Below are 60,948 nucleotides of genomic sequence, written 5' to 3'. Positions count from 1 at the left end.
GACGCCCCCAGCCCAAACCATGCATCCGGCAAGAATAATACGGCTGTATATGCATGAGTAGAGTCTCGTTATTACAATTCCCAACAAGCATGCTGAAGTATTGGCATAATCATGAGAATCATTATTGTTATTAAAATAATGATTTGATTAAAATAATGATTTATCAAATCATTATTATGATTGATATAATTATTTGATTATAATAACGATTTATCAAATCATTATTATGATTGATATAATGATTTGATTAAAATAATGATTTCAAAGGGTTGTGGGAGCATCCTTGCTAGGCCGGCTGTAAGTATGTGGTTTGAGCCATGAGCTGCCCGGTTGGGTGATACTCTCGCCACACCATTGAAAGCCAGCTGTGGGAGCAATGATCAATGAGCAGCGGATACTTAATGGCATTATCGCAAGTCTTTGAAGCTAAGCATTTGAAACAGCCGGCCTCCGTGTGTCAGCACAAGCGTGGCTTCAAGCGTCGCTTCGAAGCAAATAGATTGGTCGTATGTATGGCCGTATGTATATGGGTCACTGCAACCTCATGAAATGCCATGAGTAATGACCGAGTGTGGGGCTGGACGCCTTTCTGCGCTGGTAGAGTTTGAAGTCTTTCCTCATGTATAAATGTTGCCTGCACAAGTGTCGCAGGTGTTGCACCATTGCAACTGCCTGTGGTTGCATACTCTACAACGTCATGATCAGCTCTGGTCGCGCATATTTTACTCCATTAAAGCCGACTGTATGTATATGGGTTGAAGCATAGCTCAATTGGGTTAAGGCATTGCCGCCTAAATCAACTGATGTGCAATGTGCAAGCAGCAAAATTTAAACAATCCGTCTGCTCCAGCAGGAGGAGGCGTCCGGCAATGCCCATTTGGGTGAATTCGTCGCAGAGAGCATCTCCCATTTGGGTGGTACATTGCTCTATGATCAAGCGAAGGCCAATGGCCGGATGATCAAATTGAGGCCAATGGCCGGAATGATCAAGCGAAGGCCAATGGCCGGATGATCAAATTGAGGCCAATGGCCGGAATGATCAATCGAAGGCCAATGGCCGGAATGATCAATAGAAGGCCAATGGCCGGATGATCAAATTGAGGCCAATGGCCGGAATGATCAATCGAAGGCCAATGGCCGGAATGATCAATCGAAGGCCAATGGCCGGATGATCAAATTGAGGCCAATGGCTAGATAATATTGCGCGCTAACTCCCGCTTGATGGTCGACAGTCCACCTGATCTGTTGCTATTAGCATAGAGGGGCTAAAAGCAATAAGAGTCGACATTTGTCTAGTTCAGCGACAATCATTATTATGATTTGATTAACTTGGAAAATGTCATACCGTTCCAAGTATCAAATTTTCCAAGTCAATCAAATTCCTCCCTAATTGAACTAGACAAATACCGACCAAAGAGGCTCAAGGGGTCTCCTATTCGGAAGGAACAATCTCTCTTAAAAGAGAGATTACTCCTTCCGAGGGGCTAATGTTTGGGGGTAAAAGTACCCTTGACAAATGGACCAAATGCTAATGCAGCACGTGTCCCAATGGCCTGCTGACACGTGTCAGCCTCAGAGAGGCCCAGGGGGATCCAACCCTCTCCTGACACGTGTCACCTGAACCCTAGAAGGGGAGCTGATCCCCTTCACTATAAATAGAGGAACCATCCTCATTTATGGGGGATTCATTATTGAATACACATTCAATCCACACAAAAACCGAGCAATATTCATTGCAGAATTCTCTCTGAATCAGAGAGAAGTATTTACATTCCGCACTATACTCCTCATACGCGTTCTAACTTAATCGTCGGAGGCGGAACTCCCACCCCTGGGAGTCTCCGTGGTTTTGCAGGTACAGGCAACCGGAGGTCAGTCTCGGTGTTGTAACTTTCCAGCAAGACACATCAAAAAACCCCAAAAACACTGCTTCTTATGGATTTTTGTGATAAATCCGGCCAAATGATTAACTTGCAGAAGTCCTTTGTCAAGTTCAGTCCTAATACCCCTTTGGATTATAAGGAATTCTTGTCCAGGAGTTTACAACTTCAATGAAAGGATTCCCTTGGTAATTACTTGGGAACTCTTGTTGATTTGGGTCGCGATAAGGTTTTCGAGTTCAGTTTCTTATTGAAAAGTTCTCTCATCGGTTGTCGAAATTTACTTCTGTGGGACTATCTGCTGCAGCTAAATTGGTGATCATTAATTCTGTGTTGGTGACTTCTTTTAATCACATCTTATCAGTTTTCCATGTTCCTTCTATGGTCACCAAACGTATCGATCACATGTTGGCTCTCTTTTGGTGGATTGGAAGTCTTCACCTTCAGCTCGAGGTTCGGCTTTCTGGTCTACGTCCTTATTGCACCTTCCTAAAGGTCTGGGTGGTTTGGGTATTCATAGTTTCGAGCATTTCAATATAGCTTTGCTTGCTCGCCAATGTTAGAGACTCCGATGTAATCCTCAGCTTTTGGCTTCCAGGGTCTTGTTTGCGAAGTATCCCTTGCTTAATTCTCTAAGTCCAGGAAGAATTTTGCGCTCTTCTTGGGGATGCCGCAGTTTGTCGGCTGGTATGTCTACTCTAGCTTATGGTTTAGCTTGGAAGGTAGGCAACGGCTCACAAGTTCGTCTAATCGATGATGTTTGGGCTCCTGGGGGCCTGTGCAGTTCAAAAGTGGTTTGGTTAAGTCAAATCTTCCGACTCATTTTTCTTCCATTATCAATCCGCGTACTTACGCGTGGGATCCTACGTTAGTCCATCGGTTCTTCGATAATTCTACAGATCTCCATATTTTCTCTGTGAATCGTCCTCTTCTGCCGATGGATGACTTTGTTTACTGGAAGCATACTCGAGATGGTATGTTTTCCACAAAATCAGCCTATGCTATGCTTGTTCGTTGTTCGGCTATCGCTGTTGTTAGTGAGCTCGTCCCTGTAATTTGGTGGAAGCAATTTTGGGGTTTATCGATTCTCCCCAAATTGAAACTGTTTGTTTGGAAACTGCTTCACAATGCTCTACCTCTGTTTTCGACTCTTAATCAGCATGGGGTTCCTGTTAATCCCTTACGTGTGTTTTGTCATCAACACCCGAAAAATCCGACACATTTGTTTAGGGAGTGTTCCTTTATTAGTCAGTTTTTTAATGATGTTCCTCTAAGGTTTGAGCTCACTTTTCCCCTTATTCAACCTTTTGAGCGTTGGGTTATGGAGTTGATTTCTGGTTTTGCTAAAGCTATGAATTGGAATGCTCTTTTCTCTTTCCTCTCCTTGCTCTGGGCTGTTTGGCTGACTCGTAATCATTATGTCTTCCGGAACGCGGTTTACTCTCCTGTCTCCACTTCTTATAAGGAGGATGAATGGTTCTCCCGTCTTAAACAGGCTGTTCTCCTCTGTGGTTGCCCAGTTGACCTGTCAAGGTCATTTTTCCATTCGCTTTCTTGTTCCTTCGTTGGGTTGGTTGAGGGGTCTTGGGCATGAGTCTTTGGATGTTTGCTTGATTTTTGATGGTGCCTGGGATGGCCTAGGTAATAATGTTGGTGCTGGTTGGATCTTTCGAGATATGTCTTCTGATATAGTCTTGGGTGGGGTTTCACGGCCTTGTCGTACTTCTTCAGCTCTTCAGGCAGAGTTACAGGTGTGTTTGTGGGCTCTTTGGTAGGCTTCACAAAGGGGTTATGGGAAGGTCTTCCTTTATTCAGATCGTGCTACGCTGGTCTCCCTGCTTTGTGGGTCTCGTTCTGATGATATAGACTGCTCGTGGTTGCTTCAGGAAATTAGGTTAGCTCTGAGGGATTTCGCTGCTTGCAGAATTCGAAAGGTTCCTAGATCTTGGGTAGCTCCTGCTCACTGGCTGGCGGTTAAGGCTCGTCAACGCCGGTTTCTATTTTGCACTTTTTTATTTCAGTTTGTTTGTTTCTTTTTTAGTAAAATTTATGAACAAATAATATTATAAAATACATTGTTCAAAAAAAAATATTAGAATATACAAATTGCAATATCTCTAGCAATATCGCATATGATAAAAAAAAATTAGGAAAAATTGTTTTAATAATTCCAACCTTGGGCGATTTACTTGAAATAATCTCAACTTTCGATTATTTTAAAATAATTCCAACTTTGGAGTGGATTGTGGGGGTTGTCGGGCTGGTGTTTATTTATTTATTTATTTATTTTAATTGTCAAAAAATACGAACTTTAAGCGGCTCGCTAAAAACAAGTCAATTTTTTGGTTATTTTTGAATAATACAAACTTTGGGGGTATCCGTTTTAAACAATTTAATTTACCTACAATCTTGATGATCGGTTAACATTTTTTTTTTGGATAAAATTGTTAAACAATTAAATTAAACTCATAATCAAAACTTTAACTGTGGTTATTTAAAATAACTCCAAATTAAATAATTTAATAACATTGCGTTTTCTGTGTGACCGGTTTACACACACCAAAACTCTAACCGAGTAATTCCTGACGGACCGAGTAACCACACCCACACGGTGTGCCCAGCCACATATGAAACTTTGTGACTGAATAAAACCTAATGAATTAAATTTTTTTTTTATGACCTCCCCATCCCCCAGCCAACCAACCATCTGCCCCGGAGCTTTGAGCCCTCCCCCACCCTCAATCCTGGCGGCGCCTAGCCAGCCCCCCTTTTTTGCCCGCTCTCCGCTCTCCGCCCTTTCCCCCACCCCTATCATTAGCCCCCCCAAAACACCATCCCCAAAGCCCCTCTCCCTCCCCACGAAACTCCCTAGAAATCCCTCCCTCACCCACGAAACTCCCAACTACCCCTCCCCCCACCCCCAAAATCCTAGCAACAAGGGTTTTGTGGGTAGGGAGAGGGGCGGTTGGGACTTTTGGGGGTGGGGGAAGGTAGGGGTTTCTAGGGTTTTTCGTGGGGGTTGTGGGGATGAGTCGAGTCAGCACGAAAGGGAGGTTAGACATGGAGGAGGTTGGTTCAAGTTTTAGATGGGGGATTGAAGAAGGGAATGACTAATTTTCAGATTTTTTTGTTATAAAAAATAACCAATTAGATAGCGACACATGTAAATTACCTTTTTTATTTGTCAAAAAAACTATTTTAAGAAAATGTAGATTAAAAGTAATTAATTTTTTTTTTTTTAAAAAAAATATAGAAAACCATAATAATGCCAAATGGACCTTTAAAGTTGGGATTGTTTTTGTTTTTTTTTTGGGATTGTCTTGAAAACATCAGGAAAGTTTGATTTCCCTTTGAGAAAATAAATAAATAAAAAAAAAAATCAAGAAGTTTTGATTATTAGTTTCAAACTTTCAATTTTTCAACCTACATTATCAATTTATCACCCAACAAAATATTCCTTCGTCAATTGAAAGCTAAAACCCCCTCATCCCCTGAAAACTCTGCAAAGCGCGACTAAAAGCACACAAAACTCTGCTTTCTTCCTCTTCTTCTCTTTCAACCTCTTCATTCTTCTTGTAAAGGTTTGACCTTTCTTCCCCCTTGTCACTTTTTTCATTTAGATATCCTTAGATTTTGATTACCATGGATGATTCTTTTTGGGTTCATTTTTTTTTTATTTTTTTCAATTGGGTTTGTATATTATTGTTGTCTTACCTTGTCTATATTCTTATTTGGTGGTTTTTACAAAAATAAATCATTAAATTATTCATGTTAACTGCTTTGGCATTAATTTGCATTAATAAATTGTAAATCAAACCATCTCCTAGATTGCTTCAATTGATCTTTGCTTACCCAATTAATCAATTTTTGGTTGATTCTGAGATTTTTGGGGATATATAATTGTCGATGGTGTACCCGTAATTTGTGATAATTCTGATTGCTTAGATGGTAGCAATAGTGCTAACACTCGCAGAGTCACAGTTAGCTATTTATCTTTAATGGGCTTTTGATGTTAAAACAATGATACTTCGATTAAGGAATTATTCCAACTTTTTTAATATTGAAAGGTTTTTTTAAAAAAATAAGTGCAATGATAAATTTTATGTATTTATTGTAGAAACTGAGTTTTGTGTGATCCCGTTTGCGCGCAATTTCCATCCTACACCCGAGTGTAATTTTATACCCTCTCACATTCTTCTCTCCGTACAAGTAGGAGGATGTACGCTTGGGTATAGGATAAGTGCCCTACAATTTGTTGTTGTTGTTGTTGTGTGTGTGTGGTGGGGGGGGGGGGTTGTTTTGGTGTTATTGATTTGAAATTGAATTTGGACAAGTGTAGCGGTACCTTTTAGATAAGACCCTTTTTTATTTCATTGTTTGTCGATGTTATAACATAATTGGTGATTGCTAATTTTTGTGCTTCTTGAAGAATAATATTTTGCTAATTAGAGTAAAAGGAGCAGTCTTCCGAGCTAGCTTCTTATATGCCGGGAGATGAGTTAGCTTGAGTATGTGTGCTAACTTTGGAAGATACTTACCCTCTGGCATCATCAGTGTCACTCTCTCTACTTGGACTTATCCAGCTTTAAGCTGACAACACAATAGATATTACTATGATCTTTGTAAGGGCAACATCTGATTTAGGAAGGGGATCGTCATGGTTACTGAGAGCGAATTTCGGCCAACATTTACAAAAATGATCTTGACATGGTCGTACTTTGCATTTCTCTTTACCTTGTGCTTTACAATTATAAAACATGTTAATTAAGTGATTGTCTTTAACTCTATACAAAAGTACTTTTCAAATTATTTTAAATTCCTCTATAGGTATAGGCAGACAACTGGACTGGTGGTAATTAATTAGCAGAAGTGAATATTTAAATTAATGTATTTGAAAGATATTCGCGACTCCTTTATCAATTTAATGCATTTTCTGTTTTTGCCATCACCTCAGTTATGGGAAAGGACGCAAAGAAAAAGGAGCCTGCGGGTAAAGGTAAGGGAAAACAAGCAGCTGGTGGCAGCGATGAGGGTGCTTCAAAGGATAAGGGTGGTTCAAAAGGTGGTAAGGGAGACAAGCTTGGAACTTGCAATTTTGTCAAAGGTAGGCTGCATTCCCCTACTCTTTCCTTTTATCTTCACCTAGTGCGTAATATCACTTTCACTATTGCTGAACTTGTGTTTTGGTTACCTTTTTCAGCTAGGCATATATTATGTGAGAAGCAAGGGAAAATTAATGAAGTATACCAAAAACTTCAAGAAGGTTGGCTTGACACTGGGGATAAGGTTCCACCAGCTGAGTTTGGAAAGGTATGTTCAAATAAACTGTTAAAGATTTAAGTTTTTGCCAGTTTTAAAGTAATGCACAAGCTTGATGTGGTTATCAATCTTATCATCATGTCATGAGTAATGGTGGTCAGTGGAAACTTGTGCTGAGTATGATAGCGATTAGCGAGACTGTTTGCTGGCAGTGCTAGCTATGCAAAAGGAGGGGGGGAGCTGAAAAAGGTTGTAATCTCAAATTAGTTGCAAGAGGAACTATATTTGGATTGCAAACACTATTTTTTCTCTTGTCCCAGTGATTGACATGCGAAATTCTAGTTCCCTTGCAATACCATTAACTTTTTAACCAAACTAGAGTAATAACATCAGAATTTTATGATTGACGTCAGTAATTACAGAACACATTGGAAGATTGAAAACAAATCTTCATATTTCAATTGATACACTAAAGAATTTGTCAATCTGTCAACAAAGCAAACAATACCTATTTATATCATGATGTAAGTCATGGAATTAAGTCTGGGCAAATGATGAACAATGACATGGTTTTAAGCGTTGTAGCATGCCTCTAAGGTAATAAGGAAAATTTTACAAACCTACATTATACGGGTGGCATTTAAGGAGCGTTAGAAGTTGAATGTAGCATAGATGAGTATGTTGAGATGAGTGTGTGGGAAAATCTTGAGGTATTGGATTAAGAACCGGTTTGGAGGAAATTTAGAGTTGAGGTCGAGGATACTGATGACAAGATAACGGTGAATCAACTCCATTCATTTGGGCATTTGAGATGTCGACCTGTGGGGTGTGTAAAGGTTGAGCGTTGGGATAATGGAGAGTTCAAAAGAAGTCGATGGAGACCTAAAATGACTTAGATTAAAGCTGATAGAGGAGTAAAAACTGATATGAAAGTGTTTTTTAAGAGCTAGCACTGTATAGAACTCATAGAAGCGAATGGAGGAAAAGTATCTTTTTTATAGATGACCATGTGAGACGGTGAGATAGATTATTGGTTCATGTAGTCAACCCCGTCCCTTCGGAAATAAGGTTTGAATTTTTACATGCTCCTTTCTGCTAGTCGGATATTTACATTATGTTTGAGTACTATACAAATGTGAAGTTTAAAGCCACTACTCGAGTGCCCCATACGCTAAAAAAAAAAAAAAAAAAAAAAAAAAAAAAAGCCACTATAACCCACAAGCTGAGGGAAGTCCGCGGAGAGGGGAGGTGAAGGAGGGAAGGAATTATTTTTGAATTCAAAATGCGTGTATCTCAGTCTATGAAAATGTATGTGACCTGTGGACTTACAATTGATTTTTAATAGTTTGTAATGAACTGATTTTCTGGCTTACTATTTTCTGATTTAATAATGCAAGTAATAAAGATGAAAGCTTCAAGATTGATTGATAAATGGTGGAAGGGTTACAAAGGATGAGTTAATGCTTAAGGCTATTACTCTAAAAGAGTGAGGTTAGCTCACAACTCTCCAAAATGGCTTTAGGCCATGACTCTCTAAGGTTTCCCTCAATACAAATTTCTGCTTCCCCTCTTCTTTCTACTCTCTCTCTATATATACTAAACACTAAAGCTAAGGACTCTAACCTACTATTATATTACTAGAATACCCATACTACCCCTCCTTAGGTTAGTCTATTACATAGTTCTGTCAAAAAAAGAATAGATTTCTCATTGAATTAGTGATTGATGCCTGACATAAGTAAACCGTTTTCTTGAATTTGTGTATCGATGTCTCTTTCTTGTCTCTCTAAATTTTTAAAATTAACCAAACATTACAAACAAATTGTCATTTGAACATGTATATGAGGCAAGATGCCATTTGTCATATAATGGAAGAAAGAAGAAACCATGAGATGTAGTTTTGTGAAAGATAACGCCTTTAGATGTGGTAGTTATTGTTATGTAAAGATATTTCTAGCTGGGTGAGGTGATGAAACTCAATTTATTCTGACATATATAGTGGCATTTACTTTGAAATGATCACAACATATGGTTTGAAGAGTTTAGGTATATTTTTGGGGAAGAAGTGGTGCTTGCATAGGTGCTTCACCATGGGTATACAGGTTCATGGCAGTTTTTCTGGTATTGTGTTGTTACCTGTTTTCTTCATATTCTAAGTAAAGATAAAACCTCTGGAAAATTGAACCTTTTACAGTGTTTTATTTCCTAGAAGTTTAGAGAAAACCTTTGCATTGCCAAACAGAAGTTGATGGGTTTCTTGCAAATGCCATTTTTTTTGGATGTATTACGTTTAAGAACTAGAAGCTATCTTTAGAAGCTTGGCCAAACAAACCCTTTTCAAAGTATTTGATTTGTATTAAAATTTGACAAAATGTGCATCGATATCTTGTAATGTATTTCTGTACTCCTTAGACTTCACTGTTGCCTTTTTTTTTTTTTTTGGGACAGTTAGCTACTCAATACTCGGAATGTCCTTCTGCCAAACGGGGCGGGGACCTTGGATGGTTCCCACGAGGGAAGATGGCTGGCCCATTTCAGGAGGTTGCTTTCAGCACTGCTATAGGAGCAACCAGTCCACCTTTCAAATCTACGTAAATCATCTGAAACTTAATTCTTATTTGCTTTTAACTACTTCACCCTCTGAAATTATCCCTATTTTTGATGATTCAGGCATGGTTACCACATTGTATTGTGTGAAGGTCGAAGGGGCTAATGGAACTTGCCAGCATCGTGTTTTCATCTAAAATGATGATTGTGCTGCTGGAAATAACTATCTTTTGATATAACTATCCAACAGATGCCTTATGGTACCCTATGGTAGACCATGGAAGTTTAAACTGGATATTTGCTTGAACAAGTTGTGATATATATCATACATATTGGCTATTGGCTTGTGACATGATTTCTCGCTATTCTTCATGTGGTTACAGATTCTGATTTTCCGTTTTATGTTCACTGGTTTGTAATCAATAAGGATTAATATTGGACCAAAGATTGATTTATAAGGGAGGGCGTGTTTAAGATCACATCGTTACATACCCGAATATCCCACATATCAGCCAGAAATTCTACACACTGCAGAATAAACAATCAAGCATCATGTCTAAGATCACATTACAACATACTCGAATATCCTGTACATCAACCAGAGATTGTATAGAATACAGTATCAACAGTCGAGAATCTGTCTAAACTATACCTGTACAAGATTGATTTACCAGAATGAATTACTGATATGTATTTGATTCGAACTTAATTTAAATTTACTTGACCTAAACCCATATATGGCTTGAAAAAAATTCGAACTGAACATGATTGAAATCTGAGTCATCGTGTCACGGTCCGAGAGTTTGGACACTGGATCGTGCGGCGCGCACTTGTCTATTGACGACAAGGATGCAAGCCTAGAGCGAAGGGGGTTCGTGGCACACAGCAGCACGGACCAAAGGTATCTCAACGAAGCACTCGTCAACAACGAGTGCTGAGTCGGGCTTGTGACGGCCGATATTTCGAAGCGGGCACAAGCGGGACCGACAATAAGGAAGGCGTCTTTTGAGGTTCTCTTGGTTTGGTGGGGAGGCTTTAAAACAAGGCAAGCACAATATCTATAAAGGCTTAAATCATCACACAAGTCTTAAAGCAAAGGCAACCGGATAGGAGCTTTCATTCATTCAACCATTCGCCCCATAAAGAGCTTTATATTGATTACATGGTTAAATACTAGTGAACGCTGGAACTATAGTAACACAATAATTTCCTCTAGAGCCTAGAAAGCAAAAAGAAAGACGTAGAAGATACTACATAAGGAAAATACAAGGAAAAAGGAAGGGGGATATATAGAGAAAGAGACGGATTCTAACACATTGTCTATTTGTTTTCCTAACCACAATCAACCTTACACAAAGCTATGTGCAATGATCAAACATAAAGTTCAAGACCGGACTTGTCCTAAAACCTTGTGTAAAAAATAAATAATAGATAACCTTGATATTGAATTTTAGTGATAAGTATTTGTTTCCTGGTAAAAATAAATAAATAAATTGACGAGACATTAGTTGGTCAAAAAATTTGCCAATTGTAGTTAATTTTTCCTACTACCATCTCTTGTCAAGACTGTAATCGATGCAATAAATGAATTGCCCACATGCCACAAGCTAGCCAAGCTTAGTGCTACAGCAAAGAAATTATGATATGGAAATATTGAAATCATAGGCTTTAGTTAGAATAAAGACAACGATTTGCTGATCGAAGTTTTAATTGAGTCTCACACAAAATGTAAATAGGTCATGCAATACTTCTGCAAAATAAGATTTAAAGAAAAAATGCTCCTAATATTTTATTCAAGATCTTTAGAACAAACTCTTACTAACAAGTGACAAGGAGACTTTGAAGACCAGTGATTAGTTCCAACAGAATTTAAAATGAAAAGCATCACCGGAATGTTTGTAACAAGCACCATACTGCATCATAGCAATTTCCACTACACTAACAGAAAGTAGGTCAAATTATACTCCATAATTATATACGGGGACTAACTCATCCAACATTTGATAATCTAACTCCGGGAATGAAGGTTCTCTTACAGAATAGGCCCTTCCAAGTTTTGAAATTCAACAGAAACCCAGTCCAAAGAAAGATGGCCAAAATGAACCAAGAAATGGGCAAGAAATATTCGCAGGAAGAGGATCCCAGGATATATTCGTGTACATTTTGGTTGATCAACCGCCAACTGAGAGCTGAAGCAGAATAACTAATTTGAGTTCTCATGTAGCAGTACATATTCTCGGCTGCAGAAACCCATATTAGATAATCAGGTCATGAAACAAACATTTTTCAAGTTAGTTTTAATATAAAGAGGAAACGGGAATGGGAATGGGAACTGAGAATGATTGCTGTGAAAATCATGTTACAACTTACCTGCTATTGCCGAATTTTATGGTATCCTTCTCAAAGAGCTCATAATAACGTTGAGCTTCAATAGGATTCTCCTGTGATTCAATGCAGCAAACTAAGTCAAGCTACTTAGCAAACATTATCAAATATCACAGGTAATGAAGGGTTTAAAATATAAAGAATAGCTTACATTAATGAAGGTCTTATTGGTGCTTCCAAGGTCCATCAAGTATGGCCTGTTTAATAACAAGTTTAAGATATAGGAAGTCATACACAAATGTGCATTTGATACACTTTCTGATAGTGGAAACCATAAAAAATTGTGCACTTCATACATTAATAATTGGAATTTAAAAATAAAATAGGTTTAAATCTGTACAAAAAATGTGCTATTAGAAAGAAGACTTTTTGAAATTTACCAATGGGAAATACAAGAAAAAAATTAATGGAGTATTGTTATTTACTCTGCTGATAAGAATAAATAATGATTTCCAAAATTAGCTTGTTCAAATAATTCAAAATTAATAGGGCAAATTCATTTTCATCCTATATTTGAGCAATTGAGCAAATTGAATAAAGTTCTTCAAGTAGCATGCAAGCAGTTATATTTTTGAAAATAAGATATTTTGCACTTTCCAGCTTAAATTTAATAAAGTTAACAACAAAACATCAGATATGAAATTACTAAAACAAATGCTGCTCCTTTCCATAGGCATTTCTCATGAGCAAAGCAAATGAAATAATTTTTTTTTTAAAAAAAAAAAAAAAGTACTCGTAGAAGGAAAATAAATCATGGGAAACATTAGCTATATTTTTTATTTTTCAAAATAAGTTGCTAGGTCTTTTTTTTTTTTTTTTTTTTTGGTACAAAAAATGTAAAATTCCTGATAGTATTGACCACATGCTTTACCTTACTTGCTTTGACACCATGCCATCAGGTTGCTCCTTTTCAACTTGCCTGACCAAAAGTACAATTTGTTATAGTAGCTTACCAAATGATTAGTTGAGGAGAAAAATGTTAACAAACCTACCGATATTGAAGGACTGCATGTTGTTTGCTACAAGACGGATGATCTGTAGGTATATCAGCTATCCTTCTTTCTCTTCCAAATAGGTAACAACTCTGACGATGTACGTAAAGTGGCTCTGATAAAAATTGAGATGCAATTACATCAGGACCCACATTTCAAAGGAGTGAAGCACATAATTAGCATAGGAGTTCATGCTGAATGGAGAGCATGATGAAGAGCTTTCAAAAGTAACTTCATAGCGTAAAATTGAAAGGGAAGAAAGAAGCTAGCAGATCCTAACAAGAATTTTCCATCTTTCTGTCATCAAGTCCCTTTTCGGCCTCAATCAAAGTCTTCTTCCTCGTAACATAGTTTACCTAAGTTGTTCTTTTCAATTAGCTCTAACTTTATATGCAACGCAGCCACCCTCATAGACATGCATATGCATCATGTCACTTGCCAAGCATGTTTCTTCCTCAATACTCAATAAAACTAGAATATTTCACTTCTGTAATGGACTAACATGAGATATTAAGATAGCCAAAGGATAAGGTAGGGATGAGAAAGTAGGGAAGCTAACTCCCTCAGTAGGAAAGGTACACTTAAAATGGGATCATTATGCTATGAATAAGCATAGCTTAGGCTTCATTGATGGCAGATGTAACAGCATGTGAATGATAATTCCACTTTTGAAAGGTGGATTCTCTCCTAATTTAGCTTCACTAAGCTGACCCAAAACACTCAAACAATATTCAACATGCTAATCCCTTCCTATTATTCTCTTATCTATAGTATTACTCCTCCAACTAACTCCCTTGTATTCATCCTTAAGGGTCTACTGCCAGAATCATATTGCACTACCTAATATGCCCCTCCACTTTACATCAGTTCATTGCATTACAGGGCCCCAAACTCCCATTTTGTCCTCGAGGCAGGGCAGTAGCCAGCAAAAAAATTTGGCTTCAGTAATGATGGGCACTGTCGTCCTTAGAGAAATAGAGAGGAATTCTTTTAGTGCCTCTAGTGGTGAATCTAGGGTGAAATGATCCTGGAAGCTATCATGCGTAGAACTGGTAGAAGACAAGGATTGTGTTGTGTGTAGCCTTTCCATCTGACTTTGACAACGGCTATGCAGACTGCATTCAACCACTAAAGAGAGAATCCAGAATAGACTCGCCACTATAGATAGTTTTCCTATGAATTAGCACAGCTTAGACATCCTTAGTAGCAGAAATCAGGGAAGAAAAAGATACTTCTTTGTTTAATAAACTGAATCACATCAAATGTGAATGATAATCCCACTTTCAATAAAAGCAACTAACATATTTGGTGAACAAATAAACAGAATCACACAAAAGAAGATTCATTTGCTGGCTACTAAGCACATACATGACCCGCGAATCCGTGATGGGGGCATCTTATCCTAAATGAGCATATGGTCTAACCGTCTAGCCAAATTATGTCATCAACCCCTCTTGTAATCAGTTCAAAGCAGACACAGCATACTACTAGATCAATTGTCTATCCTAACATGCTGACAAGCAGCTTCAACAACAAGTGGTCCATGCACACTGTAATAACAATATACATCAGCCGGACCTTCCCTAAGATGCAATAAAGGAGCACACCAGCAAAATTCCATCAGGACAATTGTGAAAGGCAACATAAAGAGAAAAAACATTTTAATGGATGAAATCATTACCTAACCTTGAAGAATCAAGTGTGACTACCTAAAAGGCTAGCCAATCAATACCAGAGTTCCAACAAGCCTCAATCCCTATGTTGCCTTCAAGTACCTTATCATTTGTTACATTAACCGTATTCTTGTACATCACAAGAATGCAAATTCTATCAATTCCAATTTCCAAGTTAACAACTACGCTCATCCAGATTAGCAAGTCATCCACCCAAGTCTCTGGACACCATCTTCAAAGGCATATTCTCTCAGGAACTTCCTCGTTCCGAATCAAAATCAGAAATTGACTTTACACATATTCTCAACCAACATCAGACCTCAACTATCAAATACCATCAGCGGCTTTTAACTTACATCCTACATGTACAGCTAAGCTAAATAGCTGAAAGTTGGCTCAGTTCATACCCAAGTGGTCACGCTTGTATATGTTATACTAAATTGCCACAGATATAATCATGATAATTGAAACAATAAGGAAACCGAGATCACCGTCACTATATATTGTGATGCAAACACATGTAACTGATAAAACAAATATGTAATTAAGTATGATCCATTCCAGGAACAGCTTACCTAGATTTCACCCTACAAGGCAAATAAAAACAAGGAAAATATAGAAAGTTTATAATTAGGATCAGGGCTCAGAATACATTCAAGAAGCCGTTTTGAAGAGTGACTACCTGCTAAGCAAAACCTAATGCTGCAAACCCCCCCCCCCTCCACTCAAAGATTATAAAAGAACTGCCACTTTACAAGTACGGTTTTAGAGATGAAAGATGACAATTGTCAATGCACCTAGACTCGCAGGAAAAAAAATATATATACGAAGGATATAATTCGTAGGTTTACAAAAGTATGGACATTGACTATGACATTCTTACTTGGCTACTAATGTTGGACTGCACGTGCATAGGAGTCAAACTTGGCCAAATGGCACATTATTGGTCCATATTAACTATCCAGGGCTCATGCTCATTTAAGAGTGTCATCTACACAAGACGCTTACTGGCGAAAGGAAGAAGTTAAATAACATAGGATGATTAGATCAAGCGTATTCTTTTATTTCTGATATAAGAAAGATCATATAAATGTTAAACATCTCAACTGGTGACTCAAGAATAAATTCCTGAATAGATTGTCTACGTCAGGATTGTGTGTTTTAAAGTTGTTACTTTTAGTTCGAAATTTCGAATACTCTAGATCAAACCTAGTTTGTGAAGCATTCTCATAGGATTAAGGCTCTGAAATATATCAAAATAGAAAGAAACAAAGTAAGAAAGTTTAGAAGACAGCTTGCATTGCAATAAGCAGAAAGGGCAGTATAAAACCACATTACCCAATATCAAATACAGATTAAGACGAACAGCTCTTTCCAACCTACCATTTAATACTTCACCGCCCTTGAAAACATACAAACGCCATCTTACGTTAGGTTTCCGAGCATCAGGAGGTTCGGTGAAAAGCAAAGTAATGCCTGCAACAGTAAAAAATTAAAAAAAAATTAAAAAAAAAATAATCACATGAGAAGAAAAAATAACTTTGGCAATAGGTACCCAGATGTGCATAAAAGGTTCTCATAAAAAAGACAAATTGCCCGACATTGTCCAGATTCAATCTGGAAAGCATATCAATGCAGTTCTCCCAAGGATAAAATTGAAACATTTCTACTCACAGTTTTACAATAAAGGTTCCCTATACATTTCATTGAATTTTCATGCAGATGCAAATCTTCCACTCTTCCAAAGTGTCAAATTGATAACTGGATGTGAATACTGAATAGCTCTGATTCTTAGAAGTTAGAACTCTCAGAAGCATTTGGTTTCCTCTTCATAAGCCATCAATCCAAGTTTTCCTTATGCATTAAGTATTTGGGTATTGGTCCATTGCCCCTCATAGTAAGTCAGGAGCATGGTAGAAAACTGATCACAAAAAAGTGTTTGTTGGAGAAATCATGAGACAAGATTCATTCCCTTATCAATTGGATCTATCCGATCCCGAATCAGTGGATAAACTGACCATTTAACAGCCAAACTACTTTTGAATGGTTCTGTAACTAGTGGATAGTGCTAGCACGTTGAATGAATGGGCTGTTCTGATATAAACTCTGCAACAAGTATTTTGGTTCTGTAAGGCAAATGCTATAGATTATGGAGTAACATATATGCAAACGCATCAAAGTTCAACATAAAAGTCCACCCTCATGAATAACACAACCTTTTCTTCAATTTACTACAAGAGTACTCATCCACCATGTGCCCTCCCCTGCATACCCCCCCCCCTTTTTGTTTCCTCCTGGGTGCCCCTTTTTCCTCTGTTCTATGCTAGTCATCTATTTATTCTCCAAACCTTCCCGCAAGTCATCAAGCAGCTAGCTGTTGCAGAACACAGCCGAAATGCTTCGACTCTTTCTTCACCAAAAGCCTAATGCGAATCTTTATGATGGCATAGTCAGGCAGACAGGGACTCAGGGTGGTACAAACATACACGATCTTGACCAGACTGATTAGTCATTATACTATATGCTTGCAGATGTTCTCCTTTTATTTTTCTAAATCTTGGCATGAATGAATTTTATCATTTAGGGTGTCTTGCTTGGCTGTTCTTATCCTTTTTAGACCTTTTTTTTTAAGAGAAGGGGACCTGTCTTGGTTTTCAACTGACATATCTTCTTTCATATTATTGATAGAACAAATATATACAAAAAATATTTCTTTGCTTTACCTTCTCTTGGAGTTTGCTTAATCAAGTCAAATGAGATAAATTTATATTAACCCCCAACCCTTAATAAAAAATACCTTAGCAACTGCTAAGTTTTAATTGTATAAAAAACAAAATGTTAAGCCCCAAATTCTATTTGGAAAAGGACACCTCCTAATCTCCTACCCTCCCCCCCCCCCCCGGAAAATTTCATCACAACGGTATTCATCGATTATAGAGGGTGTATGGAAAGAATATTCTTGTTCCACTTGAAGGTGATAATATCATACGTAGTTAAAAACTTAAAATCAAGCCAAACGACCACAAAGATCACAATGTATACTGCTGTTGGATGATTAATGGTGGGTTAGGCTATAAACATCTCTCTCACCAATCAAAGCTTCCAAGAAACACACAGATAAGTTAAGATTTAGATAATTTGACACAAAATTGTATCTTCAATGAAGGATGATTGAGACAGGAGTTGGGACAGAGAAGAAGACCAAAAAGCCATAGTTCGGCAACTAGACTCCGCTTGGCAGTTGCCACCACAACATCTCAAACAGTACTCTTGTCCCCAACTAACATAACACAACAGCACCTCTAACTCCTAATCCACCTGAAAGAAGGAAAACAAAAGGTAACCTACCAGCTACTGTTTAAATCTTCACTCGCAGTCTCATATTTCTGAGTTGACCTCCCACTTCATTCTCCACCAACCTACTATTTATAAGCTTTCTTCCATTTTCCTTTAATCTTAGTCGTAGATAGTACAAATTGTCAAGAAAGGAGCTTAGGAATTCTAAGCCACGGGATACATTGTAGACTCTACAGCCCGTGTTGTTGGTCAAATACAGGATTCCTGATAAATGTTAATTCAGATGAGAACTAACTTCCTTCCAAACTAATTATCTTTTTTTTGTTTCCATTCTTCTATACCATTATACCACTGAATTGATGTCTGCCTATCAGTAAATAAAGCAACAAACAGAAGCCTATGTCACTGATGGCTGTTTACTATCTACATAGCTTGACGATTGTCGATTCTGTGCCAGAATTTCAAGAAACAAAGTATGTGTTACCAAAATTCCAGAGGAAAAGAAGCATCAAATTAAGAGGTTGAAAGTTACCTTTTACTCGATTGGTTTCTTCAGCAAGCTTTCCTGATAGCTCAAATGAAGGTTTTTGCTGCATATAACACAATAATAATAAACTGATTCAGCAAAATTAAGAAATCAATCATACAACAAAATACTAACAACATATGGCAAGATACTTGTTCCAAATAAGAAAAAGCAGCAGTTTTAAATCAGATACTCAAAAAGAATTTATAAGAGAATATAATCCATCAAGAGTATAGAGCATATACTACCTCCATTTTTTTAATTTTTAGTTGTTCCATTTGCTTTTGGCACGAGGATTAGGATGGTGAGAAACAAGGATAGTTTATTACAATTAATCCATGTGATAGGTGATTGGCCACAAAGAAAGAGAAAGGTACAACAGTTTGGAAACCAAAAATAAGATAAAGGGTCATAGAGGCAAAAACGTTTGTAGAACAAAACACTTCAAATAGGAAGGTGGAACACAGGAACAGTTAAAAAGACGCAGGTAATACATATCAAGGTCTGAGCTAAGTATACCTTTTCCTTCGTTGTCAATGCCTGTTCAGTAGCTTCCATTTTTGCAAGTGCATCAACGTCATCATCATCTCTAATCATGCCAAAAAAAAAAAAAGAAATAGGATACATAAAAAAATCAATGATCTCCAGAGAAACTAACAAAAACAAGGTGATGTATAAATTTTACCATCAAAGGAAAAAGGAATGAAACATTTTTATCTACATCAGATTTCAGATGAAGAATAATTGGAAAGATTTTCAGCAAAGAAATTTTTTCACTGAAATACTCACCGGTGTTCAGCTCCTCTATATTCTTCATCCTGAAATAGAAACCAAAAGAAATTTAGACATAAAATAAAGCATCAAATTCCGGATCTAACAACTCCCACAATTAAAGAAAAATTATTAGATAAGCAACCCTATCAGCAAATTGGAACTAATTGGGCGAGAAAATGACTATTTTTAATCAAATTAATGATTAAGAATCACCAGCTTTACGAATCTTTCATTGTTACATCTTTAGTTAGACGTAACTCATTATCTATAGTAAAACCTCAGTAGTCTTTATAAAATGTGTTCTTTTACTTATTCAGCAGTTCTCACATAATCTAATTCTCAAAATGAGTTCTTTTATGCAGCCCTTGAATCTTAAGTAGTGGTTAGAATCATAGAGTTGATCCAATATGTTAATCATTTCTAGGAGCATAAGAAGTAATCTTTAGATTGAATGTTCAGTTCTACTATTAAGGATACATTAAAGAGACAATTAGGTTTGATGATTTTGAATGGTACTGGTATGGAAAAAAGGAGGTGAGATTATTAATATACATTGACACATGCACATCACTGAAACAACAAAAAAAATTCAATTTGAGAATTATTTCTCAAACACAGGATTTTCAAAATTCAACAATTTTATATAAAACTATAATTATCTATAATTCTATACACACCAAAATTAAACAACGCAATAAATTTACCCAAATTACCAATCAACCAATTATCCAAACCTATCAGAGTATGAGTAGGCAAAAAAGACATCACATATGAAAGTAAAGGATATGAGGTTGCCATTATTACTAATTAATATATACAGATTGTGAATAATAAAGCACACAAGATAAGTAGGAAATATGATCAAGCATCGGGGTTCTGTATGTTTTGATAATATACATTTTCCGTAAAAATGATTTTTCCATAGAAAACAATTTTCAAGGGAAAACCCAATTGTAAAATAATTTTGCTTTGCTTCCCACAAGGAAAATTATAGAGGAAAAGGAAAATGGGAGTGAAAGGGAGAAGATGGATGAGAGGAAAGGGATGTAAGGAGTAGGGAGGAAAATGTGACATTCCTTCCTTCCTTTTAAAAGGAAAATGTTTTTACCCTTGGGAAAACTGTTTTCCACCTTTAGAAATAATGTCTTCAACCCTTTACAAAACAAACACTTTTTTTTCATCAAAACAACAAAGCCTAAGTCAAAAACAAAGCCAGAGTTTGGATATCACCAGACACCTCATCACGAGCTCTGGAATGAGAAGGCGGTGGAGGTGACCGTGAATAGTGCCGGCTGCAATGACGATGATGATCTGATGGTGACTCAGATTGCTGGTGTCTTGATCTAGAAGATCCACCATCTGCACCATCTCTTACTCTGCCTCTTTCGCTATCTCTTTCCCTTTCTCTGTCTTTGTCAGATTTCCGCTCTCTTCTATCCTTCGGAACTTCCCTCTCAGAATCCCTTTCCTTATGATTCCTCTCATGCTTAGACTTGTCATTTCCCTTACCAAGATTTTTCTCACGTTCCCTGTCTAAAGATTTTCCAGCATCCCTTTCAGCCTCAGATCTCCTTAAACGTTTAGTCCTAGGTGATGGAGATCTAGGCCCAGGAGAGCTCAATTTCACTGGTTTGGGTGACTTAACGCGGCCTGAATGCCTCTCCCTCACTGGAGAACCACCCTTATCCCTATGAGCGCTCCTGTGACGAGCTGGGGATCTTTCTCTACGAGATGGGCTCCTACTACGAGGAGAGCTCAAGGCAGGGGATCTTCTTCTTCTGCGAGGTTCACCATGATCCCTCTCTGGGGAGACCGAGTGCCTGGATGAATGATGCCTTGCTGGAGATTTTCGAACAACTGAAGGACTCATCTACATACCATAACAAAATTTACTGTTAACAGAGAACATCCACAACGTTACTTGAACTTTTGAAGCGTCATAAGAAAATAATACATGTTCCCTGGGAATTTTTTTTTTTTTAATGTTAAACATGGCAAATTGGTGTATAACGCAAATAACTGATGGCCACATGACTAAAATCAGTAGCTAGTTCAGGTGACTATTGTAAAATTCAGAGGATGAAAAATTGATGGCGTGCCTACAACTGAGAAGCTTACAGCAATCCAATCACAGTAGACCAATAACAAGATACAAAGTCAAATACAATAGTTCAATAACAATTTAAATTACAATTAGTATCCTCGGCTCTTATGTTCCAGCATTCTACAACTCAGAATTGTTAGGTTTTATTAACAACTATTGTTTACATTTTTAACAAAAGAAGCATAGCTCACTACACTATGAATAAATTGAATCCAAAATTCAATCCACCTGATGTAAATCAAATCCTATTTTACTCTAACATAGTGGCTAATGCTATATTAGTACTTAGTATGTAACCGATCCTTTTAATGCTTTATGGGAGTTGCATGTTTTACGTCACAAACTCACACTTTAAGTGAGAATTTTACCTGTGACAGGTTAATTTATACTCCACGTAGTATTTTAAAACTCTAACCATTAGCATCACATGTCCCCTACCCTTATTCTTCATTTTTCCCAGTTTGAAGAAAAACAATCATAAATTTCTCGGTTTCATTATTACAGTCCGTGTGTTAAAAACTAGATAAATTTTGCTTACTTATATTGGGCCTTAAAAATGGGTTCCAAGTTATTGAACTAATTTAGTTCAGTAATTTATTCTTTAGGAAGTATAAGTGGCCATTTGTTTCCTTCTCCCTGTTAGAGTGGGAAGCACAGTAACGTCTGTAATAAATATAAAGTTAGGATTGTATGTTCAAGGGAAATGTTTATTGACATTTTGTAAGTTAAGCTTTTGCTTGCTTGTGAAAGTTCCTGATTCAAGTGAATCTAACTTGAGAATTGAGATTCAAAGTTGTTACTATAATAAATAACAGGGTTACTCAGATTCAATTACCACCAAAGCCCACTACACCTAAACAGGCTATATACACTGATAGAGCCAAGTTAACAATACCCACAAAGTCGAAACTCAATACACTTAGACGGTTAGATCTACTCAACATATTAAAACTCACTACACCCAATATGTTGAGTCATAACTCATCACACTAACAATGAAATAAATTCGAAAGTCTCACTCTTAATCTTATACGGAGTAAGCAAAACTGTCCAATTAGTAGAAACATTGCCTCTGCCAGACCCGTCCCTAGGGCAAAAGGGGTGACCACCCTTCCGTGGAGAAAAGTCCCATTTCCGTAGTTTTCCATCCTAACATAAAAGGCCGAATGGTTGATGTGGTTAAATGGCATTAAGGCCTAGTTAATTGTTTAACTTCTTAGAGGGAATCATTAGGGGTGTTAACGGCTCAAGCTCAATAAGATTAAACCAGGGTCAGTCCGAGCTCGAGCTCGAGTAATTATAAACCCAACTCAAAACCCAAGCTCAGCTCGGGCTCCAATAGCCTCAAAAAGGCTTGGCTCACGGACTCGTAGTCGATTACGCTCGAAAAAAATGCAACAAATAAGCAATAAAATTTGACTCAATTATCACATTAGGCTCGAAAAATCACATAAGATTCTTCTACTTTAAGAATATCAATGTAAATTGCACAAACCAAAATTCTTGCAACAAAATCGCTCATTATAATCTTTCATGAGTAGTATCAATAGTTCAATAATCTACCTTAGAAGGACCCTAATCAACTATTCTGAAAATTAAATTAGCGATAGTGTGAAAATAAACCCAGATTGTGAAATTGATATTCCATGATACAAAATAAATATATGAAAATTGGGAAATTTTTACCCTTTTTCAATGGAGGATAGAAAGCTCAGAATCCGCTTCAATGAAGAGCTCAGAGTATGCTTCAATGGAGGAAAGAAATCTCAGAAGTCGCTTTATTGGAGAACTCAGAGTACGCTTCAATGGAAGAAAGAGAAAGAGGGGTGCAGCGTAAAAGCGAGAAGCTACAGAATAAAATATAAAAAAAAAAAAAAAAAAATTGAAAATGTAGGAGGAAGATTATTTACACGTATGATGTCAACCGTTAGATCTGACTCATCCGAGTAATATCGACGGTTAAAAATCATTTTTGGTTAATTTTGTTTTCATCTCGGTCGATGACCGGATTGTTAATTATGAATTACTAATGTCTTACAAACTTATTATAATTTAAATGCCCATGTGATTACAAAACAATGTATGCGCGTGACGAGCATTTCTAAATGCAAAATCACCGATTTTAGTGTTTACATGTTTAAGAAAATTGAATGTAGTTGAAAATAAGGAATATAAGTTAATAAATCAGTTTCGATCTAGAAGGAATTGGAACTGGCAAGGTCGCCAACCTTTGACAAATACCTTTTAAAACCAAACAACTAAACCACATTGAGTGCATATAAGTAAGTGCAATTAATAATAGAAAAAAATTCATGTATCTCAACTAGAGATACATTGAATCATCTCAACATGGCACGGACGCACGGTGGTCTTTTTGTAGGTTAATGGTAGGGTTAATATTATAATTTTGTCTAAAATATATTTATTTTCAAGCAAAATTAGAAGTTTTCAATGGAGAACTGAAAAACGTTAATGGAGATATTTAGAAACTTTAATGGGTAAATTGAACATGGCGAAGGTCTTCAATGGAGAAGGACACAACCTTCCATTTAAAGGTTAATCATACCCTTCTTTTTCCCCTTTTCTATTAGGGTTTTAGTTTAATTAGGTTGCGAAGCCGCTGAAATATGGTAGTGAAAGTAGTAGTTCACAAGCTATTACGATGGAGATGGAGAAAAGCATGAAAAAGATGGAGGATGGAGAAGATGAGCAGAAAGAAGAAGAAAAAGGACAAAAAAAATATATATATATAAAAATATTAAAATATTCATACTTTTCTTCTTATTTACAATTATGTCATTTTGAGATTAAAAAAAATAATAAAAAAAATATAAAAAAAAAAATTGTATCTCTATTTGAGATACAGGGGCTCCCACTTAAAAATATATATACATTTTTGAATTTGAAGCCCCAAGGAAATTTGAGCCTGTGCAGCCGCATTGGGCCTGCACCGGGTAAGGGTCAACCTTGGAAATTGGATAGGGTTTTTGTATTATTATTTGGATGGAAAGCTGAAAAAACATGTAAAAATTATCTTGGAAAAAAAGAAAGGTTAAGTGGTGGTATAAATGTATAAGAACTTAGCCTAAATGGACTTTGTTTGGGGTAAAAATACCCTAAACACGTGGCCCAATGGCCTAGTGACACGTGGCATCCAGCCGTTGGTCAGCAGTGCTCCAATCCTCTGCTGACACGTGTCCTCTAAACCCTAAAAGGGAAACCATCCCTTCCCCACTATAAATAGTGGAAGGACCCTCATTAATGGGGGTTGGAACATTGGTTGTTCACATTGAATACTCCTCAAAAAGAAAAACACTTACCCCGAGCAATATTAATTGCAGAATTCTCCCATTACGCGAGAAGTAACTTCCACATTACGTGCATTCTACCTCCCGTATCTTTACTAACTTGATCGTCGGAGGCGGAGCTCCTACCCCCAGGAGTCTTCGTGTTTTTGCAGGCACAGGCGTCGAAGGGCATTCTTGGAATTGTAACTCTCCCGCAGGACACATCAAAAGACCCCGAAACATTTGGCGCCGTCTGTGGGGAGAGTACTTCTAAGATGACTTCTGATACTGTGTCACCAAATCAGGGCAAACGGCCTGTGGTCGAGCCTGAGGTCCAGACGGACCATGAAAGTGGCGACGAAATTGAAACATATGTGGCCCCGGATGGGTCTTTCAGAACGAAGCACCCTCGTGCTAAAGATAGAAGAGAACGGGAAATCAGCCAAGCTGCTCCCAACAACCCAGCCGGGCAACCGGCTGGAATTGCCCAAACGGTGGAGGGCTCAGCTCCCGTCACAAGAAACGAACTCATGTCTTTCATGAATAGTTTCAAGGGTGAGATCAAGAGCCTCATCCGGTCAGCTACTCCAAAGAAGGGTCAGCCGGCCAAGAAGCCTTCTGGAAGGAAGGCGGTCAAAGAACGAGTTCCTACCCCTCACCCAAAGCCAAAGGAGGGGGAGGGCCTAAGGTTTGACCCGAGCAGACTCCGTTTTCCTCAAGGGGAGCTGCGAAAGGCCATCCGGCACGTACAGCCGGATGGCTCCAAGAAAACATTCTCAGACGCCCGCACATTTCTCCAAGAGAAGCGAGGTCAGGCGTCTGCGTCGGCCTCAACGTCGACCTTCCCGGACAGTTTCCATGACGTCTCACACAGGCGTACGGGAACGAACCTTAGGAGCCAGACGGGCGAAGCTTCTGCCCGGTCTGGACCCAAAGTGATCCAGCCTGGCCTATTCGGCACACCGAATAGGTTGGGTGGATCCCCTTTCATGTCGCCGGGTCTTTTCGGTGGGCAAGCGCAGCAGCCGTTCCAACCCACGGATTGGAAGCTGCGCCTGCTAAATTTGGGGGAACAGCCAACGGCGTTCTCACCAGAGATAACCCAGGCGGCACAGCCGCCTAAGATCAAGAATGTTTTGGTGGGGGCCTATGATGGCACCACTAACCCAGAAGACCATCTAATGGCCTACTCTAACCTCATGTACCTCCAGGGGTTAGATGATGCCGTCTGGTGTCGATGCTTCCCGGCTACCCTCAAGGGCATAGCCCAGCGGTGGTTTGGTAACCTACCAGCCGGTTGCATCAACAGCTTTCGAACTTTGGCGTACTTGTTTACGTCAAATTTCTCAATGAATAATCCTGCCAAAAAGACTAGCCTCGACCTAGGGGCAATACAGCAGGGCGACCGGGAGGGCCTCCGGTCGTACGTCAGACGGTTCAATCTGATGAGAATTCAGATTCCAGGACTATCAGACGAAGTGGCCTATACAGACTTCTTTCGAGGTCTGAAGGATGGGTCGACCTTTAAGTTTGACCTCGTCCGGAAGAGGGTTGCTACCCTCCAAGAGGCGTTAATTGAAGCTGAAGCCTATATACAGGCGACGGAGCTTTGTGCTGTTAAGCAGCCGTCAGATTATAAAAAGTCTGACAAAAAAGAGAGCCGGCAACAGCATCAGCCGGCAAGAAAAGAAGAAAAGAGAAAAGGGGTCTGGGCAGCTGACCGATCAGGACAGCCGCCCCAGAAGATCAAGCGGAAGTCAGAACCGTATGTCCCCAAATACGAGTTCACAAAAGATTGCTCCCCCATCCTCCTGGAAATCAAAGACCGGATGTCTCTCGACAAACCGGCTGAAATGAAAAGCCCCGTGAATAAACGGGACAAGAGCAAGTATTGCCAATACCACGAGGATGTTGGCCACGACACCAATGGCTGCTATAGCCTCAGGCGGCTATTGGACCGTCTGGCAGATGAGGGGGCCCTAAAATCCTATCTACCCAAGGCTAAGGGTAATACCCAGGCCAAGAAAGGGCAGGCGGCAAAAACCGGCCCAGTAAACTCCGAGACGGATGAAGAGACCATCTTCACCATAGCAGGCGGTTTTGCCGGAGGGGGTCCCACCATCCGGGGCACCAAAGACAACATCAGGAAGCTGGTCAACTCAGTGGATGAGGGCCAGGCGTCGAAAGACATCTTCCCTGAGGTCCTTATTTCTGAAAAGGACCGGGGCAAGGTCAGGCGGCCTCATGATGACCCCATCGTCATCGAATGCAAGGTTGCCAACCAGAAGGTTGGCCGGATCCTAATAGACACCGGGAGCTCGTCTGACCTAATCAGTTATCAGTGCTTGACCAAGCTCAAGTACACATCCGGTAACATGCACCAGGCTCCTCACCCACTAGTCGGTTTTGGGGGTGGAGTAGTGCATCCGGTCGGAAGCATAGATCTTCCGATCCGGCTGGGTGAAAAGGGGCAAGGACGCCACATGATAGTCAAGTTTTTAGTTGTGGAGGAGCTGTCCGCCTACAACATGATATTTGGCCGTCCTACCCTCAACGCATCTAAGGCTGTCATCATCCCGTCCCTTATGTTGGTCAAATTTCAAAAGGATGATGGTACAGTCGGTGCCCTAAGCGGGGACCAGAAGACGGCAAGAGAGTGCTATCTCTCTGACGTCAAGACAACTATGGGTGCAGCCGGCCAGGGCGAGCCCATAGATATTGATAGCTGCGACCCAGCAGTCCCGGCTCCAAGGGCAGCCGGTATGAAAAGAAAGGCGGACCAACTGGCACCCGTCAAAAAGGAGAAATAGCAATCACTAGCCGGGGAAAGATCAGATGACCAACGACCTCAGCCGGCTGGTGACTGCCTTGATGTCATCCTAGATGACAGCCGTCCTGAAAGAACAGTCAAGGTCGGGACGATAGCCTTCGAACGGTTGGGAGAAGGTTTACTCCAGCTGCTGAAGGAATTCAAAGACATCTTTGCCTTTGAAGTGGAAGAGATGCCAGGCGTCAGCCCGGATCTTGCTGTCCACAAGCTAGCCGTAGATCCCAAAAAGCAGCCGGTAAGGCAGAAAAAGAGGGATCATGGTGGAGAAAGATCTCAAGCGGCAGCGGCTGAGGTCAAAAAGCTGTTGGATGCTGGGTTCATTAGGCAATGCTACTACCCGGATTGGGTGGCAAATGTCGTTCTAGTAAAGAAGCCGAACGGTACTTGGCGGATGTGTGTGGACTACACAGATCTGAACAAAGCATGCCCAAAAGATAGCTATCCGCTTCCAAAGATTGACAGCCTAGTCGACTCAACAGCCGGCCATGCGTTAATGAGCTTTATGGATGCTTATTCCGGCTTCCATCAAATACCTCTCTGGAAGAAAGATCAGGAGAAGACGGCTTTTGTCACTGATCAGGGGCTATTCTGCTATACGGTGATGCCGTTTGGGTTGAAGAATGCACCGGCTACATTCCAGCGCATGATAAACACCGTTTTTATCAACCAGATTGGCAGGAATGTAGAGGCGTATATCGATGACATGATAGTCAAATCCAAGCTACAGACGGATCACCTAGCAGACCTGAGAGAAACCTTCACCACACTCAGGCGGCACCGGGTCATGCTTAACCCAAAGAAATGCGTATTTGGTGTTGAGTCTGGGAAGTTTCTCGGATTCTTGATTGACCAAAGAGGCATCGAAGCTAATCCGGAAAAAATACAGGCGGTAATTGACATGAAGTCTCCCCGCACTGTAAAAGAAGTCCAGAAGTTGACCGGTTGTCTGGCGGCATTGGGGAGGTTCCTCAGCCGGTCAGGTGACAAGTGCCTCTATTTCTTTCAGGCAATCAGGAAGAGGTCAAGGTTTGAATGGGGTGAAGAAGCAGAGGCGGCATTCCAGAGGCTTAAGCAGCACTTGCATTCTTTGCCAAGGCTAGTGAGCCCCCTACCCCGGGAGGTTCTGTACATGTACCTAGCCGTCTCTGATCACGCCCTTAGTGCCGTTCTCCTCGCTGAGAGAGACGGCATTCAGCTGCCGGTGTACTTCATCAGCCATGTCTTAAAAAATGCTGAGCTCCGGTACCCCATGATCGAAAAATTTGGGTTGGCCTTATTCGTAGCAGTCAAGCGGTTGAAGCCTTATTTTTTGGCACATCCGGTTGTGGTATACACAGATCAGCCGCTCAAACGTACGATGACTGCTATAGAGTCATCCGGTAGAATGATCAAGTGGGCTGTTGAAATACAAGGCCTTGAGATAACTTTTGAACCCAGGCGGGCAGTGAAAGGTCAGGCGTTTGCCGACTTTCTTGTCGAGATGACTAGGCCGGTGCACCCGGAAAACCCTGATCAGGTCTGGAAGTTATTTGTAGACGGCAGCTCTACGGTGAACGGCTGTGGTGGAGGTGTTATCTGTCATTCCCCGGAAGGGGATAAGTTTGAATATGCACTACGGTTTAAGTTCCAAGCCTCCAACAATGAGGCAGAGTATGAAGCCCTGCTAGCCGGATTGCGCATGTGTAAGGCAGCCGGTGCAAGAAAGGTCGACGCCTGCTCAGATTCACAGCTGATCGTTAGCCAATACCTCGGTGACTACGAAGCCACCCATCCGGCTATGATCAAATATTTGCAGGCGGTCAAAGAGGAGGCTGGGTCCTTCGATGAATTTCATCTGCGACAAGTGCCCCGGTCTGAAAACAATCAGGCGGATGCCCTCTCAAAGTTGGCATCATCAGCCTCCGGTGATGCTCCTAGGACTGTCTTTTGGGAAGTCATTGAAAAACGAAGTATTCAGAATGATCCCATTGGAGTCTTGGACAGAACTGCTACCTGGATGGATCCCATCCGGTCCTTTTTGACGGATGGTACCTTGCCGGATGACCCTTCAGAAGCATCAGCGCTCAAGAAGCGTGCTTCAAGTTTTGTTATGCATCAAGGGGAACTCCTCCGGAAGGGATACCTGCAGCCGTTTTTGAAATGTGTAACCCCGGATAGGGGGAGAGAAGTTTTGGAAGATCTGCACGCGGGGTTTTGTGCCTCGCATATTGGCGGCAGGTCCTTGGCCAGAAGAACCAGACGGCAAGGGTACTTCTGGCCCACTCTTGAAGCGGATGCCATGGATCTAGTAAGGAGATGCGACAAGTGCCAAAAATTCGCTAAGTTGATACATCAACCGGCAACAGAACTCACGGCAATCCATAGTCCGGTTCCGTTTGCTAAGTGGGGCATGGACATTTTGGGACCTTATACGCCTGCGTCAGGCGGCCGCCGCTACATTCTTGTAGCAGTAGACTACTTCACCAAATGGGTTGAGGCAGAGGCGGTAAAAGGGATTAAAACGAAAGATGTGATTTCTTTCATCTGGAGAAACGTCATCACCCGGTTCGGGGTTCCAATGTCCATGGTTTTCGACAACGGACCGCAGTTCGAAACGCCTGTCCTGAAGACCTGGTTGGGAGACCAAGGAATTTCCCATTGTTTTGTATCCGTTGGCCGTCCTCAGGCAAACGGTCAAGTTGAGGCTTTTAACAAGTTGATCTCAGACGGGATAAAGAAGAAAGTAGAGAGAGCCGGTGGACTATGGGCAGAGGAATTATCTCATGTCCTTTGGGCTATCCGGACAACCGAAAAGGGGGCAACCGGTGAGACCCCATTTCTCATGACATACGGCACTGAAGCAGTTCTTCCCATTGAACATTATGAGCCTACTCTACGCATTATGTTATATGATGAGGAGGCTAACTGGGAAGCCATGCGGTTGGCATTAGACGCTCTTCCAGAGCGAAGGGGGAATGCTGCCTTGCGTCATGAGATCTACCGTCTGCGTATGACTAGAGCCTACAACAAGCGGGTTCGTAAAAGACCTTTGAAAGAAGGAGATTTTGTGCTTCGCAAAATGGAGGCAACCGGTAGGGCCAATGAACAAGGCAAATTAACCCCAAATTGGGAGGGACCCTACCGGATCTTTGAAGAAGTACGAGACGGCACTTACCGCCTGGAAACTCCAGACGGAAGAAAGTTGCCTAGAACTTGGAATGTAGATAATCTCAAAAAATACTACTTCTAAGCATTGTACATCTTTTGAAAATTTTCAAATGATTAATGAGAATTACATTCAATTTTGTATACAGCCGCCATGTCTTGTGCCTACCACAAGCGGCACCAGTAACTAATTTTTTCATCCGGTGACACCCATTCGGGTGAATTCATCGAAGAGAACATCTCCCATTTGGGTGGTAAATTGTTCTAAGCGATCACACAGGCGGACAACTCCGCCTGACGATCCTTCGTACCAAAAAAGGGCAGGCTAGCAACCCCAAACTTGCAGCCGGCTCACTTTTTTAATCCGGTGACACCCATACGGGTGAATTCATCGAAGAGAACATCTCCCATTTGGGTGGTAAATTGTTCTAAGCGATCACACAGGCGGACAACTCCGCCTGACGATCCTTCGTACCAAAAAAGGGCAGGCTAGCAACCCCAAACTTGCAGCCGGCTCACTCAGTACTGCCGCCTGACTCTCTAAGAGCAGGCCTAAAAACATTTGGTCTAGGCCATAATTCATTCAGGGGTATGCTTGCAAAGGCCCAACCGGTAAATGGACATCCTAATCTGGCGTGATTCTTTTGCGAAGTCCCGACCGGTAATTCAGTATAAACCGACTGGCTCCCGAATCTAATGTTGGCACTTAGTGTATATTCGAGCTATATCATATGGATAGTCGCCTGGCTTGCAAAGACCCAGACCGCTATCCAGGGGCAATAACCCAGACGCCATCCGGTTTGGTTTTGGGTCGAAATTTCTTCGCCTAGTTTGCGAAGACCCAGACGGCAGTGTTACCGGTGGGGTCTTCTTGGCAACCCTTGCAAATTTCTTCGCCTAGTTTGCGAAGACCCAGACGGCAGTGTTACCGGTGGGGTCTTCTTGGCAACCCTTGCAAATTTCTTCGCCTAGTTTGCGAAGACCCAGACGGCAGTGTTACCGGTGGGGTCTTCTTGGCAACCCTAGTAAATTTCTTCGCCTAGTTGGCGAAGACCCAAGCGGTAGTATTACCGGCGGGGTTCTTTTGGTTATCCTCGCAGAAATATGTACAAAAAAAAATAACAAGAATTCTAGTATTGAAGTGCAGAAACATAAAAAGCATTCAAAAGTCGGCTCAGCCGGTGAAAATGTTAATATTCAAAAAGAAAAATTATTACAGCTTAGCCCATCTCATCCGGTGCTATTACAAGATAATACAGGGCGCGCAGGCCGGGAAGTAGTTGCTACTCCAGGCGAACAGTGAACCGGTCCTATTCCGGTTGGTTTTGGGTTGGATCAGGGTGGACGGCTGCGTCGGCTTCAGGAACGACTTCCTCCTCTTCAGCAGCCTCCGCCTGCCGTCGCGCAATCTCCTCCTTAACCCAAGCGTCATAAGGTCCGGGCCCCGGCTCATTCGCCTCCTCGGCCAAAATGGCAAGATCAGAATATTTGAAGGCGAGTTCCCAGACGGTGAAGTCCGCCTCCGGGTGGATGAGGGAAAACGCCCGTTGCATCCGGTTTGCACAGTCATGCTCATTCTCTTCAATGAGCCTCTCCTGCTCCGACTCCAAGGTGGCCTTGAAGTTCTCATTGGCAGCAGCCGCCTCTTTGCGCAGGCGCTCATTCTCTTTGGCAAGGCGGCCATTTTCAGTCTCCGCCTTGCTCAGCCGTTGGAGGGGCTCTGTCTGTTCCTCCAACTTTTTATTGGCATCATCCAGGGACGCCTGCAGTTGATCAACTTGGTTTTTCAGCTGATCAATCTGCTGTTGGAGGGCCTTGGTCTTCTCCGCCTGTTCCATGCGTATAGATTTAGATTCTAAGCCATGCATGTACAAAGAGTAGTCAGCAACATTATGGGCGTCATCGACAGCCCGTTTGCTTCTCCTTACCTCCTCAGACTTGCGGGTATAAGCTCGTTTGAGCCCCTCTACGCGCAGCATAGCCTGCAAAAATACAGCCGGTTAGTACTGCATATTTAAAAATGCACGACAGGAAAATTACCGCATGGTTGTTGGAGCATACGTCGGCCAGGTCGACCAGCACCCGGTCGGCGTTAAAAGAGTTGATCCCAGGGATCGCCTCCTTCTCGTCCCTGGGGACGGCTTTCAGCATGGCCCGGGCATATTGTGCCCCGTCCGGCCAGCGGGGAGAATTATCTGCACCAGAAACAGACGGTGAGAAACTCGCATATGCTCTGCCTATAGATTGCCGGCTGATTGGAGAATCCCCCGGCTGCGATCGAGACTGTGAGTAAGACTTGACCCGCATGGGCAGATCAAGCAGTGTAAGGTCGAAGTTACCTTGGCGGCCCGAACGGCCTTCAGAGGGACCGGTTGCGGTCCTCAATGGGATGGCAGAAAGCACATCCGCAGATCCAGGCCCGCTTGGGACCTTTATTGATTTGCCGCCGGTAGTTTGCCGGTCGGCTGTCTTCTGCACCTTGGATGCAGACTCTTGTTGGGTCGGCGGAGGCCTGACCTGTTTTTGAAGGGACCGAGGCATCTGCTTCCCGTCCTGTAAATGAGAAAAATATAAGTTATGGGATAAAAGGATTGAAATAAACGAGAAGGATCAGACGGTTATACCTTCTTCGCCGCCTGGGCAGCAAGTTTTTTCTCGAGATTGGCTTTCCGGATGTCGGCAGCCGACCTAGCCGGTGTCTTCTCGGTGGGCAGCATTTTCTTGGCTTCTTCTGCAGGGGAAGACACACGGTTAGAATAATAACTAAACAAGGAAATAAAAGCATCCAGTTCGAAAGAAACCGGCTGAGTTCCGAATACATACGTTTTTTAAACATGCTGCTTAGACCACAAGCGGACAAGAAGCATTCGTCCCTAAAAAATTCATGTTTGGGCACCCAGTTTCTAGGTACCCTTACTATCTCTCCGGATGAGAGGGTGTCTGGAACTAACTCAAAAAACCCGGAGTCAAGGATGGTCTCTCTATCATCCTCCGGGACAGGGGGCAGGCAACACTTGGTCCCCAAGAGTTCTGGTTTCCGGTTGTAGATCCGGAATTCTCTGTTCTCTGCCGTAGTTGGGGCCTTAACCAAGTAGAACCGGTGCTTCCAGTCCGACCATTTGGATGGCTTGTCCAAGGTCATAAGGTATTTGGGCTGGGTGGTCAAGGTATACCAGGCTCTCCAGCCGCCTGGGCTCCTACTCAAGTAATGCATGTGGGCAAACGCCTCCCAGCCGGGGTTGAGGCCCTGCATCTCGCAGGCGGCGATATACCCTAAAATATTTACCCATGAGTTGGGGGTTAATTGCCAGAGACCTAGGCCATACCCCCTAAGTATGGCTTTTATTGTGTCGTGGAGAGGGAAGCGGACTCCGGCCACGAAGGCCGCCTCGTAGCACCCGAACCAAGCGTTCGCGTTCGGTTGTCCATCCTCCCACCATATTGTTCCCAGGGCAGCCGGGATTTTTATTGAATAGTCACCCCCCAGCGGCCGCCGTTTGATAAAATCTGGCAGCGCAGCCCGCATGAGCTCGCGGTCCTTAGAGGAGACGGCGATCATGAGAGGATCGTTCCTATTGTCCCAAGAAGGCCTCTCCGCCTCCTCGCTATCCTCAGATTCGGTTAAGTAGCTGCTACTGCTACTTTGAACGTGACCGGCATCAGAGCCGGCTGGGGTGTTGGAGACCTCCTCATCAGAGCCTACCTGCTCTCTGGTCTCCTGGAGGGGAACACTCTCTTCGTTTAAAATGCTATCACCCGGGGTGCTGGGAGCACCCCCGGGTGAGCCTCTCTGCTCAACCTCTCCATGCTCTACTTCACCGCCTGAAGCTGGGACCTCAGGCGGCTGCTCATCTGAGCTCCCACTTCTGTAGTTGGGATCTCTGGCAGTAGACCGGATTCTGGCCATTGTGTCCTGCACAGACACAGAGTCGGTCGATATGGGTGTTGAAAAAGGGTTGTCCCAAAGAACAGAGGCGGCAGACCCAGTTCTAGACTCAGCCGTACTAATAAACCGGCTGAGTTCACAGCTAGGTTCCGGGTATGGGTATAAGGGGTCCATCTACTTATGGGACCAATGAACAAAAATGCGAGTAAAAGACTCAAACGGAAATACATGAAAAAGCTAGAAAGAATAGAGACGGTACCTAGAAGAAAATCTGGAAATTCTCTGGGATGCTTGCGAAGACGCAGGCGGTTCAAAATCCGGCTGGGTTTCTCTGGTTACCCTCTCGAAAACCTTTGGCTAGCTTGCAACGACCCAGACGGTCTGCAGACCGGTTGCTCTCAACGAATCTCAACTCCGAATGCTCTCAACTCTCAAATTGCCGGCTGCTCTCAAATCTTCAGAAATTTGGCAAAGTTTGTAAATGAGAGCTCGGGGGACATCTTCTCCTATTTATAGAATTTGTCCCAGAAGGTAAAAAGTCGTGAACTCTTCGCCTTCTGTTTTTCTATCCTTCAAAAAAAAAAAAAAAAAAAAAAAAAAAAAACCTTTCACCGGCGCCACGTGGCACCCTGCCACGTCAGCACCAGTGAGGGGCAAATGTTTGGGGTAAAAATACCCTAAACACGTGGCCCAATGGCCTAGTGACACGTGGCATCCAGCCGTTGGTCAGCAGTGCTCCAATCCTCTGCTGACACGTGTCCTCTAAACCCTAAAAGGGAAACCATCCCTTCCCCACTATAAATAGTGGAAGGACCCTCATTAATGGGGGTTGGAACATTGGTTGTTCACATTGAATACTCCTCAAAAAGAAAAACACTTACCCCGAGCAATATTAATTGCAGAATTCTCCCATTACGCGAGAAGTAACTTCCACATTACGTGCATTCTACCTCCCGTATCTTTACTAACTTGATCGTCGGAGGCGGAGCTCCTACCCCCAGGAGTCTTCGTGTTTTTGCAGGCACAGGCGTCGAAGGGCATTCTTGGAATTGTAACTCTCCCGCAGGACACATCAAAAGACCCCGAAACAGACTTAAGATTCATCCCTTGTGCTCCAAGCAGCAATACCTTATACAACGCCTCATGGACGACCATAAATAATAGAATTAATTGTACACTTTACATAGAAGTGAAACAAATTTCCTCTAATTGAGATGGTCTTAACTCATTGAAGGCAAGGAACATAAACCATAGGAATAGGATTTGTACAAACTTGAAATAGTTATTCAATCAATTCAATTTCTTTCATAATTGGAATCAATCATGTATTACTTGTTAAAGTTAATTAAATGTGCTAATAGCTGATAGTTAGAAAACCTAACATTAACCCTAGAGGCCTAAGTGATGAACTTCTCTACTCTTCCAAAAGGTAATCTCCCATACTTGGTTCGCTTGGTAGGTGTAATTTTGTTTTGGCTAGATTGTGATAATGTGAGGTTTATAAAGTTGTATTGCCAAGGCTTTTGTCCACGATTAATATGATTCTTATGTATTAAAAAAAAAAAAAACTTATTCGTTTTTTCATCTTTTTTGTATGTAAAGCTGCTGTATTAAAACTGCATGAATGTTGACACTATTAATAAATTGATGGGCTAAATTTAGATCTAAATAAAGTCTTGTATTAGCATACGCGAAAATCAAATCATAAAAGTAAAATACCAAAAGAATATTTGATACAGAGTATTAAAAAAATTCAAGTGATGGAGAAAAGAAGAGCAAAACAAATCTTGAACTATTTTGACTTCAACTCGATTATACCTTTTTATATTTTGAAGAAACTTGATTATAACTTTGGTTCAACATTATTTGTTTGTTAGCAACCACATGTCGTTCTAACTTTTAATAAATTGAGATATTTTAAGATGTTATGATTGGTCAAGGTTAATTTTTTAGCCCACTTTTCCTAGCTTAAACCCTCTTAGCCTGACTGCAAGTAGAGCTGTTAAAAGCTGACCCGACTCGAAATACCGACTCGAACCCGATTATTAACCGACCTGTTTGAACCCGAAAAAATGGTGACCCGAACCTGACCTAAAACCAACCCTAGACCCAAGTTAACCCGAGTATTTGAGACTCGAATTCGAACATGAACCAACCTGAATATGACCCGTAAATTATTGACCTGAATCGAACCTGATCTGAACCAAGATTGACCCAAACCCGTTTTAACCCTTCAAAACCCGAATTTAACCCGACCTGTTACTAACCCAACTCGAATTTAACTCGACCTGTTACTAAATCGACCCGAAATTTAACTCGACCTATTAATAACATGACCTGAATTTTACATGACCTATTACTAACCCGATCCAAAATTCAACCCGATTTGTTACTAACCCGACTTGAAATCAACACGACTTGTTATTGACCCGACCCAAATTGTTTTTTTTTCTCTAAATATATCTTCAACTTCCATATTATATATATATATATATATATATATATATATATATATATTAAGAAACTATCATATAACTATTTAAGCTCCTTTTTATCGGTCTCTCTCTCTCTTTTTTTTTTTTTCTAATTTTATTATTCACTTGCCTATTTAATCTTATTTAAACATTTTAAATCATGCCATTCAAATGTTTTAAAAATAAATAAATAAATAATGCCATTAAAAAAAATATTAACTTGGATATGAACTTTTAAAAAATAAAAAGTTTAGATGATTTCAAATTAAATAAGTTTAGAAAAAACAAAAAAGTTTCGATAATTTCAAATAAAGTAACTCGGATATCTTATTTAAGTTGGAATTTGTTTTGTCTTATCTAAACTCATTTGAACTTATTAACTCAAATATGAACTTATCTAAAATTATTTTCCCTAAAATGAGTAGAAGCATTGTGAATACAATAGAGACTGAACTTATTTTAACTAATCTGAACTAAACCTATTTTATCCAGATATATATGAACTTATAATTATTGTGTTTTATCCTAACTTATTTGAACATGTCATATTGAACATGAACTTTTCTGAAATTGTTATCCCTAAAATGATAGGAAACACTGTGAATAAATCAGAATAGGGCTTGAACTTATCTTCTAAAAATCTAAACTAAACCTATCTTATTGGAATTAATATGAACTTATAATGTATATATATTTTATCTAAACTTACGTGAACTTATTAACTCGAATTTAAACTTCTCTGAAATTATTTCTCTTACAATAAATGAAGAAATTGATGATGATTAAATGTGAACGTCATTACATAAACTGTTAACAAACCGACCCAAAAAATGTACCCAAACCCGATATTACCGAACCTAAAATCAACCTGAAACCCAGATTAACCCAATATTTGATACCCGAACCTGAACATGACCCGACTTGAAAATGACCCGACCTGATTATAACCCACAAATTATTGACTTGCCGACTTGAACTCCAAAATGACCCGAACTCGAGAATGACCCGACCTGATTATAACCCGCAAATTATTGACTTGAACCGAACCCGACTTGAACCCGAGAATGACCCAACTTGGAAATGACCCGACCTGATTATAACCCGCAGATTTTTTATTTGAACCGAACCTGACTCACACTCGAGAATGACACGACTTGATTACAACCCGCAAATTATTGACTTGATCTGAACCCGACTCGAACCCAAGAATGACCCAACCTGATTATAACCCGCAAATATTGACTTGAACCGAACCCGACTCGAACCCGAGAACGACCCTAACTCATTTTAACCCGTGAAAATCCGAATTAAACCCAACCTATTATTCACCCGACCCAAATGTAACCCGACCTTTTACTGACCCGACCCAAACCCGATAAGATGTACGACCCGACGTGACCCGACTCAAGCATGACCCATTCCGAATCCAACCCGCGTAGGTTACGGCGTTAACCCGATATGACCCAACTCGAGTTGACCCGACCCACACTAACCCGACCCATTTACCCGAATTGACAGCTCTAACTGCAAGGATCGAATCAAAAATTCTTTCCAAACCCGACCAAAATCCAATCCGATTTTCGATCCGTATCTAGCCCGACCGATCCTTTGATCAAGCTCTACTTCACTCCAAGTTTCCCTTTTGATGGCGTATGAACACCACAAGTCTTGCACATAAAATCAACCAACAATGCCTTTCAACAACCCCAAGAGTGGGCCTCTTCCTTCCCAATCACCCCATCAGCAATACGAACCAACCATTTCCATTTTACAGATTAGATTAGCCACTCCCTCTTTAAAACTTTCTCTCAAAAATCCAACAATATCTCTCCTCAAATTTCTCTGCTTCATAGATTTTCCCTCCTTTCTTTGCTCAAACTAAGAAGAACAAGAAAAGAACAAGAAAGCCCCAAGAATTAATTGCAGAATGAGTACTGCTTCTTTGTGCCAATCAACTCTTCAATCTCAGATCAATGGGTTTTGTGGGGGTATTAAAATCCGCAAGCTTCAACCTTCTTCTTCTAACCCCAATTCTATTACCTTCACTAGGTATGATTTTTATGTTTTTTTTTATGATTTCTTTCATCTGGGTTTTTTCTTTTGAGCTGTTATTTTGATGGGTTTTTCAAGAAATTAGGAACTTAGTAGAAATAGAGCGCATTGTTCTGCATATATCGCCATTTAGTTTGTTTGGTGTTTGAAATGCTCCAATTGTTAAGTTGTAGTTATTGACTAGTTCAAAAGTTTGCTTATGATACAAGAAACGTTAAGTATTAAGTGTTAATAGCACTAATCTACCTGTGATTTTGTCGTGAATTCCGAGATCAATGCTTTGTCAGCAAATGTATTTATTGCTTATGGATGTACTTACTGTGAATGATTGTTATGTTGATTTGTTGAATTTGGGAGATGAAAACCATTTGCTCTGGTAATTGCATAATTTGGTCTGACAAGAAGGGCATTTGCAATGTTGCGTATATGATTAACTGAATGTCAGTCCAATGAGATCAGAGGTGAATTTTTTCTAAAGCTTAGAGGATCCTTTAGATAAGTTCTTGGCGAATTCCCAGGACTTGGTGCCGACTTGCTTCTCAAAGGACCTTGAATATTATGGTTAAATTGGTGGGGTAATGGAATTGGGTGATGAGATTGATGACTAATATGCTGCTTTGTGTCTATTGATGATCTATAGAAGTAACGAAGCTCTATTATCTAGCCTGATATATGCATAGTTAGAAGTAAAATTTGTATAAATTCTTTATGTGGAAGGGCATATTTCAATCACCTCAAAGTGCTAGCATACTGAAAGAAAAAGCAAAGCAAAAATTGCATTGTTTTGATACAATAACTGCACAACCTGCCAAGTGGTAACTAGGCACAACTATGATATTTCTGTGCATGATCAATAATTTAATTTTCACGAATAGTATTGGCTTCTTTGAGGATATGTTTGTCCTAGAATATTCAAGTAGTCCAGACTACTATAGTTCTGTAAGCTTGGCATTTGAAGTAGATTACTGTGATAGTGAAACACAGATTCCATTTATAATCTTGTTAATTCCCATGTTTGTTGTGACAGGAGAAAAGTTCAAACTGTTGTGAAGGCATCTCGAGTTGACAAGTTCTCTAAATCTGACATTATTGTTTCTCCATCAATTCTTTCTGCTAACTTTTCAAAGCTGGGTGAGCAGGTACTTATTTCTATCTTTTTTTTTTAATTTTTTTTTTATTTATTTATTTACCTAGAAGCATTTAGATAGCCTTTATTAGCTTGATTGTCTGTTATCATTCTAGCTATATTAACTTAGGTGATATTCTCTTACAAATCTTTCCTAAGTGTTATTTATGGAATATCAATTGTATCTGATGTTATGTGTTCTTGACTTCTTGCTTGTAATACTTCTAGGTAAAAGCAGTTGAATTGGCTGGTTGTGATTGGATCCATGTTGATGTAATGGATGGTCGCTTTGTTCCAAATATCACTATTGGACCTCTGGTGGTTGATGCTTTGCGGCCAGTGACAGATCTCCCACTTGATGTGCATCTGGTAATTTCTCTTCCAGACATACCGCATTTTATGATTCATTTTGGGTACTATGCTTACTTGAAGTTGATTTGTTTGTAGATGATTGTAGAACCAGAGCAGCGAGTCCCAGACTTCATCAAAGCTGGTGCTGATATAGTGAGTGTTCACTGTGAGCAGTCATCCACCATTCATTTGCATCGGACCGTAAATCAAGTAAGTTATTGGAATATTGGATAAGCATTATCTTTCTAGGCTTATGTTTCTCTTTCATTTTATTTATTTATTTGCTAGATAATGTTATCATATAAATATCCTCATTTGGCACTTACTAGATGCAAATTCTTAAAGATTGGTTTATTTAATAAGATGGTTTGAGTAACCCCATATTAAAGTGTCACTATTCCATGAGAACTTGTCCACTCTTCCCCATGCCCATTAAAAGTAACCCATATGTTGGTGTAGCTTCATCTGGCTTTAAAAATGTGGTTTTTACAAGAGGAATGATTCTTGACTGTGATTGCAATTGGTTGCACTTAGCCACTTGTACCAAAAAAGGAAATCTAATCGGTGGTAATTTACGTTTATTCTGTACAAACCAAAATAAATAATCCTACACTTAAGCCACCTGGTAAGTTTCGCTAGATGGAATCTCAGCGAGCTAGAGCAAGTAGAAACCATGCAAGAATGCTTCAATGAAGAATTGAGAATTGGGAGGGTCAAAAGATGTGTTGAGTATTAATCTAGGCACTGACCTCAGTCAGCTGAGATTTCATAATTCTGCTTAAAATTATTCCTACATTATGTTATAATCCTCTAGTATTTCCTTCAAGGGATTTGTTGTTAAGATATTGTGGAATGTGGGTCACTTGTTTTCGGGAAAGCCTTTCTCAAGAACTTGGCTTAGAAGAAGGTCTGAGATTTAGCATCTGTAAAATCTGACTTAAATTTTACAATGTGCCAAGCAACTGTTAATTGTGACAATCTTATGTTCCCCAGAATTATTTACTGAAGGTTTTTATTAAGTTATTCATCCAGTTGATCATGAAACTCTGAAGTTAAATTTTTATACTTGACTGGTTGTATTAGCTACTTATATGAACCCCATGGACAAGATGTGCTCTCAGAACTTTGCACCAAAACTAGGATAAGACAGAAAACTTGTGTGACACCAAGGCAATTTTATTGGGAAACTAAGTTTATTTGTCCTGTTGTCTCCAATCGCTACACAATACTTCCTTGGCTATCTCGCTCGTATACCACTATCACCTAATCCTCCCCCCCCCCTGGCACCTGCAGGTCCAGCACCAATGAGCATAATTCTAGCAGTGAATACGCTCAAATTAGAATTTTTCAGATTACATTGTCAATTTTGTAATAAATTATATTCTTTGTCAATTATCTTTCGTAATACATACCTTAAAGCCAATCTTTCAGTTTCTAAATTTTAATTTATATGCTTCAGATCAAGAGTTTGGGCGCTAAAGCAGGTGTTGTTTTAAACCCTGCAACCCCGCTAAGTACAATTGAGTACGTGCTTGATGGTAAGTCAGTATTCTCTTGGTGGAATGGACTGAAGTCCAAGCTTGACTCTTTACTACTTGATTTTTTAGTTGGTGTGTCGTATGAATGGGATATCATAAGGCAGGGAGAGTGTGCATAGCCTATTGCTGTCCTGTTCTTATTTTCCTGGCACCTGTCCAGTGTCCTGAAACGTGATTGCAAATTCATTTAAGTTCCCTCAGCAGGACACTAGATGGATGTACTTGGACGATTCTTTATGCAATACAACTTACAAGATGATTGTTAATAACAGTGGTTGATCTGGTCTTAATAATGTCCGTAAACCCTGGTTTTGGTGGACAAAGCTTCATTGAGAGCCAAGTGAAGAAAATCTCAGATCTAAGAAGAATGTGTGTAGAGAAGGTATTTGTGAAGTTTCTTTGTTTTCCTTTATTTCCTTTAAAAAAAAAATAGCTTGATATCAAACAGGTGTCATAAATTCCCATATAATTGGCAGGGGGTGAACCCATGGATTGAGGTTGATGGTGGAGTTACTCCAGCAAATGCATACAAGGTAGTTTTTATTTTATTTAATTCTCATTAAAAGTTTGTAGATAAATGCAATCCTATTGAAAAAATCATTTAAGTGACCAAGAAAAAGAGGGCAGTGCACATTTCAATTGGCTCCTTGTCAAATTGAAATTTAGACGACTAAACCCAAATTTTCTGTTGCTGGTTGTTTGTGATAGAGTATATAAACCAATCCTGGGCTTCAATAATTAGCTTAAGCTTTTGGTTGAGAAACTTGAGATGATTCTTTAGCAGTTTGCTTCAATTAAAAATGCATTGCAATTTTTATCCCATCTTGACTATATTAGGATGTGAATATATTACGATGCACGTCCAGGTGTGCCTGTTTTTAAAAGCTACAGTGGTGTTTTTAGTGCCTTGTTTTTTGTTTTCACATAGCAAGTTAAGGCCCACCATGTAAGGTCACAGGTTACATAACCCAATGGCAGGCCCTCCAAGCCCCCAACATGTCTCAGTCCTTTCATTTGTAGTAACGCTTCCTCTTGCTTGAGACCTTGAGTATAATTTTTTGATTGCTAAAATCACAACTACAATCTGCATACGCCGGTGTTATTTTTGTTAGATTTGGCGAACATAATGATTTTTGTTTAATTCTGCAGGTCATTGAGGCTGGAGCCAATGCTTTAGTTGCTGGTTCTGCGGTCTTTGGAGCTAAAGATTATGCTGAAGGCATCTAATATACTGCCCTTGTACATTTTTCCATTTGTATAGTTAGCATCGCTTCATCTTAACTTTTTGAATTGAATCTTGTGCAGCTATAAAAGGGATTAAGACCAGCAAAAGGCCAGAACCTGTTGCAGTATGAGGTTTCAACTGTAAAATTTTGTTGACAATCAAGACCTGGATTCCTAATACAATATCTCCTGTATGTTCCCTTCTCATTTCTTTTTAGATGTCCAGCATAAGATCTTTGCTAGTTCAAATACATCCATTGTGGATGATGGATGACTTGATGAATTAGTTCTATTGACCAATTTCCTTTAAAGGAAGACTTTTGACTTTTCAATCTTTTCACCTTTAGATAAAAGGTAATCGCGTGAAAAAAATAAATGAGCCTCTGTACAATTACATTTTTTTTATAAGATGACATGTGTAATGTGGATGTCAACTAGCTTGGTCAAAGTCTTATCAATGGGGGATTGCTCCAGTCAAAGAGACAGGGGGAGGGTGGAGGTTGATTACCTAGACTCATTGCCCTTATGAAAGCGCTACTCTTATTCGTCTGTGTATGATGTAGTATGTGCATTCGTGGTATAGGAGTCCCTGTATAAGTTCCTTTCAACAGTCTATAAGGTTTCTATTGTGGTATCTGGCATTTTATGGATTGTTATCAAATGTAACATCTAGAGTTGATAAGATTAGACGTTTTGGTCCAATTCTTTTGATGTTAATCTGTATCAAAACCGATTGTGGTATGGAGCTGTGAGAGTTCCATAAAACAGTCTATAAGGCATTTATTCTGGCACGCTATGGGTTGTTATCAAATGTAACATCTTGGGTTTCATATGATTTAGAGACATTAGCACACTTATGCTCCAGCTTTTATGTTAATTTAATGTGTATCAAAATCAAGTGTACTTCTCACATTAATTTCGTTTGTTTCTTATTCCTAGGTCTCGAGCAGATATATATATATACAGCAGCTGTTTGGAACCATTGTATTAATGCTTGAAAATGACATTCAGCAAGAGTGCTTGTAGATTAGAACTCTGATACAGTGTTACATAGTATTGTTTGACACAAGCCTCGTTTATACTAGAATTCTTGGTACATTATTAATTCATAAACATCTGTACAAATATTGTTTGGATTGTATCTACCAATAAGATGAAAACTTAAGCCCAATTTGTGGACTCTCATGCTCGGTCGTTCATCAACATTTGTTATTTGATTTCAAATCATTTTAATTTACAGATTTAATACCCAATGAAACTACGAAAGGGAAAAACAGCAATTCAATCTGAACTCTGTCCATTCTAGACAGTATGGTTTCCAACCCAATCACTTGTAATTTGATGGCTGAATCTAAATACACATTCTCTCATTAAATTTAACTTTGCGACCAATACATACCCAAAAATTCTTTTTGCTAGTGAAAATAAAAGGGGCAGTATAATTTGGAACAAGCAGCAACAGCAAGCCGGAAGTAAACTGATGCAAAACTTACAAATTGCCAGCACTTCCTTCCTCAATACTGAAGAAAATTTGGTTACATTCCGGATGAGGAAGGAGGCTCTCTAGGTTCACTCAGTGCTCACTAAATATATACAAAACTAATTATGCAGAACTCAATAGAAAGGTGTCGATCATCCGACAGTTGACAATTATATATACATTAGAAGTATTCAGAACAGCAATTTCTAACATCCCTTCTACAAACAGGGCAGGAGCTCCGTGTCACAAGCCACTTATCCACACAATTTTGGTGAAACGTGTGTCTGCAGTGAGGCAAACTCCTAGCCGTATCTCCCACTTCAAATTCCTAAGCACAAGTTTATAATTAAAATCAGCATTGTTTTGTTGCTGGGAAATTGGTATTTGGATAAAGCATACTGTGATGGATTTTTCATTATTATTGGGGTGAGTATGAAAAATTAAAGTAAAAACCAAGTAAAGATAGACCTGCAAACATATGGTGCAGCAAATGTTGTCCGCTCCTCTGTTAATATCCAAGATCACATGGCATGGCAACTCCTTAAGTGAATCCTTAGATAACCCTCTCGCAGCAACATCACCATAAATATCATAAACATCGTCATAAATAATGTTGGCGATGCTTGCCTGTGAATTTGCAACGAAATTCATAAATTTCAAATTATACAAAAGACAAATTGAAGCCAAAGATCTCTCTTAAACATTTAATTAGTAGGAACGATGATGTCCATGCTAGATGCAAAGTTAGCATATTATTCTATATCTACTTAGGTATAATCTCAAATAGCTTAAGTAATCTTGTCAACAATCAAGAAAGAGACTGATGTACCAAATAAGTTTACAACACTATGATTTACCTGCCAATAGTACCCAGTAAGGACTGCAGGTGGTAATTGTTCTTCTACAAATCTCCCATGGAGTAGCTCCTCTATGAAATCAGCCTGAAAACAAAGAGCAATTAAAGCAAAGCAACAAAATAAGTGCACCAGCTAGTAAGTAGATATAAATATAGAAAAATCTCTGTTTATCTTGCAACTGGGAATAGGAGAAGTCGATTTAGAAAACAAGACAGTTTCAGCATTCACACAGAATCAATGAATTAATCAAACTCAGCATAAAGTGAAAAACATAGGCCAGATTCATATTTCACCTATAAAGTACTATGTAAGATTTGAGGAAAGGAATCAAAAGATGACACACATGATTTTCAAGAACCCGATGGTAGTCCAGAAACACCTTACATACAGTAGCCTTTAAAAGAAATAAGTATGAGCTTCTGATTTCTATATTCTCGTATCTCAGGCATACATGTCTAGGTCTTCAGAGTATCATAAGAAACAGATGAGTCCTAGCATACTAACCATGGATGAACAAAGTGATCCAGATTGCTGTGAACACCAATAAGCACGAGAGGCCTCCAAAACCTCTACAGAAAGAACAGCACCTGCCACAGCACCCAACCCTGCACCTCTGAGTAATCCATTATCAGAAGCTCTACCAGCTAAAGCTCCAGTGATGGCTCCTGTAAAAGCACCAGCTGCAGAATACAAAAAAAATCAGAGATATAAAGCAATACCATATTGCCATCATGCCGTCTATATTCTCACGCATCCCCTTTTTCCAGCCCATTTCCTCTTTCAAAGAAAGAGAAAATTACAAATTTAGAATGTCAATCAAATACCAAAAAATAAGACTGCCAAGCAAACATTAAAACTCCTACTACACACAGTATTCCAGGAAGTCATGAAAATTTGAAGACTTCATGGACTCATTAGTGCAAAACAAACCATAACCCAAATGGCCTAATCGCCCGTACAAGGTAATAGAGTTGGGAGCTACATATGCATACATTTACGTCTACAAAGGCAGCAAAGAGCAAAAGATGTTCTGAAAAATCGTAGTAGGTAACAGGTCAATTGGAAAACATAAATTTTCTAAAAGTAAGAAACCAAAGCAAATAATCACCCTGTCAAAAAAAATTGCTGCTATGATTGTATTACTACAAGTATAATTTAATTTAGCGATGTGACAACTAGATTTAGACAGAAACCATATCTCATTGTCCCAATTATGAATTTAGGTTCAACCATCATTTCATCAACCCAACTAAAGATCCTTCCAACCATATGTTATTAAACCATGTCACTAGCTCACTACAATAAATTATTATCTATAAACAGTCTTTATAATAAAATAATCATTGTAGGCGAAAAGCTCAAAATCTTTGACTAAATCTTAATGCAACAGTTACAAACTACATATGACTTCCAACAATCATAACCAACACATCATTTCAGTGATATCAAATAGCACATCTCCCATCATTAGAACATCAATCTTTACAATCAACATAACAGATCTACTAATATAACAAAATCAAAATAAAAAAAAAAATCAAAATCTCAAAACTTCAATAAAAAAGAATCCCAAAAAAGACTGAACTTTTTTTGCCAGAAAAAAACAATTTATAAAGAGAGAAATGGAGATTAATACCAAGAGCAAAAACACCAGTGAGAGCACCAGTAACAGCACCACCAATAAACTTGGGAATATATTCATAAACTCCAACATCAGAAGATTCAAAAAACCCATCTCCAAAATCCTCCATTTTTAAGATTAGGTGTCAGTGAAAGAGTCGTTGGATCCAATTCAGAATTCCCAGAAACACCCTCAAATCTGAGACTGAGACTGAGACTGAAAGAGGGAGAAAAACGAGGAAAGAGCAACAGGTGTAGGTGGGGTGGTGGTGGTGGTGGAACCCACATCCAGGATAATGAAAAATGAAAGTGAAAGAGAGAGAATTATCATTTGTACAAATTAGGGGTGCCCAATTTGTTTATTATTTACAGATCCACAGAATTTAGGAAGCATTAAAAAGCTGATAAATTTAGGTTGCTGTTGTTAAATAAGGTACCTCACAGAACATGACTCATTCATCCCCGAATTTTATGTTGATACTGTGTTGAATGATGTAATAAATTCGACTTTTTTAGTCTTTTCGGTAGGAAATTGGATTGAATTGCTTGCTTAAGTCCGTCTTCGGGTATTCAATTGAATATTGAATCTCGTATATATCATTGTCTTTAATTTTATGTATAATGATTATTCAAGATAATTAACATGTGTAATCGTTTTCATTAATCGAGATTTTAGGGTCGATTTCCACAATTTAAATAACTTGTAATCGAATCTCATTTATTTTGCACGGTCTCGATAAATCAACCAATATCATTTTCAGAAGGCAACAAACGGCGGACATCGTGGCTTACTTAATTTATGATATCATAGCAGCTCTTTAATGTCATATCGATTTTCCATTGTAATATTATTGTGCTCTCTTTTCATTTAAATTTCAAGTCAAATTGTCTCAAACTTGAGTAGTAATATGGAGTTAAGAAAAAAGCTGTACAATTTTTTTTTTTACTTAATATTCTAAGTGGTCTATGCTTTTAAGTTTTTAAAGTTCATCAAGGTCTGAAGTAGAGCTTAAGTTTCAAGTAGAGTTCACCCGAATCGATCTTGTACCTGGACCGCAGAATTAATAATATCCCTGTAGCCCCCCGGCCGAGGGCATTTCTGCTTCACTCTGCTCTAAGGGTATAGCAGCCGCCGTTCGAAACAAGTTTCTCACAAGTCGTAGCTTCGCTACTCCGATGTGGCTGTGCTCCCCCCGTGGGTTGGGGGTCGCGTCCTTCGAAAATCCGAATTCGAGGTTAGGGCGAGTTCGGTTTTCTCAGTTGCCTTGTCGCGCGAGAAATTGTATCGAACTGTCCCTTTTTTCCCGTTTTTTAAGGAAAATAAGGGACTGCCCGCTACTATATTTGGTTACCCCCGCCGCGTCGTTCGCTTTTATGCGTGTGAAAGTAAGGTCTCCCCTTCTTCATCTGTAGTATCTCCTCGGAACAAGCCCCGTCCTAAATCGCTAAGGCTCGCAAGGGCCTTTTTGGGGCTTTGGCGTTTAGATCTAGGTTTTACGGCTTCAGTCCAATAACCGAGAGCTAATTTTGCAATTCCTCTGGTTACAGCTAGTTGGACCTTTTACTCACCCCGGAGCAACGCGTTTACACGCTTGTATTTTTCCGGGCACCAACCTTTTCACAGGGCTCAAGGGTAAAAAGTTGTCTATCCCTACAAATAAGCCTTGCCTCGCGTCCTGCTACGTAAGGTAGTATACCTTCTCAGATATCCAAGGAGGGCAACATACATCAGAAGAATCCTTTCACGTGTAGCCAGAGAATTACCCTAATCCCTAGCTAAAGCCCCCGCTTTGCAATAGGTAGCGGTTCTCGGAGGGGCTTTTAGTTGATTCGTGAAATGGTTCTGAAAGGGCCGGTAAATCACCGGCGCACAACCATTTCCATCCCCTCATGGTTGGATCTTCCCTTTTATCTCGGGGAAGGGGGGAAGAGAGGGAAGGAAAATGAAAAGAACTCCAGTAGAGTTAATATAATCTAATGCATTCAAAATGATAGTGAATTAATCATCTCAAGAATTAGCACAAGTTTGTAAGAATCTAATTTTATACTCCAACACCCATCACCACTGCCAGCAAAGTAGCAAACCTCCTCTCCTCCGTCCGAAAAAAGGTCTCACGGGAGGGGGAGGGGAATAGATGGCTATGGAATAAAAATACAAAACCATCACCAAAGATGATTGATGCATGCACTACCCAAATCGGTAGACATGAAATCCTGCTGATCAGCATGAATCAGGTCATCATGCTCTTGGCGCCCTCATTTCAACCAGCTGATGCCTGCACTGTTTTTCATACATCCAGAGATGATCACATTCTAGCTTTGTATGGAACTGTTGCACGGTTGCACCTTTGATCTCCATCATCTAGACCTATTCAACAAGGAAACACAACAGATTGAGGATGATAGTGAAATGCTACTTCTTTGTGTACAGCAATGGATGGATATTTGGTCTAATGAGCAATGAGAAACTGAGAATATTTTCTCATTAAAGTTTCTGATTATAGTGAACGCAATTACGTCATAGGCTATGTTCTCTTCACCTAAAATAAATAAGCTTGGAAAATTTTCTGGAAGTTTTCAATAATTAGGACCACAGAAGTTCAAGTTAACAAATGCAATAAATTCATATAAACTCAGATAAGACAAATTCAAGTAAAAAGAACACCCCCCTAATAGCAGTAAAGTACACCTAGAATCTTAATCTACTTGCAATTGCATGAATATCAAATTCTGTTATTACATTATGACAGAAGCTGGTAAGTAAAGTGAAAAGGCAAGGATGAAGAGAGAAACTGGAAGTAGAAAAAGGGCAATGGAAGTAGTTGAAACCCAATAATGTGTCATAACTCTCATAAGGACCACCTACTTCAAGGAATGCACAAAACATGGGGAAGGGGGGGGGGGGATTTTTTTTCCTAATTAATAGTTCCATAATCAACATACAGCTATTAGACAACTGATCGAAAGTCGAAGGATATCGTTTTCCGGGTTTGATTAGTATTACATTTTGCACCTTAGTTTGTGCAGACTATGATTAGATAAAGTGCAAGACTCTAGAATTGTGAAACAATATAAAGAATAAACCTTACAAATGGCTTAAGTATAAACCTTGTACTATGGCGATATGGCCATCATAAGCTTTGTTAGTCAAAATACATGGGAAAGTTACCTAAATATCATAGCATTTTTGAAGGAAAATAAAAAAAATCAACTTTAAGGCTTTGTTCTTTACACTTTACAACAAATAAGTTTAAAAAAGTACTGTTAATTGCCAAGCATGGCCCAAATAAAGGCTAACCCAAGTTCATTTCACGGCTACAATTCAGATAAGTTCCAATAAATTCAAACAATAATCAATAAGAAATTCCAATAAGTCATTGTTGGGTGAAAAGAAAGAAGCCCAAGACAGCTAAATGCCAGGGGCAGAAAAAAGGAGAAGACTGGTTATCTTATGTATGCTTTAACCACTACACTCCTAGGAGCAGCTGTTTAAGACGATTAAGAGTGCACCATCCTTACAAACAACCGTAACATAATCTTACAGAACACAGAGCTATACACTCACAGAACCCACTGAACAAACAATAAAACAATATGGCAATCCATAGACGTCATAACTTATGAAATCAGCACCGAAACGAAATTTATGTAAAAACAGCATTTCAAGTAAAAAAATTTACAGTTGATTTTGTATTAACTAGTACGAAGTAATTAAAAGAGTAATTAATAGAGGAAATTTGATCAATAATGTTATTAGCATGATGGGATCAGGAAAAGGCCATCACATTTACAGAAATAAGACAAATAAAGAGGACATCAAAATTAAAACATAAAAAGACGCTTTCACAAGACAGGGAGAGTAAGAAATTTTCACCTTTTTCTAAATTAAGTCACGCAAGACCTAAACATGACCACTAATCAAAAGTTGCCGTGAAAGGTCATAGTACATAGTAGCACCCAGCATTAATACTTTTAAAACTTAATGCCTTCTTCAACAACTGTTCAAGTTCTGCCATGAGAGCTCATGATGGCAGACTTGGCAGTCGAAGCTATTATTAAGCAAAAAGCAGGTTGTCACGGAAGGAGGTTCTGACAATTTAAAGTAGTGGTTGAGAATGGTGAAAATTGTAACACTGCAAGAATGATGTGACCATGACTCATATCCAAGATGTGACGCCACACTCTACCGTTACCAAGAGGAAAAGCAGAATAATGTTGCCCTGTTGAGGACCCGGAGGTCATGCACTTTAGGCCAAGAAATCAGCATCCACACAAAGAAGGGCAAAATGAAAACAGTTTAAACCTTCGTCCACTTTCCCATACTTTCATAGTGTCATTGTTTGATGATAAATATTTTGTATTATTCAATAATTATTGATGTCGGATGGATCTGGAATATGATCAGAACTTCTGACTATTCCCATCAAGTGTTCAAGGACATTATATATCTCAGCTTTCAGAGGATGATGATGAGTGTCTCCGGCAACAAACTCATTCACCTCACTTGCCACCTCAACTGAACTGCAACCAGGCACCCGGCGACACTCTATGCGATCTCTTACCATCATTTTTTCATACCAAAGCCCCCTTCCAGCATACATGTTTGACAAGGCAACATCATCACCAACATGTGTTGGATCCAAGTTCAATAGCTGCAATCGAACCTTTGCAGCAAGCTCAATATTACCATGATTACAACATGCTCCTAGCAACATCCTCCACATCAGTGCATTTGGCTGAACTAGCGTTCCTGATATAAAATCATAAGCCTCCTCCAAGAGCCCAGCTCTGCAAAAAAGATCTACCATGCAGCCAAGATGAGCTAGCCTTGGCCATAGCTCATAATCTTCCATCATGCTTTTGAAATACTGCTTACCTTCCATTACCATCCCACCATGACTACAAGCCATAAGAACCCCCAAGAAAGTAACATCATTGGGAAGCACAAATGATTTACTGCCCTTGTCAGAACTTCTAGTTTGTTTCATTCGTGCAAACATACCAAGAGCCTCTAGAGACTGCCCATGTAGTGCATGCCCAACAATCATAGAAGTCCATGTAAATACATCTTTTTCCCCAGAGATGCAAAAAAATCTGCGTGCAGCTCTAATCTGTCCACACTTGACATACATATCAATGAGAGCATTATAGAGGCAGAGATCAATTTTGAGCCCATGTTTACGGTAAGTATAAGCATGAATTTGCTCTCCCATGGACAATGCACCAAGATCTGCACATGAAGCTAGAGCAACAGTCAGTGTAACATGATCGGGCTCAAATTTGTTTATTAGCATCTGCTTGAATATTGCAAGGGCTTTGCTAGCCATATTGTTATCGACATACGCAGTTATCAAAGAAGTCCAGCAGATTGCATTTTTGCAGCATACTTCATCAAACATACGATGAGAACAACCCACATCCCCCATCTTTGAGTACAATTCTATCAAACATGTCTGGAGAAATATCACAGATTCAAAGCCCACTTTCTTGACAATGGCATGCAATTGACGTCCCTCAACTATTAAGGACTCTTGATTACAAGCCTTGAGAGCAAACAAAGATGAGTATCTGTCCACAGCAGAAGGATTTTGCCTCCAAAGTTTTCTAAAGAATACTATAGCTCTTGCAGCAGAATGGGTCTTGAGATATTTTTTGAGTGTTTGATTTGCTTTAGGTGGTCTGAGCAAATCTTGGAGCTTAGATTTGGGTTGACTACTTGTAAATAAAGAATTTACCACCTTATGGATATATGAGACTCTATTCATATATATCATACTCACCTGCACAAAAATTCTGGCCTCGCTATTCTTTCACATGCTATGAACTGGCAGCTTTACTTGACAGACAATATAAGAAAGACCTGTTCAAGCACGAGTGCACAACGATAAGCAATCAAATAAATCATACATTAACAACTAGAAAACTAGCCATAACTGACTCCAAAAATAAAACTAAATAACTAGGATACAAGGCAATACGATGATTAATTCCTCAACAAGAGCATGAAGAGCCAAAGTTCAAGGTTTCATTTAACTAGAGGAACTTCTGCAACACTTAACAAAAAAATTTCCAAAAACTTATACAATCAGAAACAAGAAGGATTCATTCAGTCTCAAAACATTTTAAATTGAAAGAAACTTGGTCACCTAGCAGGGGTAGCACCACCAGTAAAACTCAGAGATGCTAAACTGGTTCATCAATGCACCAACTTATTTTCTTTCTTTTTTGGAAATCTACACAGTTTTTGTTCTTTTTTTTAAAAAAAAAAAAAAACATTGAACCAATATTCAAACTATTGGTAGTAATTAACATAAGTAGAATTTAAAATAAGTACCATAATAGCAAAACAAAAACAGAATTGTATCCATTTCCTTTTTCTTTTCTTTTTTTTTTTTGGGGGGGGGGGAGGGGGGATTCATGTATAATTGAACTTAAAATTAGCCAATGCAAACAGTACTGAGTACAACAGGCATTTTTTTTTCCTCACCCATGGTTTTATCATGTCTCTTATGACTTATGAGGGTAAGAACTTCACAAGACAGTCGGGAATCTAATCACATGTACACATCTGAGATCCTGGTCAAAAAGAAGGGTGTAACATCATCTTCTTCAACAGTTAGCCTTTCCTATTCTGATCCGAAGAAGATGGGAAAAAAAAATAATATCAATTGGCATAAGGACTACTTGTATTTTAGGCTTCCCCTCCCAAGATACACTTGGAAATCTCAGCTGATAGAAGCCTAAATAGAAGTGTACGTCACCGGAATGTGGCATCCTTCCATATATTTCTCAATACATTGCCTATTTCACGAATCAACATTAACAAATAACATATTGCCTCCCAACTGTTTGGGAAACATCTGTTTGGACCATGCAGCACCTAAGCCAAGTATATCCTCAAAGCACTTCAAAGCCGATTTGACATCCCCGATATCTTGGTAAGCCTTGTGTAGGATTGGGTATATGACTGTGTCAGGCAAGAAGCCTAATTTGAACATATCAGCCTGCAACATCAATAAATTTTGGACATGCAGAGCTCGAGCACGGCCCAGAATAATGATCATGTATGTGATTACATCAGGTTTCAAATCAAGATTTCGCATATCTGAGAAAATTTTACTAGCTCTAAGCATTCTTCCTTCTTTATACAGACCTTGTATAAGAGCCGTATATGCTACATGATTAAAAGGACTTGTTCTATTGTCACACTGATTTTGAGTGCCTTCACAATGTACAGAGATAGTACCCTTTAAAAAAAAATTGAATGCATCATTAAGACGCCCATCTTTGCACAACCCGTCAATGAGACAACTAATTGTGAAACCATTAGGGATGAGCCCTTCCTCCTGCATTTCTTTATACATGCCAAGAGCACCCTTAGTGTCAGCATTTTTGAAAAACCCATCGATTAAATCTGTATAGGTCACAACATCAGGCAAAATTCCTTTGATTACCATCTCTGAGTATATGCCCTTTGCAGCATCCACATTCCCTTTTTGACAGTATCCATGTATGAGTGTAGAGAAGGTGATAGCATTAGGTTCTATACCTTTTTCTATCATTTGTGAGCATAGCTCCAGAGCTTTATCCATGTTGCCTTGTTTGCAGTGTCCACCTATAAGAGAGTTGTATGTCACAGAATTCACAAGAATTCCTTCATCTTTCATCTTCAAAAGTAGATCATCTGCTTCTTTCACCCTACCTACTTCAGATAAACCCTTTATGAGAATACTATAAGTAAAAACATCTGAAGGGATACGAAAAGTTTCCATCTCGCCATACATAGCCAGAGCTTCAGTGAGATTTCCAGCCTTACAGAGTCCATCCATCAAACTATTGTACACAAATACATTAGGAGGAATACCAGCCTTCATCATACAAGGGAAGAGGCTTCTTGCAGTCTCCACTCTACCATTTTTGCAAAAACCATCAACTAAAATTCCAAATGTAACAACATTAGGCACCAAGTTATGGCTCAGCAAATCCCTATATAGTCCCATAACACGTGGCAAGTTGGCTATTTTACAGTGTCCATCCATCAAAACATTGTAAGTGTATAAATTGGGAATTACATCAGACTCTTTCATTACCCTAAATAAATCATCCCCTTCTGACAACCTATCCTCATTACACAACCCACGAATCAAAGTCGTGAAGATAACAACTGTTGGTTTGAACCCTTTCCCAACCATTTCATCAAACAACTCTTGTGACTTCCCAATGTCCCCTTCAACACAACAGGCACCAATCAAAGTACCATATGTAACAACAGTAGGAACCATCCCCTTCTCAGTCATCTTGTCATAAATTCTCCAAACCGAATCAAACCTACCCGCCTTAACTAACCCATTCAAAAGTGCATTACAAGCCTGAATTGAAGGCAATTCTTCAATCTTATAATAAACCCAAATGGCTTGATCTATAAGACCCATCTCAGATAATGCAATCATTAACACTCCAAACACATTTTTATCAAATTTAGACTCACCAACCCGACTCAAGTCCTTAAAAACAATGGAACAAACACGGGAAGGTGGGCAGGTCAAGAGAAGATGCTGGATGAGGCATTTTAACAAACACCTTGCCTGCAAGTACCATTTAGCCTTGCTTAAAACATGAACAATCACCGAATGAGCTCGGCGAGTCTTCGCTACATCAATCGACATTGACACTGAATTGAAGTAATTCAATGCTTGATCAGGGGTTTTGCTACCAAGTATCCTATCAATGACCTTAGACATATAATCATTCGATGAAGTAGTTGAAGAATAATTGCTCATACTTAAACATGCTAAAGATTTCTTTAAACAACAAAAAATTGTTTTCTTTGGTGAATAAACCCTCAACATTTGCTCAAATTAACTGAAAAACCCTCAAATTACCCAATGAATGCATTAAATTTCTAAGTTATGATCAATCAAATTTCTGGGTTTTTATGTACATTGTTAAGAAAAAGGTGGGAAAGTGAGAAATTACCTCAACGAAATTTAGAAGGAGGATTTGGGGATTTGAAGTTGGGAAAAAATATTGTTTAGTCTGAAAAAATTAGAGTAATAACTAGGGTTAAGGTTCGAAAGCAAGAAGAAGAAGTAGAGAGAAGAATAGATGAATGGAGGAGAGATAAAATACCGGGTTGCTGCAAATAGAAGGTAGATGATGCGGTGATGCCGCCGGAGAAACTAGGACTGCTCGAACAAGAGAACCGAAGTTGAGGAACTATAGTTACTAGTCTAATCTACGGGTGACTCAACAACGACCAAATAATGACCCGAACATAAATTAATGCGGTACCCGACCCGAAATTTATTTAACCCGGTTCACCTCAACTTAGGCCTTGTTTAGTTCACCTTATTTTTACTTATTTCAGAAAAAATAAGTTCAGATCAGATCAGAAATAATAAGTTCAGATAAGATCAGATCAGAAAAAATAAGTTCAGATCAGATCAGACCAGAAAAATAAATTCAGATCACATCAGACCAGAAAAAATAAGTTCAGATCAAATACAAATTATTATTATTATTATTATTATTATTATTATTATTATGATTATTATTATTATTAATTATTATTATTATTATTATTATTATGGTTATTATTATTATGATGGTTATTATTATTATTATTATTAATTATTATTATTATTATGGTTATTATTATTATTATTATTATTATTATTATTATTATTATTAAATATCACAAACAATAAACGATAATAATTAAAATTTCATTATAAGCTCCAAATCATAAACGTTTACAAATATAATTTTCATTACAAGAAGTTCCAAATTTCCTTCGCTATATTAAGTTGTACTTCGTTCATTATAGCTTTACGATTCTCGTTAAACAAATCATAATCTGCTCTTGGTTCGATTTCTATACCACTATCAATGGGTATATCCAACTCATGTAATCGAATAAAATTGTGAAGTGTGAATGTAGCAACCATAATTGCCAATTGATGTTTAGTGTCCATATTTGGCATCATTATCAATATTTACCATCGAGATTTTAATTGTCCAAAACATCTCTCGATCATTGTTCGAAGTGAAGAGTGAAGATAATTAAAAAGTTCAAGTATGCCTTGAGGTGGTGGACCATTTTGAAATTTGGGCATATGGGTTCTAATATCTTTATCTTTTATTGGACTCAAATATCCAATGGTATTCAGATATCCGGAATCTACTAGATAATATTTTCCTGTTACAAAATAAAGTTATACGGCATATTAGTATAGTGTCATGTATGGAGTAAAAACATACACTATTTTAAATTTTCACGGGAAGTAATAAGCAAAAATAAGTAGTAAAGTACATTGGAAAGATAAATTTACATTGGATATGGAAAAAAGTAGACGGAGGGAAATAACAAAATAGGATAAACATTTTGGGACTAAAATTTAGCCAAAAAGGACTATCAATAAGGGACGGAGGGAAAACATAATACTTTGCTTTTTCCTAGAAACACCCTCTTCAGATCAAAACAATAATACTTGATCAAGTGGTTTTAACAAAAATATTTGAATATCTTCTTACAAAATATTACTTTTTTTCCTACAAAAAAAAAATCAATAATAAACGAGCCTAACGTTTCCTATACAAAAAAATAATATCTTCGTACAACATATTATGTATATTTTCATTTTTTTTAATTTCATATTTTTGATAACAAACCTAACGATTCCCATAAATAATTTTTTTTAAATTTCATATTTTCTTTCCTCCTATTCTGTCAAATACTTTTGCTTTATACAATTTTTTATTCTTCCACTTACCCCACAAGCTCCATATATTATTACGTTTACCAATTTTTCCTAAAACATGTAGAAATGGAGAAGGTATTTAAAATCGAAGGGAGTATACATATAAGGTTTTCAATAATAATAGCTACGCATTACTTTAATTAAAATTAGTACAAAATAACATAGAAAGGTTGCTAGTTCAAACAAACGATAAAATCAAATCCGATACATCATAAATCCATATTATTATTTAAGAATTAAGGTATTTGAAAACAAGTCAAATCTCTTTTTTCTATATAGAAAAAAGCTATGATAAATTTAATTTGTAATTTAGTTTTTTTAGGATCCCCATTTTAATGCTTTTTTATAAAAAAAAATTCATTTATGAAGTGGGATATTCTAAATAATAAAATTATCAAATATTCCAATTCTATTACCTTATACTATCTACTAATTTTAATACTTATAGGTTTCTTTAAAAAATTTGTAGGTCTATACTACTACTACTACTACAACAACAACAACAACAACAACAACAACAACAACAACAACAACAACAACAACAACAACAACAACAACAACAACATAATAATAATAATAATAATAATAATAATAATAATAATAATAATAATAATAATAATAATAATAATAATAATAGTAATAGTAATAAAAATAAAAATAATAATCATAGCAATAATAATAAAACATTAATATTGATTAACATTAAAAGTAGAATATTGAAATAATTAAAATAAGTTCAAATAATAAAAAAAAAAAAGTTCAAATCAGATCAGGTTAGAAAAAATAAGTTTAGATCAGAAAAAATAAGTTCAGATCATATCAGATCAGATCAGAAAAAATAAGTTCAGATCAGATCAGAAAATATAAGTTCAGATCAGATCAGATCAGAAAATATAAGTTCAGATCAGATCAACTTAAATCAGGTGAACTAAACAAGGCCTTACTCTTGCTGGAATGAAATTATCTTTAGGAAAAATTAATAAAAATAATCCGAACTATTGACCCTCTTCTCATTTTAATCCAAACATGTTCTCTTCAACTTATTTCAAATACTTATTACTTATTCCTTAATAAATTCATATCAGATCAGACCAGAAACATTCAAATCAGATCAGATTAGAACTTTAAATTATCATTTACTTGTTGCTAAATATCATTAATTGCGTATTATAAAAATTATGAAAATTACATATTTGAAAAGTTCATAATGAGACTAATCTAACAAGATCCATTTTGATAATATTTTTCTTTATAGATTAGTATTAAAATGCGGTCAAAGTTTAGTCAAATTGTTAAATCGGATCAGACCGGATCAGATAATAAAAATTTAGATCAGACCTTATGAAAATCAGATCAGATTTCCTTATTTCAGGGAAAAAGTTAGATACCTGCTAAACAGGTTAAACAACTCGTGTAGGGCCCACTTTTTAATTTTTTTTTTAATTGCATTTACTCCTACTCTCTCCTCTTAACCCCCCCAAACTATAAGTACCATTTTCATGTCTTTTCTGAAGCTTGGGGTTTCCTCCATGAAAGTGCCTTCATCAAAGAACAATTTCACACATGTATGATTATTCGTCTTCGAATTTTGTCTTCAAATTTTGTAAATTTCCAAAAAAAATTCCCCTTGATATCTAATTATGTATTTCCTTGCTTCTAATATTCCATTAAAATTCAATTGCAGTTCAACTTATTGGAACTCAAAGGCAAAATATATAATTTGATATTCACTGAGCTTAGAGGCGAGACGAGACGAACATTGGTTTGTGGACATGGTAAGCTTCGCTGAGCATCGTGGTGACAATCCACCTCAAGCCATAATTTTGATGAATGAGTTGAGGCAGATGAGTGGCTAAATGAGTTTGCACTAGAAGACATGGTTTAATTTTGGAAAGAGGAACCAAAAAGATGAAATCTTGATGGTGACCAGAGGAAGATGAAATAGAAGTAGAAGATGGTGATTTATGAAGAAGTAGTAAATGGTTCCAAAAATGAACGGTAGAGGAGTAAATGCAATTATAAAACAAAAGTGGACCCCACATGAGTAATTTAACTTGCTTAGCAGGTTATTAACTTGCATAGACTAATTTGAGCAACTACCCCTACACATTGGTTTATTCTAATTTAAAGAGTAGTTTGGATTAAAATGAGAACATGGTCAATAGTTCGGATTATTATTGTTAATTTTTCCTTATTTTTATTGGATTGAAATTATTAAATTATTTTTACTCAACTAAAATTAATTTTACTGAACTAAAATTATTTTTGCTGAGCTGAAATAATTTTTAATAATTCTCTATTATATTTTTTCTCTAAAGTTTCTAATTTTTACTAAATTGAACTTAGGTCCCGTTCACTTCACCTTATTTTTGCTGAACAAAAATTAAATTTACTGAACTGAAATTATTTTTGCTGAACTGAAATTATTTTTACTAATTCTCTATTATATTTCTGCTACAATTATTGATTTTTACTAACTGAAATTATTTTTACTGAACTAAACTTATTTTACTTAAATGAACTTATTTTTACTGAACTGAAATCAGTTTTACTGAATTTTTTTTTTTAAGGTGAACTAAACAGAACCTTATTTTTATTGAACTGAACTTATTTTTACTTGAATATTTTTTTTAAAGGTGAAATGAACATGATCTTACTCCCTTCGTTTATTATAATGATCCGCCTAGATTATTTAGAGACATATTTAAGGGAGTAATGAGTGTTGGGATGATAATGTCAGGGAACATATTTCATGGGAGTAAGTTTAGAGAAGGTTTGGCATGAGGGTAGTAGTTGGTTTTTTTTTTTTTTTTTTTTTTTTTAGCGGAAACAACAATACAACAAAACACACGTGACAACTACATTAAGTAATAAAGCCCCAG

General features: G+C 38.7%; 6 protein-coding genes across 8 annotated transcripts; 2 read left to right on the top strand and 4 right to left on the bottom strand.

The window, feature by feature from the left end:
- The first annotated feature begins 5,270 nt into the window (after positions 1–5,270).
- LOC110726424 (peptidyl-prolyl cis-trans isomerase NIMA-interacting 4-like) lies at positions 5,271–10,165 on the top strand. The gene is made up of 5 exons (XM_021905905.1): positions 5,271–5,461; positions 6,835–6,984; positions 7,081–7,190; positions 9,588–9,730; positions 9,810–10,165. Exons 2-5 carry the CDS (start codon positions 6,837–6,839, stop codon positions 9,850–9,852), a joined length of 444 nt encoding a protein of 147 aa, XP_021761597.1. The 5' UTR covers positions 5,271–5,461; positions 6,835–6,836; the 3' UTR covers positions 9,853–10,165.
- Positions 10,166–11,444: 1,279 nt separating this feature from the next.
- On the bottom strand, positions 11,445–23,346 carry LOC110726423 (FHA domain-containing protein DDL-like). Its single transcript, XM_021905904.1, has 11 exons — positions 23,124–23,346; positions 20,571–21,203; positions 19,349–19,377; positions 19,079–19,148; positions 18,566–18,623; positions 16,120–16,212; positions 13,064–13,178; positions 12,943–12,990; positions 12,223–12,268; positions 12,057–12,127; positions 11,445–11,926 (listed from the first exon to the last, which is right to left on the bottom strand). Exons 2-11 carry the CDS (start codon positions 21,201–21,203, stop codon positions 11,890–11,892), a joined length of 1,200 nt encoding a protein of 399 aa, XP_021761596.1. The 5' UTR covers positions 23,124–23,346; the 3' UTR covers positions 11,445–11,889.
- A 15,450-nt stretch (positions 23,347–38,796) lies between these two features.
- On the top strand, positions 38,797–44,534 carry LOC110726421 (ribulose-phosphate 3-epimerase, chloroplastic). Its single transcript, XM_021905902.1, has 10 exons — positions 38,797–39,107; positions 40,138–40,249; positions 40,465–40,605; positions 40,684–40,797; positions 42,047–42,125; positions 42,398–42,507; positions 42,602–42,658; positions 43,275–43,344; positions 43,431–43,540; positions 44,289–44,534. Exons 1-9 carry the CDS (start codon positions 38,986–38,988, stop codon positions 43,478–43,480), a joined length of 855 nt encoding a protein of 284 aa, XP_021761594.1. The 5' UTR covers positions 38,797–38,985; the 3' UTR covers positions 43,481–43,540; positions 44,289–44,534.
- Positions 44,535–44,758: 224 nt separating this feature from the next.
- LOC110726422 (NEP1-interacting protein-like 2) lies at positions 44,759–47,803 on the bottom strand. Its single transcript, XM_021905903.1, has 5 exons — positions 47,323–47,803; positions 46,191–46,366; positions 45,687–45,770; positions 45,298–45,456; positions 44,759–45,157 (listed from the first exon to the last, which is right to left on the bottom strand). Exons 1-5 carry the CDS (start codon positions 47,435–47,437, stop codon positions 45,011–45,013), a joined length of 681 nt encoding a protein of 226 aa, XP_021761595.1. The 5' UTR covers positions 47,438–47,803; the 3' UTR covers positions 44,759–45,010.
- Positions 47,804–49,270: 1,467 nt separating this feature from the next.
- On the bottom strand, positions 49,271–56,581 carry LOC110726420 (pentatricopeptide repeat-containing protein At5g61400-like). Of its 3 annotated transcripts, none has more exons than XM_021905899.1 (4): positions 56,436–56,581; positions 53,794–56,342; positions 51,181–53,166; positions 49,271–49,674 (listed from the first exon to the last, which is right to left on the bottom strand). In XM_021905899.1, exon 2 carries the CDS (start codon positions 56,153–56,155, stop codon positions 54,113–54,115), a length of 2,043 nt encoding a protein of 680 aa, XP_021761591.1. In that variant the 5' UTR covers positions 56,156–56,342; positions 56,436–56,581; the 3' UTR covers positions 49,271–49,674; positions 51,181–53,166; positions 53,794–54,112. The 3 variants fall into 3 exon arrangements, with proteins under 3 accessions (XP_021761591.1, XP_021761592.1, XP_021761590.1); XM_021905900.1 differs by having other exon boundaries at positions 53,087–53,166; XM_021905898.1 differs by having other exon boundaries at positions 49,271–53,166; positions 53,794–56,581.
- On the bottom strand, positions 51,671–53,071 carry LOC110726285 (putative pentatricopeptide repeat-containing protein At1g74400). The gene has a single exon (XM_021905737.1). It carries the CDS (start codon positions 53,069–53,071, stop codon positions 51,671–51,673), a length of 1,401 nt encoding a protein of 466 aa, XP_021761429.1.
- Positions 56,582–60,948: the final 4,367 nt, after the last annotated feature.

Source organism: Chenopodium quinoa, unplaced genomic scaffold, assembly GCF_001683475.1.
Source record: "Chenopodium quinoa cultivar QQ74 unplaced genomic scaffold, ASM168347v1, whole genome shotgun sequence".
In the NCBI taxonomy this organism is placed as follows: Eukaryota; Viridiplantae; Streptophyta; class Magnoliopsida; order Caryophyllales; family Amaranthaceae; genus Chenopodium; species Chenopodium quinoa.
This window is presented reverse-complemented; position numbering and strand designations above follow the sequence as displayed.

Excerpts from the sequence above, each read along its gene's own strand:
- LOC110726424 (XM_021905905.1), top strand. The coding sequence starts at position 6,837 with ATGGGAAAGGACGCAAAGAAAAAGGAGCCTGCGGGTAAAGGTAAGGGA. Across the intron at positions 7,191-9,587 it reads CACCAGCTGAGTTTGGAAAG|TTAGCTACTCAATACTCGGA; the intron begins GTATGTTCAAAT and ends TTTTTGGGACAG. Across the intron at positions 9,731-9,809 it reads AGTCCACCTTTCAAATCTAC|GCATGGTTACCACATTGTAT; the intron begins GTAAATCATCTG and ends TTGATGATTCAG.
- LOC110726423 (XM_021905904.1), bottom strand. The coding sequence starts at position 21,203 with ATGAGTCCTTCAGTTGTTCGAAAATCTCCAGCAAGGCATCATTCATCC. Across the intron at positions 19,378-20,570 it reads ATTCCAGAGCTCGTGATGAG|GATGAAGAATATAGAGGAGC; the intron begins GTGTCTGGTGAT and ends TTTCTATTTCAG. Across the intron at positions 19,149-19,348 it reads TATAGAGGAGCTGAACACCG|AGATGATGATGACGTTGATG; the intron begins GTGAGTATTTCA and ends TGGCATGATTAG.
- LOC110726421 (XM_021905902.1), top strand. The coding sequence starts at position 38,986 with ATGAGTACTGCTTCTTTGTGCCAATCAACTCTTCAATCTCAGATCAAT. Across the intron at positions 40,250-40,464 it reads TTTCAAAGCTGGGTGAGCAG|GTAAAAGCAGTTGAATTGGC; the intron begins GTACTTATTTCT and ends TAATACTTCTAG. Across the intron at positions 43,345-43,430 it reads AGCTAAAGATTATGCTGAAG|CTATAAAAGGGATTAAGACC; the intron begins GCATCTAATATA and ends AATCTTGTGCAG.
- LOC110726422 (XM_021905903.1), bottom strand. The coding sequence starts at position 47,437 with ATGGAGGATTTTGGAGATGGGTTTTTTGAATCTTCTGATGTTGGAGTT. Across the intron at positions 45,771-46,190 it reads GATCACTTTGTTCATCCATG|GCTGATTTCATAGAGGAGCT; the intron begins GTTAGTATGCTA and ends CTTTGTTTTCAG. Across the intron at positions 45,158-45,297 it reads GCTGCACCATATGTTTGCAG|GAATTTGAAGTGGGAGATAC; the intron begins GTCTATCTTTAC and ends ACTTGTGCTTAG.
- LOC110726285 (XM_021905737.1), bottom strand. The coding sequence starts at position 53,071 with ATGAATAGAGTCTCATATATCCATAAGGTGGTAAATTCTTTATTTACA.
- LOC110726420 (XM_021905898.1), bottom strand. The coding sequence starts at position 56,155 with ATGTTGAGGGTTTATTCACCAAAGAAAACAATTTTTTGTTGTTTAAAG.